General features: G+C 46.2%; 1 pseudogene; it reads left to right on the top strand.

Moving 5' to 3' along the window:
- Window positions 1-26,369: 26,369 nt before the first annotated feature.
- Window positions 26,370-65,304, top strand: LOC114083172 (transmembrane protein 132B-like; annotated as a pseudogene).
- The last annotated feature ends 6,785 nt before the right edge of the window (window positions 65,305-72,089 follow it).

Genomic DNA, 72,089 nt, shown 5'->3' with positions numbered 1-72,089 from the left:
TTTGACTTAGGAAGGAACCCAACACATGTGGAAGCAACAGGTTTCCTTTTTCCAGTAACTCTCCTCTCCTATAAATCATGCTAATTGTCTCCATGTGCCCACAGCCTGCAGAGAGCTTTGCAATAGCCTTTGAGGAGATTAGTGGTCTCTGATGTTCCTTATGAAATTCAAAAAAGCATCTGGAAGTAATTAAAATTAAGGAATTAATGATTTTGAGGTTAAATAATACATGACTTAAAAAAAAAATAAACACAGGAAACTCTATTAGCCCATGAACCTCTAGGTTCACACCTCCATTCCTGTGGATTTATCTAACCAAGATAAATGACCACGTCATCCCTCAGATTTGTTGGATCTGTATTTTGTTTGATTGATTTTTAGAAGATAATTAAATGAGGTCCCGCAGTTAGACTTGCAGAGGGGGAGCTCCCTGTTTCCTAGGTCTACTTCTGCAGGGATGAGAAAGACAACCTCTGGGATGCTGGGAGGCCTTGGCAGGGCTTTGATACAAAGCAGAATGGCCACACAGTCAGGTGGGCTTACCAGATTGAAGGTCATCTTCCCTTTTTTTTTTTTTTTTTTTTTTAATTTCCCCTTCATTTTGAGTGGCTACATAGTATTGTGTTGTGGTGGGTTCAATTTCCTCTTGTTTTGTTTATTTGTAGGGTGGAGTCCTTAATCCAGGGACCAAATCTGGCTTTGCACAAGAAGAGCAATGTTCTGTGCCAAAAGGAATGTGCCAGCGCAGGGGAGGGGCAGCTGTTGGTCTGCAAGGGAGAGCAGGGGAGCAGAGGCCCCAATCCAGGGCTTTTATTTTTTGTTCCTATTATAGGATAGGAGGGAGAGAGGATGAAGCAGATTCCAATCCCTTGGTCAGAAATAATGGGAGATGTTGTATTTCTCCCTGATGGCGGGAGGCAAGGAACATTTAAATGAAAAATATTTATTCTCCAATGACTTCCAGGCTTAAAAAGAAGAAGAAGAGGAAGAAGAAAATGTGCCTTTCATTTTAGGAGCCCATCTACTCCACGACTTCTCCCCACTAGCTGGGCACTGATTTGAGCAATTACCAGCATAATTCACTTAAAAAATAAAGTCCCTACTCCCCAGGCCTATGAGAACGGACCTTTTGGACATGGCAGGCTCCCCAAGCTAAAAGAGAAACAATGAAGCATCATATGCTGCAGCCTGGGCCATAGAATCTCCAGCCGTCCCCCACCCCCACCCCGCCCCCAGCAGGGAGAGGCTCCAGAGCTAGGGGTGCTCCAAAGACCTGGCTCCATCCCTGATTTCTCCTTGTGGGAGACTCAAATTCCCTTGAAGCTGAGTTGAGGGACCTTTCTCATTTATCAATCAAGGACTTCTTTCTTTCATTTCAAAATTCTTTCCTCCAGGGTGGGCGAAACATAACCCAGTCGTCCTTCCTTCTGAGGTTGGTCTGAGGTCACCTAGGGTGAGGGCCAGGAGCCCAGGGTAGGTGGGGACCACCAGGACCAGGGTGATGTAGCTGATGCTGGTCTGGGCCAGGTTCCCAGTCTCAGAACCCATCACCTTTCGCCCCCAGACACCAGAGGGAGCCGGGTCCCGCCCTCTCGTTGCTTGCACCTGGTGGAGGGGGAAGCCCCAGAGTCCATAATGGTGGCAGAGACTGCTCCAGGGTCCCTGGATGCGCGCGAGGGGAGCGCTGGAAAAACCTGAGAGGATGGAGAACAGGTCAGGAAGCGGTGGCGAGGACAGCCCTTCCAGATCCATATCCGCAGAGAAACTGCTCTTACAGGACAAGCCTGGGGCACGTGTGTGTGGCAGCGATGAGCTGGGTTTTGTTTTGACCCCCCGCCCAACAGTTAATAAAAAACACATGCGGCGCGACGTGCGAACCCAAGGGCATGAAAGGATATGCAGTGAAAAATGAGTCTTTCTTTCGACCCTTCGTCCAGTCCCCTTCCTGAGACTGCTGGTGCCTTGTGTTCTCCACGCACCATGCTACACCTACGCGCATCTGTGTCCATCCGAGTTCCTGCCCTGCATGTTGCTTTCCCCACTAAATAATGCTTCTGGGAGATCCTCCTTGGCAACCGCACGTGACTTTTAAATCCAGATGGCTCCAGATCTCAGAGCTAAAGCGAGGAATGGCTTGAAGTTGATGTTGGGGTGTGAAGACCATCGGTTCTGCAGTGAGCACAAGAGGCAGCGACCAGAGGGTCCAGCTCCATCCTGCTTGCAGGGTGCCTGGGCAGGACACTGCACAAAGGAAAGCGGCTGCGAACACGGTGTTTGGCAGTGCTTGCGTTGCCCTCTGCCCCCCTCTCCTCTCGCTTTCCCCGCCTCCAGGGTCCTCCCCACCCGCAGGCGAGCTCCTGGTCCCGCCCCCTCCATTCATCACGGGTCGTGGGCGGGGTGGGGGGCGTGGGGCCGGGTGGGCGGGGCCTGGGCGGGGTGGCGGGGTTGGAGGTGGGCGGGACCGGGGGGCGGGCCCGCCAGGCAGTGGCTGCGGTGGCTGCTGGGGAAAAGTTGTCCTGACCGGAGCGCTAGCGGCCGCGGAGGCTGGAGCGCCGCTGCGTGAACGCCGAGAAGCAGCCAAACGGACGCCGCGGCTGCCGGGGTGTCCCCGAGCGTGGAGCAGCTGGCGGGGGCCGCAGGCGGGCGCTGCGCTCCGGGCTGGCAGCGGGCGGCGAGAGCGGCCGGGAGCAGGATGCGCTCAGAGGGTGAGGCTCCCGGGCCGGCGGCTCCACTGTGCGGGGCGCTGAGCCTGGTGTTGAGCGCGCTGCTGGGCAAAGGTAAGGTCAGGCGGGAGTCGACCGCACCGGCGCTGGCGAAGTTTCACGGAGTCCCGGTGAAGGCCGGTCGAGGGGAGCCTAAACATGGGGGTGCAGTGGGGACATTGACAAGGGCGCCGGTCCCATCAGGAGCCCTCCACTTCGCGCAGTGGGGCGGGGCGGGCCCCAGGCGCTGGCTCTGGGGCTGGGAAGAAGTGCAACCTCAAATCTACCCTATCACAAACCAGAACTCTCCTGCCCAGTGCTCTCGGGCCAGGCTGGAAATGCATTGGTAGAGACAACTTGCCAATGGATGTTAAAAAGCAGGGTTTGCTTTTCAAAAGCCATTACTCACCGCACTGTCCGAAATTCCAGAGGAAGCTGCTTTCCAGGAGGGGACAGTTTCCCAGACCCGCCAACTGGGTGCGTTTGTGTTTTGTATGTGGTTCCTTTCTCCAGACTGCCCCAGGTGAACGAAGTGGTGCACTTGGAGGGTGTGTATGTGTGTGTGTGTGTGTGTGTGTGTGTGTGTTTGGGGGGGGGGGCTTTTTTGTTTAATTTGCAAGAGCTAACAACCAGAAGCCTGCCCTGAGTTCTGCTACTAGCTCGAGGTCCCTGCATTTCTAGGACTCAGTTTCCCCAAATGTAAAGTGGTCATTGGAAATGCCCTTCTCTGCATTTCTCACGGGGGTCTTTGGGATCAAAGGACCTAATGCACAGCAGGTGCTTCCTGGAGGGCTCTGTCTGGCTGGGTTGAGCCAGAACAGAGCCCTCTTTCCCTTTTCTTCCCTATGTCCTTGAGAGGTCTGAATCAGGTGAGGACTTCAGTTGTGTTTTTAAAACAAGTTGTGGGCTTTTCCTATTCAAAGCCTGCATTCTTGGTGTGTGTGTGTGTGTGTGTGTGTATGTATCTGTGTATCTGTGTCTTCTATAGGATTTCACTTTTGATTTGGAGTAGCGATTGCTATTGACATGCATGTAGAGGGTTAGGAGCAGCTATTTAGTGGGCATACAGAGCCAGGACCAGCAGTGGATGGGGGTGGGGTGATGAACATCACAAGCCAGGGATGTCCACCTTATAGGAAAGCCACCTGCTTCTGCCTTGATGTGGTTGGTGGGCTTCTCTGTCCTTGCTGCAGTTTCACAGTGTGTGTGTGTGTGTGAGTGGTTTGAGGTCTGCGAGGGTCTGCAGTTCATCTTCTGCAAAATGTTTTTGCAGCTCATTTCTCATGATCAAAAGCAGCCGTTCAATCCATCCTCGCTTCTGATTCCTCCACACTTGCTCCATAAGAGCAAATGAGCCTTCTTTAAATTTGTGCTATCATAACAACAACATCAACCACACTCTAAGTCTTTCTTTGTGAGGATCTACTTGCTGATTTCTGGAATCCTTGAGACCCACTGGTCAATGTTGAATACCAACTATATGTTTATTTTCAACTATGGATTGAGAAGCTTTTCAAATTGTCAGGGCTCAGAAAATACGTAGTGGTTCTTAGAAGTTTCCATAATTAGGACAGTTTTGAAAGAAGGGATTCTCTTCTTAAGATTTAAGACGAGCGAGTTGAGGCAAAGTATCTTTGAGCTGGGGGGTTTGATACCTGGGGCCCTAAAAAGCAGGTGGAAGGGCAGGTGGCCTGGGGGTACCCAGAAGCTTGTGAAGGTGGTTGGTCACCTGTGAGGCACTGTCAAGTTTATACAGGAACACAGTCTGTTTTCTGAAATCCGAGGACTAAAAATGTTTCAAGAGCCTGGATTATGGAAGTCTTTGAATGGCAAGATACGAGTAGAGACCCAGGCTGCACATTCCTAGCAGATGCCTTCCCGTGCTTGGCTTGCAGTGGTGCCTTTCTGTGGTGCCCATGGGTAAGCTGCAGGAAACACGAGTCTCTGACACCTATCATGAATACTCCAAATATATTCACTGATGGGTCAAATAATGGTACAGCAGCAATAGTTACACCTGATCAAACTTTTACATTTTTAGTACCCAAACAGTCAGCTCAAAAGGTAGAGCTTAATGCAGTATTACAAGCTTTTATGATGTTTAAAGATTCTGTATTTAATTTATTTTCTGATAGTCAGTATGTAGTTAATGCTATAGTATCCCTTGAAGATGCTGGTAGGATTTCCCCTTCTTCTACTGTTTTCTCTTTGTTTTCCACTATACAACATCTAATCTGGGACAAAAAAGATCCATTCTTTATAGGACATATCAGGGCACATACAGGATTGCCTGGAGCCCTTAGTTTGGGCAATGAATTAGCAGATAAATCTACACATGACATACATATTTTCTCCACAATAGAAAAAGCTATAAATTTTCATAAAAGGTTCCATGTCAATGCTAATACTTTACAAAAGTGTTTTAAAATAACTAAAAAACAAGCCCGACATATAATAAAACAATGTCAAAATTGTGTGACATTTTTACCACAAGTTAATCTTGGAGTCAATCCTAGAGGACTGATACCTAACCATATTTGGCAGATGGACGTCACACACTTGCCAGAATTTGGAAAATTAAAATGTTTGCATGTTACAGTTGATACTTCTTCCGGATTTTTGATGGGCTCCCTTCATGCCGGAAAAAAAAAAAAAAACAAACAAACAAAGATGTTATAGCTCATTGCTTACAAAATTTTGCCACTGTGGGCGTTCCAAAACAATTAAAAACAGATAATGGTCCTGGTTATGCGTCTACCTCTTTTAAATAATTTTTCTTATCATTTGGCATTACTCACATAACAGAAATCATACAATCCACAAGGACAAGGCATACTTGAAAGAGCTCATCAAACTATTAAAATGTACTTATTAAAACAAAAGGAGGGAATTGGAAAGGGGTATATATCCCCCAAAGATAAACTTAAAATAACCCTTTTTACTCTAAACTTTTTAAATTTGGATTCATCAGGGCTTAGTGCTGCGGAAAGACATTTGTATCCAAAAAATGTACATAAGCCTAAGGTACTTTGGAAGGATATTCTAACAGGACAATGGAAAGGTCCTGACCCAGTGATAGTCTGGAGTCGTGGCTCTGTTTGTGTTTTTCCACAGGGAGAACAGCAGCCGATTTGGATTCCAGAGAGATTAACCAAAACAATTTCTACAGACCAAAAGGAAGATGATTTGACTCAAATACATAACAGCTGATATCCAGAACTCCAGCTTGGCTATTCTTACATCTGCGACAGTGATTAACCAGGATGCTTTTTTCAATATCTATTTTATTATTGCTTTTTCCCACATCATAAAGTTCTATTTTATTTTTGAGCTCATACAGACCTAGGTTAATGTTTTTCTTATCGGTTTTATTTTTTGACTGTGGAGTTTTTAAACATTGCAATGGAGATTTCACCTAGGTAAAGCTACAAGGCCTTTACTATTGTCTTATGTGTTGTATGTTACGTGTGCACACTTCTGTTTTGTGTTGTATGTCTGTATGTGCATATGTCCATATATCATATATGAGGAGCGCTCATGATTATGGATCCAATTTTTTTTTTATTATTCACATGATTTTAATAGTTTAATTTATTTGGGTAAACAGCTGTTGAGGATTGTTTTAATATATGAACAAATAGGAAGTTAACAGATCTGTTTGTTTATTTTCACCTTTCCTTTTCATTATATGTAATAATATTCTGTTCAGGATAATGTAAATTGTTCTAAAAATTGTTTTCTTAGTACCTGTTAAAATGTTACATATTTTTTTTAGCATCATTGTCAGAATTCCTATTTTCATCCCAGTGCCGGTGAAGACAAAGATGAAACCAAACTACAACTTCTTCGAGAGTTATCACAACAGACTGTATAAACTGATACATCAATGATTAATAACTCAACAAGTAATGCTCAATCAATGAGTCGATTTATTTTGGGAGGATATGGACATATTGATAGATTCCGCTGCTTTGAACTGCTTACAGAACTTGCCTGGACTATGTATCACTTGTATGCATTGTGATCTATCTGTTGATGCAGCGAATTATGGTAGTGCTAGAGTATCTTTGCTGATGTGTCACCAGTGATGCAATTTTTCCTAGGAGCCATCCATTGACTCGGTGTCCTGGCATTTCTGTATCCTCCTCCCTTCTACTAGTGATGGTCTAATTTGGGGGGCCAACAGAGGTGAGGCAAAGAACCTCACCCCCCCACTGGTGCATAGGCCTATCCACAAGTATGGCTATATGCTGGACCGGTAGTCAGTGATGGGTATGATCCAATTGCAATGGTATCAACCTAAGACAGGAGGCTGACGCCTAGAGGTCAGTTTTCCAATGATGGGTAAAAACCATATGATGAATTGGACAAACCTAACAGGCAAGGTCCCTAGCCAGATTGCTTGTTGCTTAAACAGAAGGGGGGAGATGCTAAGAGCCAAGTATATGATGCATGGCATTTTTGGTTGAAAGGTGACGCCAGCTAGCCATTGAGATGATGTGATTATGTTAAGATTTGCATTCATATGGATATTGGACTCCTGCTATTCACCTTGGCCTGCTATGGGACTCCTGGAGAGTTCCCATTGGTTGGGGAAGTACAATAGGAGGGAGTTCTGGGGGAGGAACTTCCTCTGGGCATGCCGGGTGGGTGGATCGGCGATCTTCCCGGGGGCGGACAGAACATTGGCGGCAGTTTCAAAAAATAAAGTTTGTTCCTGCTTGAGTGGCTTGTGATTTTGTGCCCAGCAAGACTGCGGCACCGGGGATTCTTGCATTCACAAAATAAAGGGACTTTAAGGACACTTTACCCCCTTCAAGACATGCACACGCGCACACACACACACATACACAAAGCTAACAGCTTCTGGTTTTATCATGAAGTTGCTGCTCAGTGATGATTTCAAGAACAAACAAACAAAATAGCAAAAACAAAAAACCTCACAGTGTAACAAAGAAACAAACCCCAGAAGTCTCACTGGGACCAAGGCCCAGCACAGCATGTTCTTTTCACAGCCGCTGTTCAAATGTAGGAGCCCAGGCAGGGAGCATGGGTCCCTTGTCTCTTCTTTCTGCCTCACAAGGGCAAATGGCCTCTTTGTGGGTCTCTCTCCCCCCTCCTCCCTGCAGAGAGGAAAGAACCTCTCAGTTTGCCCCGAGTGTCCTGGGTACAGCTGCCACCCCAGTGCCCTCCATGTGAATACCCAGCTCATTTAAAATGCCACCTGATAAAATGGCCTGGGTAATTTTCTTTGCAGATGAATATGAGGAAAAAATAATGTGCCAAGTCGTGTCTAGAGGAAGTGACTTCCCCTCATTCTCCATCAGCTTTCTGACCAGGCCAAGGGGGCGTGGCACTTGTTTCTGCTGGGTTTTTCTCAACTTCCTAGACCAGTCACTGGCAGACTGAAATAATTGGTGTGACCAGCCACTCTCGCCGCACTTCTGTTAGCTAAGCAGGGACTGGTGAGCAGGGGCTGTTGGCCGAGTTTGTGCTTCCTGTGCTCAGGGCACAAACAGGACACTCTGGTAACTGGAATTAATCTCGTCTTTTAGTGGAGGATGAGCAGCACGGTAGCCAAGCCTGGGCAGGCAACAGCATCACTCTGTGTGAGTTACAGGTGGTTCTAGCTTTGCACAGGAGTGTGGGACCCTAAAACGTGCCAGACACAACCATGTGATCCCAGTTCTCAGTGGAGACAGAGGTGATTATTTTGTGGCCTTTAAAGAGCTTTGAAAGAACATTAAAAAAAAAAAAAAAAAAAAAAAAAAAAAAAAACATAGGGTTTTAAAAGAAGTAGAACTAATATTCACTTAGTACGTTATAATTAAAAGTGAGTAAGTGGGGAATTTGTGCTGCATTTCCTTGTGTAAAACTTGTCAAAGTGGCTGCAGTGGTACCTGCTTCTCCCAACCAGCACCTGCCTGGGTGGAGCAGCTCTGTCCTGTGCACTGGGCTGCGTGGGCAGACTGCCACCCTCTTTTCTGAAGCCAAATCAGCCTCCAGCATTGGATGCTCTGCACCCCAAGGCTGTGCATGGACCCGAGGATTCCTGGCTGTGGCGTTTGGCCAGCGTCCTGCCTCTGGCATCTTCTCGCTCCTTGTTCCCACACTTTCCTCAGCTGGGCAGAAGTCACCTCCTTAGGTTCCTCTGGCTGCAGATGCCTGGCCCTTGCATTGTGGTGGCAGCAGCATCTCCTCCCTCAGCTGCTCCCGCTGTGAGTCCCTCTACGTGTGGTTTCAATTGAGTTTCGCTGTTATCACTGGACACTTCTGTACAGTCCCCTTGTCTTCATGGCCAGCTCCACATTCTAGTTATCCTCGTATTCTGCCAGGTCACTTTATCACTGGGATGCCAGGAGACAGCACCAGCCCATTTTGCTGTCTGAGTGTGAATTGAATAACAGACACATGGTGACCAGTCACCAGCAGACTGAAATAATTGGTGTGACCAGCCACTCTTGCCACACGTCTGTTAGCTAAGCAGGGACTGGTGAGTGGGGGCTGTTGGCAGAGATTGTGCTTCCTGTGCTTAGGGCACAAACAGGACACTCTGGTAACTGGAAGCTGAGCTGTGACTCGGGGTCTGGTGTTGTTTAATCTTACTGTGGTCACGAAGTCATGTGCACTGGAACCCTGCAGGGTGAGGGTACCTGTGTATGTGCTTTTAAGGTGAATTTATTGTAAGCAAATACTGACCCTTTCATTTATGGAAGAGCAAGCATCTCTTAAACACACACCCCCCACACACAGAGAGACATAAATGAACATATATTTAAGTATTTAAATAAAATTATATAAAACTGTGAGTCAATTTAAAGGAATATTAAATAATAGTAGTATAGTTGATGGCTGACTGTGGCCAGAATTTCAAGGGCTGTGCACAGACTAAAGTTTTTTTTTTTTTTTTTTTTCCCTGAGTTTGGGGCGGGAGAGTGATTGTGGTCCTTAAAGTATTATTTTCCCAAGAACCCCAAGGACCTTTCATGCTTTCTTCCCAAAACTGTGCATGCAGGGACATCCTGGGCATATCCAGGTCCCAGCATCTGCGCCCTTTCTCTGAGCCACACAGGAAATATGGGAGTCTTCTAGTCCCATTTCTTTGTGACATCATGACACAACAGCAGGCCAATATGCACAAGACTAAATTGTTCCTTTCTTCATAGCATGTGCTATTTCATAGAATGAGCATGATTTGGGGTTTATGGGTGCACACCTATGATTCCAGAGGCTGAGGAGGCTGGGACAGGAGGATCACAAGTTCAAGGCCAGCCTCAGCAACTTAGCAAGGCCCTAAGCAATTTAGCAAGATCCTGTCTCTAAATAGAACATAAAAAGGGCTCAGATGTTGCTCAGTGGTTAAGCGCCCCTGGGTCAATCCCTGGTACCAAAAAAACTCCCAAAACAAAACAAAAAAAAAAAAAAAAAACATGCACCATTTGTCAGTGCCATCGTTAGATGTTTAGATTATTTCCTTTCCTTTCTTTCTTTCTTACTATAATTTTTGCTGCAATAGTAGCATCACATGACGTTTTACAGAGGCCCTGACATTAGGATTAGATGTCCTGTGGGTGGCCAGTCTTGAATGACATTGCCAGATTCATATGGTCACCAGCAGCAGGTGACAGTGTCCACCCTTCATCCTCACCAGTTTTGGAAGCTTGATTGAGGGAGGAGCTGGACCTCAGACCTGCCACAAATAGGGTTGGCTGGTCACTGCCACCAAAAGGTGTGTAGAAGGAGCTGACCTTGGTTCCTTATGAAGTCACTGTGATGCTCTCAAAAGCTCGCCCACATGTCCTCCACTCACCTGGTGTCTGTGCAGAAAGCAGGTGCTGGGAAGCCCGAGGGGTGGCTGGCTGGGGAGGTGTCACCAGCTTCTGCTCCCACCTCCTTCTGCTCAGAGTCAAGGCCAGGCCTGGCTGGCTGGGGCCTCCCTTCTGAGCACCAGGGGACAGAAGGGGCAGTGGGTTGATTTCCGAGAGCCTGGAGCGCGTCCAAGGGAACCGTGAGCCTACAGCACCCTCCCCACATCCTGCTGAAGTCCTCGGAGACAATAGTCCACTAATCCCACTATCGTTTTCCTGTCACCATCTGGATATTTTTATATGCCCCTCTCCTGACCATGAATGAGATCTTACCCATAAAATATGCTCTATAGTGCCATTTTACTGCTCCCAAGATGTTTGAAATTTGTCACGATTGGTTGTGGTGACAAAGACAATAATGTCAGTTCCCTTCACTCCTGAAACAATGCAGTCAGGACACCATAGGTGACTTATTCAAAGTACTGAAACCACAGACAATGACAACAAAAAAATCCCACCAACCAAGAATCTGTGTCCAGTGAAAAGAGTCTTCAAATCATTGAAAGCAAAGACCCAGGAGAGTTTCCTGGAGTTTATAACAAGTGGAAGTGAAATACAGGGCAATGAACCCAGGCCCTGGGAAGGGACCTGCAGCCTGCGTGGAGGAAACAGAGTCCCGTTACCACAGGGGCAGTGGGAAGGCGGTGGGGACAGGCCTACTCATCATAGGCCGCATGGCACTGGGCTACCTGAAGATGGGCTTGAGAGGGTCTGTGGAGAGGTTAAAATAGGCCCCAGAGGATCAATGTGGAACAGAGGAGGGTGGCCAAGAAGCCACAGGAAAGAGGCGTGGATACTAAACAGTTCATGTAAAAGAGCGACAGAATGGGACGCGGGTGGGAAGTGGAAAGATAAGTGGAAAATGGCAGTTTTCATCCAGATGTATCAATGATTACATTAAATGTAATTGTATCCAACGTGCAAAGTTCAATACACTTAAGTCTGTTAATAGTTAAATACAATTAAGTGGTTGAATAAAATTAAAAATCAAGGATCATCAGGATGGAAAACAAGGGAACACCCAACTATGTTATTAACAAGATACCATAAAATATGTTAAGCATAGTAAGATATAGATGGGTCAAAACTAAAGAATGGAAGAAGAACTACTTCTAACATGAATCATAAGTAATGAAGTGACAAGTTAGTGTCAGACCATGGGATATTGCCAGAGATTATAAAGGAAAGTTTATCATGACAAAGGGGTTGAGTTCATCAAGAAAGCCTAATGATCCTAAATCTGTATGCACTCAATAACAATCTTCAAAACAAAACAAAGAAAAATAATATAACTGAAATAGCAGTAAAGATATCTATAATTGTAGCTGGAGGTATAAGCACTCCTTCCTCCTCAAATGATAGAATAAATAGCTGGTCACTCAGTAAGGACCCACAGAACAAACTCACTCCAGGCAACTGAGCTTAATCCACATCTACACACCAGTGTACACAATGATAGTAGGCTAGCTTCTCCTGTCAGGAGAGCTTGGGATCTCACCAAAGACAGCACACTGGGCCACAAAATAGGCCTTAATAACTTTAAAAGGTTAAAAACTATTCAGAGTGTGTTCTTTGATCTACACAGAATTGAAAACCAGAAAGATAGCTGTAAAATCCCCCAACATTTGGTGATAAACCAGCATATTTCTGATTTACCCATGAGTTAAGAAGAAATTAAAAAGTCAAAATACTTTTTTTTTTCTGAAGGAAATCAAAACTGCAGCATGTCAAGATTATCAGTACTTATACCCCTAAAATGTATAATAAAATTTCAAAATATAATTGAGATTTTAGAGACATCATAAAAAAGAAATATACCATGTTCATAGACACTTTTTTCCCTCTTGAATTGACCTACTGGATCATTACACCAGAAAAAAATCTCAGTAGGGGTTTTTGTAGAAACTGACAAGCTAATTTGGCAATTTGTACAAGGCCTACCAACCTGGAAGGTATGAAACAATTTTGAAAAATGAGAACAAATATGGAGGATGTCTAGTTTGCTTCAGTGATCAAGATTACATGGTATTGGCATACGATAGGCAGAGCTTACTGGATCAAACCAGTGATGAGAAATAGACCCCCTCTCCTCCAAGGTCACTTGTTTGACTCTGAAAGCACCGAGATTAATTAATGGAGAAAGGATGCCGTCTCTAACAAATCATTCCAGATTGACGTTCGTATGAACAAAATGAGCCCTGACTCTTATTTCTCACCATAGACATTAAACTAACTCAAAATGGCTCATAGGCCCAGGTATAAAGCCTAATATCCTAAATAATGTGAGAGAAAACAATAGAAAATCTTTCTGACCTTGGAGTGGCCAAAGGTTCTTATTTGGTATTAAAAAACAAACAATTTTTAAAAATCCCAAAACAGAAAAACCAAAACCAAACACAAACCATAAAGAAAAATCTGACTGTAAATAGCATTGGAACATGGATCAACGTTTACTCCTCCGAATCTACCTACAATTAAGGAAAAAACATGAAAGATGTGGACCAGAAGAAATGCTAACCAGACATGTCTAACAAGGGAGCTGTCTGTTCTAAGATGCTATCAGGTTAATTAATAGGGAGATAAACCATCAGTTGAAGAGGGGTAAAGAGTCAAATAAAAGCTTCACAAAAATCAAGATAAGCGGGAGACCAACAGATGCGAGGTTGGATGTCAGCCTGGTGCTCATCATCAGAGCTAAGCACCTTAAGACAGCTGCAGTGCCACTAGGGGTAGCAGGTGGACCACAGCCAGTGCTGGGGAGCCTGCATATGACCAGACCTGGGGTCCTTCCTGGTCACTGCATCACAGCCATGCGACAGAGTGTTGCAATTGCTTATGATGCTAAACACAGCCTGCCTATGTGACCCGGTGGCTCCACACAAATGCTCCGTGATCATCAGCGTCAGGAGTTGAGAGAGTCCAGCTGTGGTCAGCTGATGGTGCATGAATGAGGTGAAGCAGGTCCCTGCAGTGGGCCCACTCCCCAGCAATGAGGAGACCAAGAGCCAATACGTGCCCCATCTCTGAGACATTGAGAGGACATTCTAGGACCCACACATCTAATTCATGGACAGAAAGCAAACCGTTTTTGCCTGGAGCAGGGGTGAGGGCCGTTTGGCTAAGCAGGCGCAGGAGGAGCCTTGCGGGATGCAAGTCCAGCTTTCCCACAGTGTCCCACAGGGCCCTGGTTCCCGGCCCCTGCAGATACCAAGACCCCCAGATGCTCAGTTCCTCATGTGAAGTGGCACCGAGTGTGCCCCCACCCTCTGTGACCCTCCCGCTTTCAATCATCCTAGGTCACTTACAATGCCCATCACAACCTAAATGCTATTTGAACACCTGTTAGGCTGTGCTATTTATGGACTAATGACAAGAGGAAGGTCTGTCATGTTCAGTACAGACACAGTGTTTGTGGGATTTTTTTGACCCGGGCTTGATTAGCCCCAGGGCTGGGAACACTCAGGCACAAAGGGCCAACCGTGTTCTCTACTGAGTTGTCATGGTGGTTACGCGTGTCTGTGTACTTGTCAAAAAGCATTAAGCGGATGTAATCTTAAAACAGGTACATTTCATTGTGCGCAAATTATACTCCCCAAAAGTTGGTAGAAAAATAAACAATGTGACATTTTGGTTGAAGGCAAGTGGATGTTAAAATGTGCCCCAGGCTACCTGCACTAGTAAGATTCTTGAGAAACAGAGCACTCTGTCTCCACTGAAAGGCGTCCTTCAATGTTAGGGAGAGGAAGCCAAAATCAAAGCAGGGGCTGACGTGGCTTTGGTGGCGGGGAGGGTGGGAACTCAGTCTTCCCCTGTACCCTAGGGAGGCAGAAGGGGGCGGATTCTCCTCTGATGTGTCCTTAAAATAAGAAATGCTGGTGACAACATGGGTGTGGGGCAGGGGGCCATTAATTGATGAGGGCCCTGGAGAAGAGACAAGTCATCTGCAAACTGGGAAAGTCAGGATACCTGAAAACAGCCACTGCCCACCTGCCATCTTGGACGTCTGCTGACAAGTGTCCCCTATATTTTGGAGGTGAAGTCTAACGCATCTCCAGCTCACCCAAGAACCTGTTTCAGCCAGGAACCAAGAGCCTGCTGACCCAGCAACCTGATCTAAGCTGCCCCATGGATTTTATTCCCACCAGTGTCACCGTTGTCTCAGGGTTTTCCTATACCTCCACCTGGCTCTCACCTCACAGAGTGACTCCTTTTTGACATTCTTGATCTTTTGTCCTGTTGGTATGTGACTGTAGGAGCTTGAGCTGCATCTGAGGTTGGCTGGCTTTGTCCCAGCAGCCATGAGGCCTCAGTGAAGGTTCTCTTGGCCTTTTCCCCCTAAGTGTAGATCATGATCACAAAACGGCTGCTGCACAGGTAGACACACTGTATCTACAGACTCACAGTGTCTCTGTTCCTGACCATAAGAAAGGTAAAGGAATAATGGCCTTTTCTTTATCAGGAGTCAACTCAAATGCCTTACGTATGCCACATTCTCAGCACGAAGTACTGTGTTGTCATAACACACGTGCAGCCTCCCACAGAGATGTTCATCTCCCCATGCATACATATGCAAAGACATATGTCATCTTTATTTTCAGTCCTGTATTTCCATCCCTGTACCTTAGAAGACCTTCTTAGTGGTCCTCTTTGCACATGTACTTGGGGTTGAAGCCCCGCCTGCCCCTGGATGAATCGTTTATCCAGGAGACTTAAGTCTCTGAGACTGATTTAGACCAATCCAACTTATCTCCTGGGGTTGGCCAAGGGAAAAACCCTCCAAGAGAAAAAGGTCTTTCTAACATCTGAATAAAATGGTTCTTGGTAGCATGAAAAGGGGGAGATGGATATTGGGAGGCAACACGAGGATCCGTTGCATGTGCTCAGTCTACCTACCTACCTTAAATCAGAGACCAGCGCAGCCACGCTTTCTTTGGGCAGGATGCATTTAGCTGAGAATGCAGCATTTTGTTTGAGGTTCGGCTTGAATTCATTCATTCATTCATTCATTCCGTGAGTGTTAGCTGAGTACTTACTACATGACGGAAACTGAGGATGCTGCAGACAGTGAGTGAATTGCTAAATAAGTAACCTCAGGACTTCCTATGAGTGATGTAAACCAGGGCAGCGGTCGGGACAGTGATGGACTGTTTGCTTCACTAATTCAGGAGTTTTGGTCAGAGAACAGAACCTGGGCTGGTGTTTGAGCAGATCCTGAGAAAGACCTGGCTCTGGGAAGAGCTGGCATGTAAGGAGATGTGGAGAGGGGCAGGCTCACCCTGAGAAGACCCTATGGGAGTGTCTTCAGGGTGGTGTCTTCTGGTCTCTGGGGTAAGCAGGCTGTTCACAGGCAGGAACCTTTGGCCAGCCCCTCGCCTGTTCTAGGAGCTGTCCCTTCCCACTTGCCCCTGGAGGTGATACATGGAGACAGTGTCCCTGTCCTTTCCACAGGCCTCAGAGCGGGAGTCAGAGGCCGTCACAGGACATGTGTGTACTAGGTGACTCGGGCTCTGCTACCTGAAACTCCGTGACTGGAGCAGTTTTCTTCCCCCATGTAGGGAAGGGGTAGAGAATTCTGCACTGAGAACTCAGATTTCTCACCGGAAGTCTGTAAAGTCAAAGGACAAAACTAGAAAATCTGCCCTGAGGCATAACTGACACCCATGAGGACCACATTAGTTTTCCATAGTCAGAAACCAGTCAAGGGAGGCTGGCCTGGGAGCACCCGGGCGGGAGGACGGGGCATCAGAGTCTGGGGCTTCTCTCTCACTGCAGGGCTGACATGAACTCAGGGTACGGGGGAACCTCCTAACGTAGACTTTTGTAGCAGGGAAAATGGAGGCACACAGTCCAGGTGACAGAGAAAGCCTTTGTGCCATCTCCTAATACAGACTTTATTCATCCATCTGACAAAGGGCTCTGCAAATGGCTGCACTTACATGAACAGTATTAGACGAGCCTCTTCCTCTGTACTACAGGGTGTCAGCATTAGAGGCAAAGGGTGTTTGTTCTGAGGCATTTTAGATTAAGAAGACGAGTCTCATCAATTGATCTATTAATCAAGCTGTTGGTGGATACACCCACACACCCACCCGGCTGCCCCCAGCACCCATTGACCCTGCGCTTGTTCCAAAGCAGAGGGCCAGTCGACCACACTGATGGTCCCTACCCCTCAGCCTGCCAAGAGAGGGGCTATCGGGACAAACACACCTGTATTAATCTCGGACTAGGACACATGATTGGGGGAATTAAAGTTGGTGGAGTGTCGGCTTCTAGGAGAGGGTGCTGTGGACTTTTATGTGATCAAATCGAGTATTTGAGAAAACAGTCCCTTACCCAAGTGTACAGGTTAGTGGAGAGCCCAGGATTCCAGGTTGGAAAGTGGGGGATTCTAAGAAAAGACGGGGGAAGATCAGTGGAGCAGAGGAAGGGGGCTGAGAAGGGGAAGGAGGGACGGGAAAGGGAGGACTGTGGAATGACATGGGCCAAATGATGCTAGGCACATACGGGTGTCCCCCGTGGATCTCACTTTATCTATACAGCAGAGATTAAGGAAAACACATGAAGGCCAGCGGAGGAAGGGGACAGTCGGGACGAGGGGCAGGGATGAGGAGGCACTGGGGACTGAAGCGCAGCAAGGACATTAGGAGGACCCACCACTGAGCGAGACTGTCACGCACTAATGAAAACGTGAAGACGGTTGCCCGGAGTCTCCCCGCCACATGGCATGGTGCGGGTGCTGTGATTGTGCACACAATCTTTCCAAGCTCTAATTTAAATAAGTAATAAGAAAAATATCCCAGGAGAAATAAGCACCCAGAAGAGAGAAGAGGGGCTCTTGACTGGGCGGTTTCATCACCACTCTGTCCTCTCTGAGTCTCAGCCTCTTCCTCTGTGTGGTGGGGATGGCTGCACCTTCCTGCTAGCCCCTGGGGTGCGGTGACTCTGCTGTTGCAGCTGATGTGAGGAAGGGTGTGCCGGGGATGTGAGTCACAGCTGCCCTCAGGAGGGGGAGGCGTTCAGGTGCTGGATAAGCTGGCCATGCAAATGGGTGTCTTTACCCACAGGAGGGCTGGCCGGTCTCTGATTGAGACTGACATCCTGTGTTGGTCGTCTGGAGCTACCTCAGCAAAGCGTCACCGAGGAGGTGTCTGCACAGCAGGAACTTATTCCTCTCCATTAGGAAGGCTGCAGTCCAAGGTCAAGGTGCTGGTGAGGGAGGTTTGGTCACGAGCCCTTCTCCAGGCTCCAGGACAGCTGCCATCTGGCTGTGTGCTCTTGTGGCTTCTCTGTGGTCTCTTCTTATAAGGACACTAATATTGGCCCCACCTTTGTGACCTTAATCAACCTATTTTCTTCCTCAAAGACCTCATCTCCAAAGTCTCCACAGTTGAGGGTTAGAACTTCAACATTGGAATGGGGGGTGCAAATATCCACATTGATGGGGAATTCTACGCGAATTAGGCAGTGATTGAGTTTGGCCCAGCCCTTATGCAGAGGGCTTCCAAGACTACCTGGACATTTGAGAAGAGACAGGAGCAGATGGTCAGTTCCTTCTCGGGGGAGCTGTTGGGCCACTGTCCTAACTTTAGATTGCAGCCCCACCAGGTTTCTGGGTTTCACCCTAAGTTAGACCAGCTGAGAGGGTCATGCTGGCACCCCTCAGGGCTTTGGTCAGGGACCAGGTTGTCAGTAGGAGTTGCAAAAAGCTCCATCTTATTGGACCAGGTGGGGTCATGTGCTAGACCTTGAACCAATCCCTGAGGCCAGAGGAATGCTGGATGCTGGTTGGCTGTCAGCCGGTGCCCTGGAAGCACTTCTGCTGGAGGGGTGGGCTCAGGCCCAATCAGGAGAACATGGCCTGAGAGGGGTCAGGGTCAAGTTCCCCAGTGCCCCAAGCAGATGAGGGGCCAGACTTTTCTTGTCCTTAGATATAGCCAGTGCCCATCTTCTTGAAATAATAGGCCACTCTGTCTTCTCTCTCGGGTTTTTTTTTTTTTTTTTTTTTTTTTTTGATCCTTCAGAAATGATTTCCAAAGTCTGTGATGACAAATCAATGTACAAATTGGGTAAACACTGGGCACCCGTGAACAGCGCACTGTCTAAATTACGGGGTTCAGGGATGTCTCTTTGCTGCTATTCCGCTTCACCTGCTTTCCCAACAGCAAACACAGCTCCTTAATTTGCAGTATTCAGGGCATAGATTTTTTTCTTTGTCTAGTAACAGGATTAGCTCAAATCAAATATCCAAAATAGCTCATCTGTCCCCTCGCCTTTGAAAGGAGCTTATTTGAGGAGCAGCAACCCAGAAGGAAATTATTGAACCACACTTGGCTTCCTGCTCTCACGGAGCCACAAACCCTCTCACCCTTGTCTTCAGGGGGAGGTAGGCAGAGCCACCAGCCACCAGGAATCCATACTGCTTCCTGGTGCATGGGTGGTCTGAGCAGGGTGTCATCAAACAGCTGTCTCGGGCCCCAGGGTCCGCCAGGGGCATGTTTTAGAGACCCGTGTGCCATTGATGAGGTTGGACAGAGTAACTTCCTGGGGACAGCTATGTTAACCCTAACCCTCCTGTTTCCCAGAGACAGCCAACCACTGTTTCCTGGGTTGATTCTTTGAAGATAAAAAGTGAGACCGGTGCAAGCTTTCAGGGTGTACAGATGACTGAAGCTTGTGACTTCATCTTCACAGGAGGAGGTCCAGTCAATAGGCAGTTGCTTGTTTTGCAAACCAAATTTTGAATTTGATAGGAAAATATGCAAATGCCACACTAATTTCCCCAAAGTGTGGAGCAACTTTTTTTTTTTTTTTTAAAGAAAGAGAAAGATTGGACTTTCAATTCAGGAAGAGCCACGTGATTGTCACTATTTTTGTCTTCCTGACAAGGTGAAGGTCAAGGTTTGCCATTTTGTGCCTTGCTTTAAATACTCCAGAAAACCAAGCCCCCACAATGGCTCCCCAAAAAAGGTATGTCCAAAGGTATGTCCCCCTGGTACCTGTGAATGGGAACACACTTGGAAACGGAGGCTTCTCGGTTAGGGATGTGAGAAGATCCCATCCTGGACTTCTCCAGCAGCCACTGTCATTATGAGCAAAGGGACAGCTGGGATACCCAGAGGAGAAGCCCAGGCCAAAGGCCACGTGGAGATGAGGTGGGGATTGGCCATGTGCCCCCCCAGGCCACAGCGCTCCAGGAGCCACCAACACGGAGAGACTGAGCCTTCTTTCTGGGTGATTGTGGCCCAGCTGGTACCCCAGCCTTTCAAGATAGTTTCTGTCGTTTTAAGTCACCAAGATTGTGGCCACTTGCTATGCCTCCCAGGGACATTGATAATACAAGCCCACTCATGTGCTTCAAGACTCGGATGAAGAAAGGATACAGTTGGATTTGATGTAATTCAGCTGTGGAGACAAAAATAGGTCTGCCGCCTGTGTTTCATGAACTTGAGTCCTGAAACCCTTTTCTCAATGCCGGGGCACATGGTAGACGACTTGGTTTGAATTATTAAAATATGGCAAACTGCTTATTTTAGATATCAATACTTAGGTCTAGTAAGGAAAAGGTGCTGCATGATTTATCAAACGGATTGGAAGGATGGCTTCAATACTGACACCGCACATTTGGTCTTGCCAGGTTCAATGTGGAAAAAAAAAACATGGAGACGAGCATGCAATTTTCATTGAGTTCTGCTTCTTGCTACCTTCTCTCAGCTCCTCCCAAGATAGAAATTCTAAAATGCTGTGAGTGGAAAAAGTGGGACAGTCTTCTGTCAGTTTCACCAGTTAGGATCTGCAGGCTTCTCTGTTGACAGATAGATTGTTCATGAAAGTTCTTAATTAGCCAGGCTCTTCTGAGGTGGCGCTTGGTTTTGAAGGGGGTTGGCGAGGCCCAGGAGGGAGGGCTGGGGAGTTTTCTGTGGCCTGCCTTCCCCTCCCTCTCCCACTCAGACTCGACGCTCTCACATTGTGGTGTTCATTAATTTGTTTAAACACTCTAAAGTTTACAGGCTTGTGCTAGCTCCAGGAAACCAAAAGTATACACAAAACCACACCCAAGACAGCCAGCTGATGGGTGTCCCAGGAGGTGGCATTTATAAGGCACTTTAGGGACACAGTCAGTGGAGGAAGCAGCTTGTCTGCCTGGGAGAAATTGTCAGTCAGGAAGGCCACACATGGAGGCCGGGCTTTCGAGAGTCTGGAAGGATGGGTGGAGAAAAGTCATGATGGGAGTCGTGAAACCAGCGACCCTTCGGAGCAGCTGCCCAGGGCCTGGCAGGTCCTGAGTCCTACCTGCATCACCCACATCAACACTCAGTCCACTTTAGAGGCCCAGAGACCAACCACCTCTTATGGATAAGGAAACTGAATCAGAGTAAGTCTGGGTGACGGTCCTAAGTGGCAGAGCAGGACATGGACCAGGGCCACCCTGAGCCACTGTGCCACCTGCTGGCTCCTGCAGGAGGAGGAGCACTGTGGGGAAGGAGAGCTCGAGGCCCAGGCGTGCTCAGGAAAGGCCAGCTAGGGTTGATCCTCCCAGGGTCAGTATGGGGCGCTGGCGCTCCACCACGAGAGAAGAGCTGGCCCCCAGGACTGCAGTGGCCCCTCCAGGTGGGGTGAGAGGTGGACCTGCTGCTGGCCAGTGAAGCCGGTGGGTCCTCTTCCCTCCCCTCCCTCTTGTGTTTCCCTTGCTTCTGGTTCTTTCCTGCCTTCAGAACAAGTGTCTGCTGGGAGCAGATGCTGGGGTCCAGTGAGGAACCAGCAGGCAGCGAGGTGGAGTTTTTCATCACACAGTAAGATCCGTCACTTCTCTGGTTCCCTGTGCCTTATGGCCATTGGACCAATTCTGGTATCAGTCCATCAATGGAAGTGGAAGTTATGAATCACTTTCAGTGAGATGGGCAGATTAAAGATACAAGCAAACAGGTCAGATAATTTCCAAACTGTGGCAAGTCTGATGACTAAAGCAGGTGACATGGAGAACTAATGGAGAGCGGGGTGGGCTGAGAAAGACCCTCTCTGAAGACTAACGAGATGCAGAGACTCGCCTCACACCTGGCTCCATGTCTCTGGTTGCTCCAGGGGCTGGTGTGGGTTTTCCTAAGGAGCAGAACTGCCCAGGGGTGAGGCAACCCCGGGCTCTGGGCGCTGGTAGCAGGTGCAGCGCTCAGTCTTCCTACCTTGGCTGAGATCCTTGAGCCTCTGCATTCTAATCTGTAAAATCAGAGCACTGGCTCCTCCCCACAGACTTGTTTGTGGATTATGTGCATAAAGCCTGGGAGACATAAGCGGCACCCATGGTCCTCTGTATGCGTCCGAGTGCTCGGTCCTGATCCTTTCCACTCGAGCACCCGGTAGCCCCAGAGTGTTTGCTCAACAGCTGGCTTTTTAGATCAGCTGCTTCCCACCAGGAGACCTTGGGACACAGAGTGTTGAGTCCTTACTGGACTTCCCCAGTGTCCCCATGCTGTCAGGTGCTGCTCCATGCTGGGCCCCGATCAGCCACGTCAGACTAACCTCTGCAGGACACAGTGGTCAGTGGGTTGACCTGGGACAGCCCGTCCACACACCCGCCTCTCGGCTTCTCTAGAGCAGAAGGCCTCTGGCTTGCAAGGTCCCAGTCTCCTGGTTGGCTCCTCCTTGGTGTCTCTTTCTGTCTTTCTGTCTGCAAGCCCAGTTGGTCTGCCTCCCCTGGCGGCTCTGCTAGCTCTCTGGATTTGTCCCCTCCAGTTTGTCCAGGTCCCTTTGTCCTTTCCCATTTTGTCTCACTCCATCTCTCTCTCTGTCTGGTCTCTCTCTCTTTAGGACCATACTTGCTTGCCCATAGTCTCCCTCTCCCTCCATCTTCCCTCCCTCCTTCCTCGTTCCTTCTTGCTCTACTCTTCCACCTCTCTCACCTCCCCTCTCTTCCTTTCCAAACCATGGATCCATCCACCCACCCACCCACCCACCCATCCAGTGGCCTGACTGAAGGATGGACAATGAGTGGAGCCTCCTTCCAGGGCTCCCCCTGCTTCCTGCAGTCACCAAGCCCCGGCCAGTTCACAGCACTATCAGGGAGTTCATTCATATTTAAGTAAGGCTATCCCTGCAAGCCCAGGTCTCAGCAGCACCAAGTGTGTCCTCACTGGTGCCCTCAGCCCACATTTTAGGTTTTAATGGAGCGGATGCCATTTGCTTGCTAGCCTGGTGGCAACTGGGAGTTGTTTTAAATTTGAATTCAGCTCAAACTGGATGAGAGTTTTTTCAGACGAGAGAAATAGTTGACAGGTTACGCTGTCATTAGCGGCCTGCCCATCAGGGGAAGGAGAGAAGGCACAGGTGGCTGCTGTCAGTGTTGGAGCTGGAATGGGCTGCACAGGACCCCTGGAGGTGGAGTGGAGGAGGAAGCAGGCTGGGAGAAGGGCAGAGCCAGCCTCCATGGTCCTGCGCCTCTCTGGCTCCTGTGCCCCATCTCTGTGGCAGTCTTGGTCTCTGGGGCTCATGGTTCTCTCTCACCCTCCCTGTCTCTGTCCAGCTTGGCTAACGGTGCCTGTGGGAGCCTCTGCTCTTCTGCTCTGGCCCAGGTTGGATGTTACTGCCCACTTTACAGAAGAGATGATTGCTGGCCCAGGGCCACTAGGAAGTCTGTGGTGCAGACAGATATCCTGGCTGTAAATTGAGGGGCATCGGTGTCGACCCGGCCTGCTCCCCTGCCACGGGTGTGGGGCCTCCAGGGAAGGGTGCAGGATCCCGTGTCCTCTCCAGCTGGTCAAGTGAAGCATTTGAGAAACTGAGGACATCGCGACTTTGGTGTCATTTTGGAAAGTTGGAGCCTTGGGGTGCAGCTCCTCTGTCCCCCCCCACCAGGACTCAGGGAGCAAAGGACACTGGCATGGTTGAGCCCTTGGGGAAGGATGACTCTGGTGAGAGCAGAAACCAGCTAGGACCCGTGGAAGCTGCTCTGCAGGTGAATTCTTGACAAGGAGATGACGTGTCTGGAATCAGAAGGCTGTGAAGGGCCACCTGCCTGAGCTCTGCAGGAAGCCTGCTCCCTGCCAGTGTTTCACCCACCTCTCCACCTCCCGCCTTGGCCACTCTGCTGGGAGGAAATGCCCAGCAACTGCCCTTTAGTTAATGTCTTTCTTTCTGGAAAGGAGTCAGAGAGGCTGAGATCTCTTCATCCCCATTCCACATGCTTTATCTGGACCAATCGATGGTGACTGGTGGGGGACAAGTCCATTTTGTATAAAATGGTGACTTGGCACCTCATCACCATTCCCAAAGTGATGGGAGTGAGGAGGAGGGAGGTTTCCAATGGATGGTCCCTGGGTCACATTGGGCAGCTTTACCAGGGTTCAGTATTTGGTGTCTTGTTCTACCTCGGGCAGTGTGGGGGTCTCCAGTGGGGTTCTCCTCCCTGTGGTGCCCACACTGCTGGTTTTTACTGAGAAGGTGGCGTCATGTTTCAAAGCCATGGCAGAGGTGGAGAGTGGGGGAGTGGCCTCAAGTTAAAATGCCACCAAGGTCTCTGTGTTTGACCAGGACCTGGCCCTCTATTTCTTGTATAAATGCTCTCCCAGTCGTAAAAGTGTTTGGAGCATCTCCAGAGCCCAGGAAACATTATTTTGACAGCGTTTGCCAGTTTCCTTGTGACTTTTATGGAGAAGAGTGTTTTCCGATGGCTTCACTGTGACTTTGCCCTTGGTATCACCCTCATGGGACAGAGGGGCCTTCCACAGAGGAGTGTGGAGATGCTCTCTAGGCATCAGACCTGGGGCTTCCGCAGACAGAGCAGAAAAGACTTGTTCTGTGGTCAATGGTGGATGTTTAGCAGTTTCCGCCACCAGATCATTGTTTTGATATAATATTGGACATGGTAATTGCTCTCTCGGTGTGCCAAGGGTACATAGGGACCTACTTTAGGATTTTAGAGAGGCTTAACTTATTTACATTATTTTGAAATTATCTTTTCAAGACCCCATCCCAAGCTGGGTGTGGTGGTACACACCTGCAATCCCTGTGGTTCAGGAGGCTGAGGCAGGAGGATCACAAGTTCAAAGCCAGCCTCAGCAATTTAATGAGACTGGAGGCAGCCTAGTGAAATGCTCTGTCTCAAAATAAAAAATAAAAAGAAAGGGCTGGGGATGTGACTCAGTGGTTAAGCACCTCTTGGTGGAATCCCTTGCACCAAAACAAAACAAAACAAAAAGCCTCACACCAAGGAAAGAACACATGTCAAAACAAGAAGATTGACTTACCACCCTGTTGGATTGGGCCGCCACCTTTCCCACGTGTTCCTTATAAATTTTATATTTTCTCTTGAAAATTAGCTATTATTTGCAGGTTTAATATCACTGCAAAGCAAATCATGTATAAAATGGTACTAAAACTCATACTATGTTGGGGAAACACAGAGGATGATTATTTGCATGCCAGTCATTTAGAACACCGCCCGTCTCCGAGTAGCTCAGTCTCAGTGGCCAATGTGGCTGTCATTCAAGGCCCGCCCCCTCTCTTGCCCCTCTCCTGGTTTGGAATGGAGAGTGGGGGGGGGGCAACTGAGGACACAGAGTGTGGGACCTGCCTAGTGCATGGGCTGAGGCAGGGACTGAGGAGAGGAGTGATGGGCGATGGCCTCTTGGACCCTCCTGGGGAGCTGAGCCCATGCTGTGGACTTCCACTGCTGAGCTGAGTTGTGCAGCCGTGGCCAGCTGTCTGCTTGGCCTTCTTCTCCAGCCTGGTGTGGAAGTAGCTTCTCCACCGTGGTCCCTGCGTGAGCCTTGAGGTGGCTCTTTAGCTCATTCATTGAGTGAACATTCTGAGCTCCACTGTAGCAGCTGCATGGAGGGCTGTGCTCACGGCACCTTCTGTCCTGAGGTGGGCACAGATGGCCTGTTCAATGTCCATAAGCTCCCTGTGGAGTAGGGGCTTGTTTGTCCCTGTTTGCAGACCAGGGAACCTCTGCATGGGAGGTAACATGGGGCAGAAGCTGCCCAGACTGTGAGAAGGCTGGACTGTGCAGGGGACAGAGAGAAGGGGACAGGAGAAGTACAGGGAGGTGGGCAAGGCCCAGGTGGCCCTCCTCAGTGAGTGGGATCCTACCTTAAGAACAGTAGGGCAACTTCCAGGGGTTTTGATCTGGCAAAGAGATAGTCTGGGTTGGAGATCTTGAGCCCTGTGAAGAGAGACCCAGGGAGAACCCCGGGGTCAGCAAAGCTGACCAGGCCAGAGGTGCTGGGAGGGCAGGGGAGCTGGGAGAGGCGACAGCAGGAAGTTGACAGATGGAGATGAATTAGGAAGACAGAACCCATGAGCCCCCAGGGGTCATCAGGTTTTGCAGGGGAATCTCTGGGGTCCCAAGAGGTGAGGGGGGGGCCACGGTGCCCAGCCCAGGTGTGCAGAGGTTTATGATGAGACAAGTTCTCCTTTGCTCTTTGTGCTGTTGTCTTTCTTCATTTGAAACAAAAATGAAGCATGTGCTCCTGTGTTACTAAGCCCAGAACAGGCAATCAGTACCCAAAGGACCCTCAGACCGAGCCCTGGAGAATGCTGGGAGAAATCCTGTGCTGGTGTGAGCCTGACAGATGCAGGAGGTGCAGAGTGTGGGAGGAGGTGGAGGAGGGAGCAGCTCGGGGCTCCCCGAGAGGCTGGGTGCCAGGAGAGGGTCTGGCTGCCCGTGTGGCCATCAGTCTGGCTGGACCCCACCTCACATGGCTGCATCCCTGCAGGCTCTTAGGGCAGAGGCAGTGCTGGCCGGCCTCACCCCGCTCCCTGGGATCCAAGCTTGCTCACTGGCACCTCTTCTCTCCTTCAGGACACGGAGGGTTTGAACACCGCCATTCTCACCAGAAAGCCCGTCTCGGTCCCTGTCAAAGTCGTGGGGGTTCAAGAGGACGGTTCCGTGGTAGACGTGTCAGAGGCTGTGGAGTGCAGGTCGGCCGATGAGGACATTGTGAAGGTACGTGATGGCTTCGTCTGCCTGTCTCCCAAGTGCATGTGGCTTTCATGGCTCACTGTGTACTAGTCTGGATATCTGGTGAGCACCCTGTGCTCCTAGGGTTGTGGGCCAGAGTGACCTCACTAAGCAGCAAACGGCTGAATCAGAGACACCTGGGTCAGACAGCATCTGTGGGTGGCCGAGCTGCTCCCCTCTGCCAAGCCTGAATCTCAAGGGCAAATCTGTGCCCACGCTCAGTTCTATCTCCCTCCCCCTCCTCCCTCTCTTTACTCACAGGGTGCTGTTCTCTTAGCATCAACAGTCCCCATACCATCTCAATTGGTACCAACTCTCTGTGCCCAATCATTTTATTTACTAAATATATTTTCTTTAACTGCCTCGCTGTTTTGGAGAGGCTGTTTGGCCCCGCTGGTTGGCGTGTGGTGTTAATAAATGCCTCCCTGTTTCAAACTTAAAAACAGATTTGGTCTCATTACAGGATAATAAAACTCATGAGCCTGATGTACTAAATTTTTGTTAGTAACATTAAAATAAGTGACTATTAAATTTTTTAATAGCTCATCCTGTTCTACCTGCCCTAATTTGAATATTACCTGAGGCACATAGCTCAGTTGGGGAGTCTGTCCAAGGGACATTTTTACTGTGTGCTTCATTCTAATTAGCTACACTTCTGACTCCGAATTCTACCAGGAAGCAACCCATGTTTTCAGTTTTCCACGGTCTTCACAGGGTTCTTGAACTGCTAAATTGGGTGTTTCTGCCTATTTTTTCTAAGTACATTGGTTGCTGCTTCTTTTTGCAGCAAAGACCTGGGGAGAAGGGACTTCAGTCTTGAGGACGATCCTTCCTCCTCCAAGTGCCGAGAGAGGCCTCGGGTCCACTCTGTCCCCATGTTTTAGGAGAAGACGTCAATGCCCAGCTCTGCCCTTCCTCACCTTCTCCCAGCTCTGGTTCAGACATTCAGCAAAACTGTTCATGGCCAACAGGAAGGCCTTCCAGGGTTCTCCAGGGAGAAAGGGTCACGGAGGGGTTTATTTCTCCTCAGTGCGACCTGCGGGAGGCTGTGTCTTGGTCTAGAGACAGTTTAGTAAAGAAGAAATGGTGTATTTGTGAGATCTAGTGAAAAACAAGGAGTCTGTAGGAAACTCAAGCTTGGTGTCGGTGGTTTCCTGAGCTTGGAACGTTAATTCTTCATGAGAAGAAGGCTGGACCAGCTTAAGACCAGGACACACGGCCCTGCCTGGTGCCTGGAGATGGAACAAGCCCAGGCCTTACCTTCTCAGCTCAGGGGTCCAAGTGCTCGCAGGAGATCATGTGCATGGATGAAAACATGGTCAATGTGCCTTTGGCCACACACACTCCTCATCATCCCCTGCCTTCCAGAAAGCAGGAGCAGACACTGGTAAATGGAGATGGCTCCGTGTGCTTATGCCATCACGGACCCCGACAAGTGACTCCCCTCAGTGGGTACCTTAAGCCCTCAGTCCCCTCTTGAGAGCCTCCTGTGGAGCCCCACACAGGATCATTGTTCTCCTGCCTGGAGAGCTCCACTGGAGGGAGGCCAGTTCAAGTTCAAGTTCACAGATCCCACCAAAAATATCCTCTGTCCCTCCTGATAGATACAGTTTTGGAAGAGGACAGGTTTTGCCTATTGCAGCCTCATGAAAAAGCAAGTTCTTTAGCAAATGATTGTTTACTCTTCTAGGTGTGAAATGGAGCCCACAGATCACCAAGCTCAGCCCTGCAGTAGGACAGGTCCTCTAGCAGTCCCTGCTGCCCGTGTCAGTGGGCCAGACTTAATTAGACAGCTGTGATGCACAGCCTGTGGCTTCACTCTTAATTTTTGTAGTGAATTTTGCCGTGACTCTAAGATGGATGGAGGTGTCCACAGAGCCCTGTGCTGGCCTCAGCCTCAACCCAAGGACAGCCCTGTACATTGGCACAGTTGTTAGTACCCTCAAGAGAGCCCCTCCATCTGTGGGGCTGCTGCTCAGCCCCTCCTTCACAGCACAGGGAACACCATGGGGCCCTAAGGATGAGTTCGCTGGGTCCCCAAAGATCTTCATGCACTGGGGGTTCAGTGGCCTGAGTCTGGGATTGAGATGGCAAGGAAGTGGGAATCCAGGAAGATGCAAATTATGGCAATGCACAAATTAGCTTCTTCAACCTGGGATGGAATGACTTTCGAAGGACAGAATCTAAAGGCATAAATATTTTAAAAACCTGGAACCTGACCCTAACTCGGCAAGATTGGAGGGGATAAATGTCAAGTTTTAAGTCAACAATTACTCTGAAGTTAAAAATAAAAAAAAGTAGGGGATGTGGCTTGAGAATGTGTGTGTATGTGTGCATGTGTGTGTACGTGCATTGTGTACATACACGTGGCTGGCTGCCTTTTATTCTTTAATCGTTCTGGTCATGTAAAAATGGACAAATTGGCACAGAAATTTGGATTTCCAGTTTCTAATGAAAAATCACGAGATCATGTGGTCCTGGGCCTTGGGCCCACGTGGGCTGCACCTGGAGTTGAATAGAGGAGACCCTTTGTGTAAGGCCTGCACCCCCCAGCTCACCACAGTCCCCACTACTCCCTCTTGTCTCCCCCAAGGAGGTGGAGGGACATTTGCCACCTCAAGTCATTCTGAGGAGGCTGGCTTTCCGATCTTAGATTTTAGATGAAAGTGAGTTTTTTCTCATACTGTGGTCTCAAAAAAGAGAAAGGAGCATTCTGTCATCCTTCAGGCCCTAAGAGGACACCAGAAAATTGGATTGTGTTCTGCCAAAGAATGTCTGGGTGGCCAAGGGTTCTTGAAATCAAATCACAGGAGGAAAGACTACAGCAAGGGCGAGTGTTTAGCCTGATGATGAGAAGAAGAGGCCCCAGGGTGAGGTGGTGAAGGCGCTTTTATGTCTTTCAAGGGAAAAGGGAGATTTGTGCTTTGTGTATTCCTAAAGTGGAAGTTAAAAAGGACCATTTTCAGTTCAAAATAAAGGAAGGACTGCAGAGGTGGTGAGTCCTTTGGTTAAGCGTTCAGACAGAGGATGGGGTTCAGATCTTAACTCCACCTTCCTTACCACCAGACCTTGGGCAAATTGCTTAACTCCTGTGAACTCAGATCCTTATCTACAAATGGGGAATATAACAATTTGGTGGAAAGTTACCTTCTATAGAGGTAGAATGAACCACAATCAAAATAGTCCTGGAAAGCCCGTTAGAGGAGACCTGGGGTTTGGAAGTACAAAAGACAGTTGATTAAAAAAATGTTTTCCTTGCTTTAAGCCACAGGCATAGGGCAAGGGTTAGTTTAAAGGAAATGCTCGTGTGTGTGTGTGGGGGGGTTGCCCAGGTAAGCTGGACATGGGCAGCCGCCTTTTACTCTCTGTGTCTTCTGGTGGAGGTTTCATCCAGTGGCAGCCCAGCTATTCTGAGCATGTGTAATTGGATTGCTGTTTGTTAAATCTGTGTGATGAAGTCCCAGTGTGAATTTGGGGAATAATTGAATGAGAATGTACATCTAAAGGAAGTCACAAAGTGTTTGAGCCATCATATGTCAATGTTGCACTGATAGATGTGCAAATTTAGATCCAGGAGCATACGCATGTCCATGATCACGTCTACAAATCTTAACCTCTACTTGGTTGTAGGGCCGAAGTATGTATGGGTGTGTCTGTGCTGTTCCCAGCCCTGAGCACAGTGTCTGGAACAAGTAAATGTTGGTTGAATATTCAAATAAATGAATGCTAGGGATTCCTGGAGGTAGGAGGAGATACCATGCATGAGTGGCTTTCTCATCTTTGGGGGCATCTCCACTGAATTTCCTGTTACTGGAAATCTTCAAAAAGAGGCGGAGAGAGCTCTAAAGCCATAGGACTTGGCGATGGGTGGAGACATGAGCCTGGCCTGCGGTCCACCTTCTTCTGCCCCCTTGGGGATATTCCATTCTGTAACACATCTTGATCATCTGCTTGTGGAGGGCAATGCATATAGAGCCCCAGGAGCTACCAAGGTGGAGTGCATGTGACATGTTCCCTTAGCAGTTTTCAACAGCACATGAGTATTAAAGAGGCACCTCTGGTTGAGCATTTATTAAGTGCCAGGTACTACACAATAAGGACATTATTACTGTTGACTAACTTCATTGTCACATGGGCCTTTAAGCTAGGAACTATCAGGGCCTGGAGTTTGCACACGAGGAAACAGCAAGTAGAAGGGCAGTGCCACTCCTTGCACTCTAGTGGATGTGGGGGTTGGATCCCTTCCAGGGCCCTCAGACCCGCATATCCTGATTGTCACTCTAATGTCATGTACCACACCATGTGGGTGAGGTGGCAGGGAAAGTCAGGGAGTCACTTGATGATGGCTTACTCTGGATCTACAAAGGACCTGTTTCCGCCCACAGCACCTGGAAGGTGTGTGTGTTAGTCCCTGTGGTTGCTGTAGCAGGTCCCCATGAACTTGGTGGCTGCCTGGGTTCTGGAGGTGGGAAGCCTGGGAGAGGCTGGTAGAGCCACCTCTTCCTCCAGCTTCAGAGGCAGGCTGCCTTCCCAGCTCGTGTCCCTCCTCCATCTCAAAGTCAGCAGTGTGATGCCTTCACCTCTCCCCGTGGCCCCTGATCCCATCACCACATCCTCTTCTCTGACTGCAGCCCTCCTCTGCCCCTCACGAAGACCTGCCCAACAACCACCCCAGTCTAGGTCCTTAAAGGCATCTGTGACATTCCTTTGCTACACATGTTGCGTTCCTAGGGCTGGTGTCACAGGTTATACAAATGGGGTGACTTAACACATGGAAATTTTTCTCCTGTAGGCTGGGAGCCTGAATGAGGGCATTGGCAGCCCTGCTTCCTCCAGCGACTCTGAAGAGGGTCCGCCCTTGCCTTGCACAGCTTCTGGGGGCTCCAGGCATTCCTGGGATTATGGCCTCCTCACTTTAATCTCTGCTTCCCTTGTCACCTCTTACCTGTGTCTCTGAATGACCTTACTTTCTCATACTGGTGCTTGCCATTGAATTTGGGGTTACCTTAATTCAGGATGATTTCTTCTTGAGATCCTTAAAGTTTACCTCTGTCAACCCCTTGTTCCAAACAAGGTTGTGTTTTTCTGCACTTGCGATTGCCTTGTGTCAGTGGATTGTGGCTTCCAGAGCCACCGAGGCCAGTTGAGTTTCTTAGCAGGAGATGAACCTGTGCATGCTCCCAGAGAAATAAATATAAGTTCATGCGGATCTTGAAATTGTGCCTCCAGCCTGTGGCTGCTATGAGTAAGTGTCTGGCCTTCAGGTATCAGCTGGACTCATAATAAGGAGATATTAAAGGGCCAATAACAGAGCACTAACATGTGAGAGCCTTACCTGCCCAGGAAGTGTCTCATCTCCACAGGTGACCTGGGAGGGGTCAGGTCAGGCAGAGGATGTTAGAAGAAACAAAGTCAGCTGCTGAGCAGCCTGTGGGCTGCTGGTCACCAGACAGCCTGGAGGACCCGGTCAGCACCTTGGAGAGCAGCCTCACTCTTGGGATCACTGTATCCTTATGAGGGCTGCAAGGAGTTTCTCCAAGAGGCTGGACTTTCAGACAGGATGGGCTGGACGATGGTGTGTTCTCATGGGGGCCCTTACAGAGAGGACATCACTGACAGGCACCTCACCCTTCAGGTTCAGGTGTGAGGGGTGCTGGTCAGGAGGCAGGTCTTGGGCTTATGCAGAGCTAAGCTGTACGCCTGGGTTGGTGTGGATTGTTTCTGTTGTTGTTGCAGATAAAAGAAAGCCTGATCCAATGGCCCCTGGCTAATGCTAATTCTACTTGGAAGAACACAGAGAAAAATTCCAAAAGAGGTTGCAGGCCATCCTTTCTCCTTTAGCAATGCTTCACAAAAATTCCTCCCAGATCTGCGGTTACTCTATTTCTGGCATGAATTTCCCTCCTTCATGCTCTGCCAGGAGCCATGCAGCTCAGAAGAAGTTGTCAGGCGGTTTGGATGTTATTGCCTAATTTTGTCCTTCTTTATGCTGCTAATTTGGACTTTCATTGTTCCACTCTAATTGGAGACGTGTCATATATTTCCTGTTGGCCAGGGATGGGCACTGCTGCCTTCTCAACCTTTTGTTCCTGTCAGCTTCATTATGATTTCAATATTAATTAGATCATTTGTTCTTCTCTGTCTTTGGCATCTCTAATTAAGAACTAATATCCTGGAATTGTTTTTGCATAATTCAGGGAGATCTTGGACCTGCACACCTCTGCCTTCACTTGCAAGGACACATGCCCGTGGCCCCCCTCCCCCTCCTGGGGATCCTCATCTGCTCTTCCCTGGCCAGGCCTGCTTGCTACAGTGTTGGGGTTTGCTGGAGATGTGGGGCTGTGACTGTGCTAAAGATTTCAGGCCTGGTCATGTACAATCCCTAGTGTCCGGTATCTCCTGGGGACATATTTATTCTGTGTTCAGTAGGAGGGAAGAGAGCCCTCCATTGTGCTTTGGTTCTTGATTCACAATTTAAACCCCCATCATGCAGCTTTGGTGGTAGGGAGGGTGTCTTGGCTTCACTGAGCTTCCAGAAGAAACTCAGGAGCTAAACAAAGTTCGTAAATTAACTGGATCACAGAGCCGTGAGGCCCAGACACAGATAGGCATGGGTCCAGTCACAGAGGCCATATGTTGAGACTGCAGCCTCCCTCTGCCATTTTCCTGTCTAACAGCTTCATGACCACACAGCTGACACTCAGTGAGCTGCCCATGTTTAAATGAAGAGTTTGGTACATTTTGATGGTTTTGTGGGTGCAAAATCACCACCCAAATTGGGGCAGTGATATCTTTAGCCTTTGATCTTTCTTCTTGCTTCTTTATAATCCCTTCTCTCTCGCCCCTCTCCATTTGTCCCGTGTAAATCACTCCCTGACAGTTAATTTTTATTTTCTGGAGTTTCATATAAATGAAACCTTAAGGTATGTTTGTAATCTCCATCTTCATTGCCCCTCTTATCTCTCTCTCTCTTCTTTCCCTCAGTGTAATTAACTTGAGATGTATCCTTGCTGGTATGTGTCTCCATAATTCTTCTTTAACTGCTGAGCCATATTCCACTGTGTGAATGTATCACAGTTTGTCCCCGTGGATGGACATTTGGGTTGCTCCTGATTGGGATAATGCTGCTGGGAGCATTCATGCAAGCTTTTGTCTGTCATTTCTGTCACTTCAAGCAGTCATTTCTCTAGGAATAGAAGAGTTGCACAATACACAGAAGCACATGTTGAACTCCTTAGGAAGCTGCCAAATTGTTTCCTGAAGTGGGCGTGGCATTTGCTTTCCTGCTGCAAGTGTCTGAGAGTCCTGTTACCTCCACAGTTGTGCCAGCTCTTGGTGTCATCGTCTTGTTAATTTTTGCTATTCTGATGGGTTCAGAGAGGTGGGCCATATTGGTTTTAGCTTGCATTTCAGGAATGATTAGTGCTATGGAATGTCTTCCCACATGCTATTTGACACCTGCAGATATTTGGTAGAGTGCTGCTCAAATTTTTTGCCCATTACAAATTTTTAAAAATGCTTGTGATTGACGTTATCAGGTATGATTTGAGAGACTTCATCCCAGACTTTGACCTGTCTTTCATGATCTTTCATCTTTTGAAGAGCATAAAATTTTCACTTGGTGAGATCCAATGTATAATTTTTTCTTTTATGAATTAAGCTTTTGCTGTAGAACCTAAGAAATAATTGCCTCATCCACGTTCACAAGATTTTTCTTACATATTTTTCTACATTTTCTAAATAGTTCAGCTGGTACATTTAGGTCTGTGATCCATTTTTTGAGTTAATTTTCGTGAATGTGAGATAAGGGTCTAAATTCTTCTGTTTAGCTTGGATTTTCCGGTTGTCTCAGCACCATTTGTTCTCTGTCTTTGAAGACATTCTTTCCGTGTTGAATTATCCTGGAGTCCTTGTTCTCTGTAAAGAGAGCTTTATTTCTGCCTTTCTTGTCTGGGTGGCTTATTGTCTTGCTTAATCACCCTGCTTGGCTTGCCTGTAAAGAATCCCTCACAAAGCCTTGACCAAGTGCATGAGTGGGTGTCCTCCCTCAGCCCTTATCCTGGGGAGAGGACGCTCTCCTGGCTCCAGTAAATATAACTCTAGCAGTTTCTGTTGCTCTGCACACGACTTTCATCGAGTGTGAGGAATTTTCCTTCCAATCCTGTTTGTTTGTTTCTGTGTCTGTTGAGATGACTGCATGGGTTTTGTCCTTTGTTCTATGTTCTATATTTCTTAGAGAAAAAGAGCTTTGAAGTATTTCAAAATTCTTTTTTCTTGATAAAGTGGGAGATGACAGCACCGTGGCCCAGCTCTTTTTGGGCTGTGTTTTAATTTTTATATCTAAGTTAAAATTCTTGCTTGTTTGTTCCCTAATTCCATAGGAGGGTGGGGAAGTTGCACCAGTACTGTCTTTGGTTATTTAACAATGCTGAGAAGAAAACGCTCTGGGAGCAGGTTCTTTGGTGAGCTGAGGAGCTCCGAGTTCCCAGGGCAGCAGACTTGTCCAGCGGTCACCCCCAGCTCCAGCTCCTCCCTGTCACCTTGGGAGCAAGTGCGGCTGGGGGAGTGCACGGATGGCACCATGGATGTGCCAGAGGGAAGGCGCAGCAGGAGCTTGGTGTGGCCCTCTCCTGAGATGCAGGGCTCCCTGCTCTGCCCTCTCCCGTGGTCGGCCTCCAGTGGCCCTGCTGCTGGTGGACTGGCTGTGCCGCCCCGCCTCAGGCCTCCAATGGGGCAGGATACTATCCGTCTGGCTCCTCAGTGCATCCTGGTCACCTGCCACTGAGCCTGGCACCAAGCAGCTGCTCCACAAACAGATGCTGAGTACAGCCTCTGGCCACTCCCTGAGGCCTGAAGAGGACAGCACTGCTATGGAAGAGGGGGGCTGTGCAGTCAGGGATGCGGGTCTAGACCTACTCAGCCTTCACTCTCAGGGGATCCTGGGAAGGCTGCTCTTTTAAAAAAAATGGTTCTTTTTAGTTAAACACAACAGCAGAATTCATTCTGCATAATTATACAAGCACAGAATGTATCTTATTCTAGTTAGGACCCCCTTCTTGTGGATGTGTGTGATAGTGGGGTTCACGGTGGTGATTTCATACACGAACACAGGAGAATCATGTCACACCCATCCCACTGCCTTTCCTTTTCCTGCACCCCTTCCCTTACCTCCACTCCCCTTTGTCTAATCTACAGACTTCTATTTTCCCTGCCCTTTATTGTGGTTTACCTTCCACATATCAGAAAAAAACTTTCAACCTGTTTTTTTTTTTTTTTTTTTTTTGGGGGGGGGTGCGGGGATTGGCTTATTTCACTTAGCATGATATTCTCCAGCTCCATCTATTTACCGGCAAATACCATCATTTCATTCTTATTTATGGCTAAGTAATACTCCATTGTGTATATGTATCACACTTTGTTTATCCATTCATCCATTGATGGACACCTAGGTTGGTTCCATAGCTTAGCTATTGTGAATTGAGCTGCTCTAATCATTGATGTGACTGCATCACTGTAGTATGCTGATCTTAGGTCCTTTGCGTATAGACCGAGGAGTGGGTCAAATGGTAGTTCCTTTCCAAGTTTTCTAAGGAATCTCCATACTGCTTTCCAGAGTGGTTGCACCAGTTTGCAGTCCCACCAGCTGTGTATGAGAGTACCTTTTCCCCCACATCCTTGCCAAAATTTATTGCTTGTGTTCTAGATAATCTCCATTCTGACTGGAGTGAGATGAAATCTCTGTATGGCTTTAATTTGTGTTTCTCTACTTGCTAGAGATGTTGAACATTTTAAGTGAGCTTCGGAGCCTGACTCTGTAAAGCCTTGTAGGTACTGGGCACCCACACATTTCTTGTGCATGAGTTCATGCGATACTGTGCTCACAGTACCTGAACCCCACAGTCAGTCACCCCACCTGAAGCGAGCACAGGGCACCATCTTGCCTCTGAGCAGGGCTCTCAGGCTGCTTTCTTTGGTGCTCCTTGACTTCACCCTGAGCACGCCCTGCTGATCTCTGGGGTGGGCTCTTCTCTCCCCACTCTTAGACTGCACATTGGCCATTTTAAAGATACCAATGAGATTGTATGATTATTACCTTCTGCAGATAAAGATGTGTCCTCTTTTTCTCTTAAATATCTCAAAGGTCTACAGAGAAATTCACTCATGTGAGGAACTAACAAACCTAAAAAGAATGAAAGACTGGAACTCCTTTTGCAGCCAAGGTCCTGGCACCAAGGAGATGCGAGGAACATAGATGAGAGATTCTGAGACTCTCACATGCTTTCCCCAAATACTCATGAAGTTTAGCTCGAGCAATTTATTAGTGCTTTATTGATGTTTATCACTAGACTGCTACAGACTCTTGGAAGTGATTGCTGCCCATTCAGCTGGTGAAATATGACTTTTATCTCAGTGGGAATCAAGGGTATGTGCTTCCTCCAGGAGCAGGTGGAGTGGATTATGTGATCTCCTGTTCACAGACCCAGGCTTCTTGCTTACATCCCGTTGTTGAGAGGAATGGGCTGTCAGTAGTAAGAGACCACTTCTCACACACACAATCTTCTCACCCTTCTCTGATTATATTGTCTCTCCCCTGCTCTTGGTTTGTCTTCTAGTTATAATAATGAAAGACCTGAGGCCAGGTAACTTTATAAAGAGAAGAGGTTTAATTTTGCCTCATGGTTCTGGAGGTCCAAGGTCAAGGGGCTGTATCTGGTGATAATCTTCTTTTCAGCAGAGTTCTTAGGTCATGTGGCCAGAGACAAAAAGCACACATAGAAAACTTGCTATTTCAAGTAGAGGTCACAGTAACCCCTTTGGATAACAGGAATTGTGCCTCTATGAGAAACATGCTCTCCTGTCCAAACCCAAATAAGGGACCAAGAGACACAAAGTATCACAAACAGTGAGGCTTTACTGACAGTCCTGCCAGCGCAGACACACCCCCGACTGTTCCAACCAGCATTTTGTCTCCTCGAGGTGCAAGAGCCCTCCTCAGCTCCTCAGTGTCTGAGAACTATGGGGTGCACAGTCTTCCTGAATGTCACCTAGGTTTTACTGTCCCCTATTGGTTATTTTAAGGGATGTACCTGGAGTTTCCACATCTCCCTTTGCTTTCCTGGGCAGGAAGACCTTTCCAGGATTAATATGTCCCGTGTGGGGTTTATCCCTGTTGGTCAGCCGGGCCTCCCCCCACCTCCTGTGAGTCGATTTGTCTTGTCTCCTCACTCAGGCGTCAACCGCCAGTTTAATCATTTGCTCTGTTTCCTCTTTGGCTAGTTTTCTTATATCCTCAGTAATTTTGCGTTGAAGGCTAAATCCTGCGTTCTGATAATGGACCGTGGGACTCTCTGTTTCTACCTCCACTGCAGAGATGAGGAGACCAGTGCTCACAGAGGTCAAGTGTCCAGACCCTGAAGGTTGAAGGAAGGCACGGGAAGCTGGAGCCCAGGTTCGCATCACTCCAGAATCCGCACTTTACCTGTGTGCTGCCCACACAGACGTGATCTGTAGAATTTAGGGAAGATTTAGTGAATCCAGAGGATGCTGAATTGGGAGGGGGGTGTCTGGGGTACAGGGCATGGGAGGGCACAGGTGAGGCTGGAGGACGTCCTGGTGAAGGGTAGTGAAGGGTACTGAGTGAGTCAGAGCCCTAGAGAGATATGTTGGCAGCACCAAGTGAGCAGACTGCAGTCCTGCTTGGAGCCCGGACTACTGGTCTGCTGAAGGTGGAGAGAGTGTGCGGCTGCACAGCTGGTCGGCATGGGGAGGGCCACTGCTATTGAGGTGGAATTCCCTGAGGCTGGACTCGGAGGTGACACCTGGTCATTGAAATCCAGAACATGGATCATTAATAAATCGATGACCGTCCCCAACCCATGACAGTTCAGGGCCCAGGCCCATCGACAGCAGAGCACGGCTGTGGTGTCCTGGCCAGAGGAGGCCCTTCCGAGGCTGCCAACAGGCGCCACCCGCAGCCTGCCTGAGCTGGATTCTGTACGGAGTCTTCTCAGTGAGTCAGGGCAGATGGGCGCGAAGCTCTCCGAGAGTCATATCTATAAGAATAGAAACAAAACAGTGCAGGAGAAGCATCCATGAAAAGCTTCCTTTGAGATGCACACTCTGCCTTGGTAGGCATGCCGTGGGGTGGCCTGGTCCACTGTCCCCTGAGAAGGAGCTGAGCTCTGCGTCTCGGGAGGCGGAGGCAAAGGTGTGTTAATCAGGACTGTGGCTCCGAGTGGCTAGGTCCAACTTAGTTCCCCCAGTAGAGGGGTGTGTTGGTGTCCCAGCAGACAGTGGGAGGCCTGGGTCTTGGTGATGGCAGCAGCCAGAGAACGGAGCTGCTCACTACGCTTTCTGTCCCTGTTACCATGCACGGACTTTTTCCTCCCAGAGCAGCCTGTCCACAGCCGTTGTAGCCTCAGGTCCCATCTGTATAGCCTTGTAAGGAGGGAGGAGAAGAATCTTTCACTCTCCCTGTTCAAAACTTTTGAGGCAGTGTCCTGGCCAGTTGAGATTGATCCAACTCCTCAGCTTTGTGCTGGGGCCAGTGGTGGGAACCGGGCTGGGGTGGGATTGGGGGCCAAGTGGTGCGGGCATCCTCAGGGAGCTGGATGGGCATGCCTGGGTCACCTGCCCATCTTGCAGGCAGGATCTTAGGACAAAGGAAGGGGCTAGGGTTGCTGGGTACATCACCAAGACAAGAGCCCCTCTGCAAACATTTTTGCTTAGAAATTAGAAATTCAAATGTGTTTCCAGACCTAACTGATGAGTCTGGGAAATCTGGAAATACAGGCAATATTCTGGTTACCAATGGCTGCCCTCAGCACTCAGGTGTGGAGGACAAGCAAGCTCAGACAGGGGCTTGAGCCTCCTTGTGAGCAGGGGGAAGCTTACCTTTGTTCTCTATGGTGACAGAGGGCTTTACCAGGTAGACTGAGAACAGCCAGGTCCTCTTGGCAGGAGAAGGCAGCAAAGGCAGAGATGCAGGGGAGTCGGAGACCACATGGCCGTGAGCCTGGGAGGCAGGTGGGGGCTGGGTCGGGGTGGCCACTCCAGCCAGGGCAAGGAGCTGGGGGCTCTCTCCTGTCATCGCTGGAGGACGTTATTTTATTAAGTGAGAATTTTAGAAATTAACTGAAAATGAGGTGATTTTGGCAACAGAGAGAGGGATGAGTGAAAGGGAGGAAGGGTCCTTGAAGAATCCCCTTCATTTCTCCAATGAGAACCCTGGAATGGTTCAGACCAGTGAGAGACGGGGCAACGAGGCTGAGCAGATTCAGGGTGAAGAAGACCTTGCCATCCTCGTGGTCCATACTTTCCTTCACTCCTGCCCAGTCCTGCCCAGTCCCTCTCTGCCATCTCCTTATTGTCACCCATACCTTTAGCTCTGGTTGACATTGTGATGTTTATGTGCTGACTTATTTATTGTTGGTGTTTGGGTATTTGCTGTCCCATGTCCCACATCATTCTGTGAAAGGACAAAGTATCAAACATATGATCAGGTGCTTATGGGGCAGTGTTTTCATCTTGCTAGGAACCGGTGATGTGAGGGGACATCTCCCAGGAGCACACTCCCCCAGAGGAGGCAAGGTCCCCTCTCTGAAGTGCGTGCCATGAACAGGGAAGAGCACTGTGGAATGTCATGCCTGGCCCTTGGGGGACAAGCTTTGCTTCCTAATCTTGACTGTGGTCTCATGAGCTCATAACCAGGTCACAGGAGAGAGGCTCTATGACAGATGCTCCTGAGCCTGTCATGCCTTCTGACCCCCTTGGATCATAAGGACAAAGGCACGAGTGCAGATCTGTTTGAGGGGCGGGGACAGGTGGTCAGCCACGTGAGGGAGAGCGCAGTTTGGCCTACAGACGACACAGTGGGAAACACTGCTTGGGTGGTCCTCGGCTCCCATGAACATTGTGTCGATCACCCGTGATGAGGAAGTGGCCAGTGTGCCAACCGTGTTCACTTAATTAGACCAACACAGGAGACACCTGTGGGCATCTGCCCAGGGTGATATTATCTTTCCCCCTTTCTTTCTGGTAATTGCTTCCCTCACTTCTCCTTGCACTTGTGGGCTGGCTGCTCACCATGCCTACCCTGCGTGGCCTGTCCCTGAGGAGCCAGCCTAAGGGCTGCTCGCCCCCTGAACAGGACCCAGCGCACTCTCCCTCCCAGGACTTGAAGTAGTCAGCCTGGGCTTCGCTCTAACAGGTGAAGTCCCCATAAAGTGTCTGCCAGTGCCTGGAAGGACAGGGCCAGTCCCGCCACAGAGTGAGAAGGGGCAGCTGAGAAGCCGAGAGGCAGAAAGATGGGCCAGGGACGTTTCCTGGTTGCAGTGAGGCTCTGCCACTTTCCCGCCTTAGTATGACCCACCCCCGCCCTTCTCTTCTCAGTGGAGTCTGTGCCTTGTAACTTGTGTGTCCTCGCTCACGTGGTCAGAATGCCTAGTTGTCACTGAGCCCTCCACTGCCCAAGCACTTTCCAGGCAAGACAAGCTTCGAGGTCAGTGCTGATTCCCTTCAAGGTGTGCATACTGGGGACAAAGGCAGAGGACTTGCTGGCCTCACACCCCTCCACCTCCGCCCTCAGGAAGAGGCTTCTCTGTGGCTCTCTCCCCTGCCCAGGTGGCTTTCCACCACTTGGTCAAAAGCCAGCTGCAGCTGGTCCTGCCCCAGGTTTCAGGACCACAGACAGAGCAGCAGGAACTCTTGGAGGTCACAGGAGGGCAATGTGAGCTCATTTCCCAGAAGCCCTCAGCAAACGCCTTTGCATGCCATTGGCTAGCACTGAACCAATCATGAGGCAGGAGGGTGCCCCCAGGAAACCAGCATCCTGTGTTGTGTGTTACTGTGGCCAAGGTCACCACAAAGTTTAATGTTAGCTGTGGGTTTTCGGAGGTGCTCCTCATCTGGGCCAGGAAGCCCCTTCTGTCCCTAGCTTGTCATCCCTGACACAGTTGCTTTTAGGTTTTGTCAAGTGCCTTTTTTTTTTTTTTTTTTTTTTTTTTTTTGACTGAGATGCTGGTGCGCTTCTGTTCCTTACTGGTATGGGGCACTCCCTCAGTCAGTTTTCTGATGTCACTCTAGTCCTGCGTTTCTGACAAATCTGACCTGGCCATGGTGCACAGTCTTCATATAGGTTGCTATATATTCCAGGATCCTGTTGGCTATTTTCTTGAATACTTTTACTTTTCTTTGGTTTTGGTATCCGGCTAAGAGTGGCCCCATGAAATGAATCGGGAAAGATTTTCTCTTGTATTATTTGAAAGAGTTTGTCAAAGGTTGGTGTGGGTTCTTTAAACATTTGGTGAATTCACTGAGATGCCACCTGGGCATGGGCTTTTCTTCCTGTGATCACCAGTGCCACCTGTGCTTGTCACAGGACTGTTCAGGTTTAGGTTCCTCCCCGAGTCAGCTGGAGGAACTTGTCCATTTTCTCTAGTTTTTCTGATTTGTTAACACACAACCATTCATTGTGTTCATCTGTAGCCCTTTTTCTTTCTTTAAATGTCGTAATAATGTTCTCTCTTTCACTCCTGGTTTTAGTTATTTAGGTCTTCTTTCCCTTTTCCTTTGTCAGTCTAACTAAATGTCTATTTTTTATTTTTAGTTGTCAATGGACATTTATTTTCATTTATTTATATGTGGTGCTGAGAATTGAACCCAGGGCCTCACACATGCTAGGCAAGCATTCTACCACTGAGCCACCACCCTAGCCCACCTAATGTCTATTTTGTTATTTTTAATGTACCAATTCTTTTCTGTGTGTATTTTCTCTATGTTTTTCTATGAACAGTTTCACTAATTCAGATCTAATGTTTATAATTACTATTTCTTCCTAATATCTTGCCAGTTTTACTAATAATAATGTCCTTTCTTGTCAGAATCCACTTGTCTCCCGTTGATAGCTGCTGTAGGCTTCGTAGAGTGGTGTGTACAGAGCTCCTTCCTTTGCCCTTTTCCCCTCCACCTGGTTCACCTCTGGACATAGGTGCCTTTGCTGCAGGCATCACATAGTGGGACCTCCTGTTTCCGTCATGTCTGATGATCTCTCTCTGTTGGGTTTTCAAACCAACTCACAGGAACATTCTATTGATATATTTGATCACCTCTTCTGTACACTTTTTGAGTATTATTTTCCTATTGTTTTTCTCTCTTCCACTTTTACCAATTTCTTTTGCACTAGCTGAACACTTTCTAGTGTGATATTTTAATTCTTTTAATGATTTTTTTAAACTACTTTAGGTTTAATTTCTTATTAGATGCTACAGGATTTCCATACACATCTTACCATATCAACTTGATATTTTTGTAGTAATAATTCCTTTGAGATACAGAAGGATTACTTCCGTATAACTCTTATCCCTCTTTGTGATATTATTATTGTGCATATTAAATATGTCATAAGCATACCAGTGCATTGTTACTACCATGTAATTTATGACTCATATAGAAGCTTAGAGCAGGAGAGCAGGTCCATAATTAGATAATTTTAAAATTAACCTCCTTATTTACCATCTTGGCTTGCTCCTTTGGTTTGTTTCTATGGCTCCAGCCTTTGGTTTCGGACTCCCACTCCGCACAGCTTTTCTCCTGCCTATCTCCTTTTTCCTGTTATTGTTCACCATATTACATTTCTACATGGTTTGGGCCCAACAGTACAATTATATACATACTGCTTGAGATAACTGCTTTTAAAATCAGTTTAAAGTAGGAAAACAAATACACATTTATACTGTCTTTTATAATTAGGCAATTACTTTCAATAGTATTTTTAATGTGGATTCAAAGTACCATATAGCTAACTTGCTCTCAGCTTGAAGAACTTTCAGGAATGTATTTCTTTTGCATTCATTTTGAAATAATCTTGCTGCCTATATGATTCTTGATTGACAGTCCCTTTTGAACCTTTTTGATGGTGTTCCTCAGCCTCCGGTTCCATTATGTCTGATAAGTCAGGTGTTAATTTGAGTTTCCTTTGTGCATAATGAATAAATTTTCTTTTGATGTTTGTATTATTTTCTCTTTGTCTTTCAAAATTTTTACTGAGATGTGTCTGAATGTGACTGTCTCAGTGTTTACCCTGCTTGTTGTCGAGTTTTTGGATGTGTGGTGTTTTCATCAGGTTTGGATGGTTTTAATCATTATTTCCTCAACACTTCCTGCTCCTCCTCTTCCCCTCATCTAGCATCCGGGTCCACCTCTGTGGGTGAGCTCAGTGTTTCTCTTACGCTGTGTTCACTTTCCTCATCGTCTTTTCCTTTGTTCTTTGGGGTATGATCTCTATCAATCTCTCAGCTTGGCCTCTTCTTTCTGTCTACCTCATCCTAATTTTGATCTTCTCTAAAAGATTTTTTGTTTCAATTTTTGTGCTTTTTTTAATCTCTGGAATTTTTTTTTCCAAAAAATAATTTTGCTTTCTGATATTTTCTACTTGTTATGACATTGTCATATTACTACCTTTTTATTATTTAAAAAATATATGATATTTTATATGTATTATTTATAATATGTAATATATGTTTATATATTGTATGATATATATTTTTCCATATTTTTAAATCTTAGCTAAGATCGACATCTGAGCTCTCATAGGAAGTTTCTGGCACCTGCCTTTCCCCCTGTGGGTGGGTAACAGTTTTCTGTTTACTGTGGACTGTATGTTTGAGTCCTTCCATCAAATCCACGTGGTGACGCCCTAACCTCCAATGTGATGATATTTGGAGGTGCGCTCTGGGGCATAATTAGGTTTAGATGAAGTCATACAGGTGGGACCTTCATGATGGGGCTCATTCCCTCCAGCAGAGGAAGAGGACAGACCCTCCTCTCCTCTCTGCATGCCCCAAGGCCTAGCAGTGGGAGGAAGGCGTGCATATAGTGGGAGGCAGGGCTGGGCAGGCTGGGAACATTCTTTCCACCCGTGCAGTCCCCAAGTGTGCCAACACTGTGGTCTCAAGCTTCTCACCCTCCAGAATGGTTAGAAAACAATGAGGCTGAAGTTTCCTAGTGGGTCATATTTCTTTGTGGCAGTCTCAGCTAAGACATGCTTCTTTTCATGTCTTGTGGTTTTTCTTGTTGTTACTGAAAACCTGCTGTTTGGGGTGATACACTTGACGGAGCCCTAATTCAGGCTTTGTTGTTGTTTGCTTGTTTGTTTATTTAGGACCTGTAATTAGAGCCTCTCTTCCCTTTGTGTGGGGCTCCTGCTGCTCCTCAGAGGGCACAGCCCTGGTCATGCTCAGAGCCTTCTGGTAGGACAGTGGGGTCAGTGTGCTCTTCCACTGTCTAGTACTTGAAGTCTCTGCTAAGCTGTCTGAAATTCAAATTGTGGCCTTGCAAATCCATCTATAGGTGTTGCTTCAGGGTTTCTTCAAGCCTGGCACATGTGCCACTTCTGGTACAGAACGTGAGACTTGGTAGGACGTAAAACAAATAGCTATCGGATTGTTTCTAAAGTACCTCAGGGAATGATGCATTTAGTGCAAGGAGCCCACCCCCCCACAGACACCTGCCTGCTGGGCGCCAAACTGGGTGGGCAGAACTGAACTATTACTGGTCGTTCCCAAACTGAGTGAGCTGGGGAGACAGGAGCAAGCTGTGTCTATGAAAGTTATGAACCTACAGCAAGTGACTTCCTTCTGGGATCCTTGGAGGGATGGGGAGATTGAGGGTATGAGTCACCAGCAGACTTCCTCCTGCTCTCACTTCAAAGCCTCACTGGCTATCTTTCCCAGTGGGAAATCAAGTTGTTTATGATGTGGAGATGTGGCCGAGTGGGTGACCACACCACACAGACAACCGAACTTTGGGAGACTTGGCCTGAGAAGCCATTGGCTCAAACCTCACAGGAACTTAAGTCTCCGTTAATCGTGTGTGCAAAGTGAAATGGGGACAGGAGAGTGAGGGCTGATAGGCCATAGTGACTTCGTGGAGCAGGTGGTGTTGGAGCTGTGTCTCCGGATATGTAGGATTTTTACAAGTCATTTACAGTAAGAATCCCTGTAGTTTCACCCCAGGGGCTCCTTCTCAGACCAGCCAGAACCAGGATTTTAGCCAGGATTCAACCAGCACTTCCCATGCCAGAAAGGACTCAGAGTCAATTAAGGGGTGGATTCTGATGACTGACTGGGCCATCACGGCCTGCCTGAGCACCAGGCTTTCCTCTCTGACCCTGGTTGGGGTCTGTTTTCCTGGACCTCCCCAGAAATCTTCACTGTGAGTGTGAACGTGGGTGTCCAGACTTCTCTTGGCCCTTCCAGGTGTCTAGCCTGGGCCTTCCTATGACCTGGAGTAGGTGGTATGAGGCTACTTTTCCCAAAATCTCAGAGATGAAAATTCTTAGCTTCTGATTTTTACAAGTTCACAGTTCACACTATTCTTTTTGCAAAAGTTTCTGTTCTTTAAAAAAAAAAAAAAAACAAAACAAAAACAAAAACAACTTTCAGTTGTCGTGGCACACACCTGTAATCCCAGTGGCTTGGGAGGCAGAAGCAGGAGGACCACAAGTTCAAGGGTAGCCTTGGCAACTTGGCAAGACCCATCTCAAAAAATTAAAAAAAAAAAAAATGAGCTTGGAAGGTGGCTCAGTGGTTGAGCACTCCTGGGTTAAATCTTCAATCCCTCCCCCACAAAAGTAGTTTCAAAACAAGTTTGAAAAACACAAATAATTCTATCCTTCAATATTCTTCTCTTTCTGAGACTATGATTCAGAATCCTGCAAAATATTTGTCTTTTAGGTGGCTGATCTATATACTCACCCTGAAGACTTAAGCTTGTGTCCCCTGCACCTGTGCATGTGGCATGTGGCATTTATGCTGCAGAGATGCTCCCCAGAAGCCCAGGGCCCTGGTCACAACTGTGCAGGATGCTAGCAGCACCATGTGCTGCTGGGCTCAGCAGGTGGACACTGTCTTTCCAGGCACGGTGGGATGCATGTGAAGTACGGGGCTCTCATATAAACCTATATTGGCAGTGCATTTTAAATATTCCCTGTGAAGGGATAAAGTGCTTAAATGAAGACATCCCATAGACAAGTACATGCTAAGCTTTGCACCAAATCCTAACCTTGGGCCTTGGTTGTTGGCATTGAAAGAATTCCCCACGCAAAGACACTTCGCCGGGAGAATTCCAATTTTATTGCAAAAAGCAGTGTGCTTATATAGAACTAAGGGGGAGATGGTAGGGCTTAGATAAATGGCAGGCAACCCGTTTATTGGCAAGTTCTTTCAGATATCAGCTCCGGAGCCCAGGAATTAGTTCTCATTGGGGCTAAGGTTCCCCGCCAGTGAGATTTGAAATTGGCACCGGCAGGAGAGTTCACACGGGCGGGAACTTTTCGCGCCACTGCAGAAAAGAAGAAGGTAGGAAGAAGAGGTGCTTAGGCGCCATGTTGGGGTTTTTTTCTGGGGTATGGCTGCCATTTATACTTTTCCCAACAGGCATAGTCTTGATAAGGGGCACCATTTTGGTAGTGCTTGTTTAAGCTTTGCTGAATGCAATTTGGGTAGCTTTTTTGTTTCTTCTTTTTTTTCCTCTATAGAGGTGGTCCAGTGGTGGGGGATGAGGGACAGAGAGTCTCTTTGGGCAGGAGATGTCATGGGCACCTCAAATTAAGGTGAGCAGCAGCCCCTCTTGTTGTTTGGATGGACTGAATGCAGCCAGCAAGACCTGGGCATTTCGTAAGCACAGAGTGCACATGTGATTCTACAGTGCAGAAAGCACATCAGCAGTTACACAGAGCCAAGAACTCAGGGAGTGATGGATGGAAAAGAGGCATTCAGGGTGACAGGAATATTCTGAGTGGAGGGTGGGTTCATTGGTATATACAGCATCAAATTCATAGGACTGTACCCTTTAAACATATGCACCATGTTAATTATAAATTATATCTCAGCAAGGTTGGTTAAAGATCCCCATGTGTGCATTTAGGTCTTGCCTTTTCCCATCAGCCTATGGTCCTCTGGAGGCAAGGCCACGTTTTCCTTGTGTGGGGTACAGCAAAGCAGCAACACACTGTACCTAGGAGGCCTCTGACACAGACCCCAGTGTGAACCCACACTCTGCATCTGCCCTTTGTGATCACTGGAGAAGCAGCCTAACCTGGGCCTCAGTTTTCCCATATGTAACATAGGGACAAAACACCTCATATACCGAATATTTGGAGAGTCTAATTGGTATGATTCTAAGTAAATCTTTGAAAATAATTGTTATGTAATAAAAAATACATGATAGCTACTATTATTCCTTTTTATTTTTTGGCAAAAATTCAAGGTAAATTAAATAGTTTGGGATCTATTGTACCTTAGAGTATACTTTGCTAAACAGTAGTATATACAAAGTGTTTGGTTCAGATTTCAATTAACTAGGTTTTTCTTTTTGTCTGTTTTGGTATAAAATTTCAATATATTCTGTTAATTTTGTGAGCAACATACTACCTGATTCTGTAGTGCTCTTTCCTTCTAACTTAGTGGCACAGTTCTTGGGTTGGGGGAGGTGTCCTAAGGAAGAGGTTTAATGCAAAGTCTCCCATCTCTAACCAATGGGTCGACAATTTGGCAAACACAGAGGACTGGTAATGCAGATGAAATTCCTGCTGCTTTCCTAAACAGAAAATGAAGGAAATTATGTCTTACAAGATCCCCAAGGAGATATCTTTACATCTGGAGAGTCCCCTTTGGTCTCTTTTATTCATGACTAATGTAGTTGCAAAAGTGTAATTTGACAGTAAAAATATTAACCTCTAAAGGCAAGTTTCCTAAGATGACATTTACAAGCCATTTTACACATGCTTATAGATTAATGTGACACAAGTTGTCTGTTTCCAATCCTGTCCTCAGTTCTTCTTATATTAGGATTGATAGCATTTGGTTTTCAATGTTCCTCTTGGGGCTCAGACAGCCTTGAAGGTATCATTTAGAAAAATGATGCAAATCTGACTCTAATTTTTATCTCATCATAAATATCTCATCATTTATCTCCTAAAATTCGTCTGCCCCAATACACATGTACTCTGTATAATTTCATATATAGGGATCTCAATTCCTAGTAAAAAGGCCAAATTGACCTCTGGGACTCCAAGGTCATACACGTAACTGCTTTGTGTTTTCTTACCTACTTTGTGTCTTCCCACTGTGTTTTCTCTAATGACCTTTGAAATTACTTTCATTTTTCTTTATGCCATCAGCATGAGACCTCAGTGCCCCTGTTTCCCTTTCACCAAGACACACACTGCTTTTGGTGATGCCTGGGAGGAACAGGTCCCAGAAGAACCGGTTGTGACCTGGTCACACATTCAGCATCTACTTATTGAATGCTTTCTAAGCACCCTGCACTGTGCCAGAGGAGTGAAGAGGAGACAGGTCCACGTCCACAGGCAGATTACCTTCAGGTGGAGTCCAGGGATAAGAATCAACCAGGAGCATTCCAAGAATAGCTACTGAGAAGGAAATGATGTAGCATAACAGAGCAATCTGGTTCAATCTACATAATGTAAATCATGCAACAATACCAAGCATAAGGAAATAGTGTAGTGTGTACTCAGGGGCACGCACAGCAAATTAGAGGAATGTCGAGTAACATAGATGGAGAGGGACACCAGAAGGGTACAGGAAGTTTGGAGTGGACAAGCCTAAAGGGAGGCCCTCTGAGCAGTGGCCCTTGAGGTGGGGTCTTTGGCATGATCTTAGTGGTGACCATGAACATGGTCTTCACAATGGTGCAGGTCTCCAAGTCAGCCCTTCCGGCAGAGCCGGTCCAGCAGCCTCTCCGGGTCAGGGCCCAGGCAGCACCTGGGTTCCTTTCATCCTTCCCAGCTCACAGCGCCAGGCCCTGGCCAGCTCCCTGGAGGTTCTTGGAGCCTGGGGCAATCCTCTTGCATTTTGAAGAGACAGCATCCGGTGGAAGGATGTGTCACTTCTGGAGTGTCTGGTGAAGGAGCCCTTTCCCAGAATCCCTAGTGGACTTCTCACACGACATTGGCCAGGGTCGTACCACGTGCCTCTTCCTAGCCAATCAGTGGAGGGGCAGCGAGGCCGAGGTGGGCAGAGTGCCATGGTCTCCTGAAGAGAAAGGAAGTCGTGGTAGTGTTGGAACCCAGGAGGTGCAGGCCGAGGGCTGCTGTGTGGTGAGTGGCCGGTGGGGTCCTACCTGTGTGACCCCCAGGTCTGCGGACACGGTTCACATGGGGAAAAGTGGTGGAAGGATGCGGGCGAGATCGCTGCCTGTGAGTAGGGAAGCGGCCCTACGCCTCAGGGGATCAGCTGCCTCTGTGTGGCCTCAGCCCCTGGGCAGTGCTGGGCGTGGTCCGCCCCGACCCCCTCAGGAAACTGAGCATATGGCAGCCTTTTCGTGCCTGGATTCTGGACAGGTGAAGTGAGCATCCGGACCCCTCAGGGAGTAACGTTGGGGCTTGTTGTGTGGAGCGGCAGGAAGGGCCGGCAGTGATACCCTGGGCAAAGGCGAGTTGCCCCCAAGGCGGTGGTCCTGTTGGAAGTTGTGGTAAAGTGACAGGGAGCACTTAGCTGGGGGTGTGTGCGTGGGACAGGTGACTCAAGAGTTTTCAGTGCAGTCTATGTTTCCACCAGTCACCACAAAAGTCCTCTGAATGTTGCTTTTGGGGTTACAAATAATTTTTAGAAAGCGTGAATTTACAGATACAGAACCCATAAGTAACAGGGCCAGCTGTAAATTGGTGAATCCGTGGAGTGGGGAACTCTGTTTTTTGTATATCTGATATGGCCCCTGTATGTTTTCACGTATTCAGATGTTAGCACTCAATATGATAAACCATATTAAATGAGCTGTTTTAGTTGAATCACACAAAGATGGAGAACGTACATTTTTAAAGGTTATTTATATCCTTGGAGAGAAAAATGATAATAACATATAGAACTGCTAAATTCTTTCACTCTTTTACATTTTTAAATAATTAATTATTTTGTCCATTTCAGTTGCACATCGATTCCTGAAATACAAGGCAGGGTTCTTCACATGCTCTGAAAGGGTGCAGAATCACTGAATTATGATTTCAATTCTAATGACAGAAAAAAACTCTCATGGTTTCCAAAGATGAAGTGTTCCTGGCAGTGAGATGTGGTTCAGAGTGATCCAAAGTGGAATTAGTTGTGGGTGGGAAGCAGTTGACAAAGAAGAACCAGAATTTTTCATAAATGTAGGAGAGTTGAGGTCTGTACTCTAAAAGGTAGGATTGGGAAAGTCCCAGCAATCGGTGACAGCTACTTGCATCAGGGAGAAGGTGAGGGCAGAAGGGAACCTCCTAATATGTGCATTGCAGCCTTCTGATTGGCAGGGAACCAATGGATTGGTCTGCAAGGCATGGGCAGATTACATTCTTTTGCTCCAGAGGAACTGTTCTTCTTGAACCTCCACTTGCCCCAGTGTAGTGCTCCCATGGGAAGAGGGTTTGCTTTGTAATAGGACTTCTGTTACCATTCCTAAGTATCTAAATGGATGGCAGCCAGGTTTAACTTTGAGTCAGCATCATGGGATTTTAAAGTAAGAGCATGACCCTCCATTCCATTTTTCTGCTCTAAATAGAAATCATATTCTGATTGTTCCCTTTCCTGGGCACAATAATGTAGATTTAAGTTCTTTATTCATGCCCCCAAAAATAGCTGATTTTTTTTTTGCTCTTCATTTTCTCCCCTTTAAAAATGTAAAGCAGAGAAAATGGGAAAGTATTCTTTTTTCCTAAAATTTGAAGAATCCAAGAATTGCCCTTTTCAGCTCAAACTGTAATTATGGGGCCGAGAGACTTGTTAGCTCCACTGTCTACTATCATCTTTTAAAGAAATTTTAAAAATTGTTCTAATTAGTTATACATGATAGTAGGACACATCATACATAAATGGTTTATATCTTCTCATTCTTCTGGTTGAACATGATGTAGAGTTATATAGTCATGAAATCATGTATGCATATAGGGTTATAATGTTTGATTCATTCTACTATCCTTCTTGCCCCTACACCCACTCCCCTCTTCACTCCCCTCTGTACTAATCCAAGTACCTCCATTCTTCCCTAGCCCCCCCACCCCATTATTGTGAATTAGCATCTGAATATCAGAGAAAACATTCAACCTTTGTTTTTTGGGGGGGATTGGCTTATTTTTCTTAGCATGATATTCTCCAGTTCCCTCCATTTACCAGCAAAGGCCATACTTTTATTATTCTTTAAGCTGAATAATATTCCATTATGTTTCCATGCCCTACTTTCTTTATCTGTTAATCTGTTGAAGGGTACCTAGGTTGGTTCCATAGTTTAGCTATTATGAATTGTGCTGTTATAAACATTGATGTGACTACATCACTGTAGTATGCTGATTTTAAGTCCTTTGGGTATAAATCAAAGAGTGGGATAGCTGGGTCAAATGGTGGTTCCATTCTAAGTTTTCTGAGGAATCTCCATACTGCTTTCTGTAGTGGTTGCACCAATTTGCAGCCCCATCAGGAATGTATGAGTGTGCCTTTTTCCCCACATTCTTGCCAACATTTATTGTTGCTTGTATTTTTGGTTATCGCCTGAATCATCTTTTAAAAACAGTATTATTTTAATTCTATAAATTCATGGGTACTGTGTGATAATTTATGCTTACATAGAGAACATAATGTTCAAATCAGGGTAGTTAACATTTTCATCTCAAACATTTCAAACTTTAAATGAGCACAATAATTGTACATGTTTATGGGCCACAGTGTGATATTTCAATACATGTATACAGTGGGTACTGATCAAATCAGGACAATTAATATTTCCATTTTCTTCTCACTACCATATAATTGGGGCCTTTGAGCTTTTCTCTCTGGTTAGACATAAAACATAATAGGTCATTGCAAAGACTTGTCCCCCAACTCTTTTGTAGAGCGCCAGAACTTATTACTGCTATCTAACTCTTTTGGTACACATTATCCAATCTACCACTACCCACCCCTCAACACTTCTCAGCCTCTAGTAGTCACTGTTAAACATTTAGATTAACTTTTAAAAACATACATGTATAAAAACATGGAGTTTGACTTATTTCTCTTAATGTAATACCCTCTAATTCCACCCTCTTTGCTGTAAATGATGAAATATCATTCTTTTGTGGCTGAATAATATTCCATTATATACAACTGTGTGTATATAGCACAGCTTCTTTATCCTTTCATCCACTGATGGCATCTGGGTTGATTCCATATCAGCTACTGTGAACAGTGCATCCATGAATGTGGGTGGCAGGTATCTCTTTTATATGCTGATATCATTTCCTTTGGAGATATACACAGAAGTGGATTATATAGTAGATCTACTTTTAGTGCCTCCATCTGTTCTCCATATGACTGTATTAGTTTGTGTTCCCATCAATAATGTATGAGAGTTTCCTCTCACTCACATCCTTGCCATCATTTGTTTTTTGTTTTCTTTTTGGTGATGACCACTCTAACTTTGGTGAGATAGTATTTTTTTGAGTCTTATGGCCCTGATGGCTAATTAAGTTGAGGGATTTTTTCCCATGAATTTGTTGGCCATTTGAATTATCCCTTTAAAAATAGACATGCAGACCAGTGGAACAGAATAGATTCAGAAATAACCCTATGTACTTACAGGCAAATGATTCTCAACAAAGGTGCCAAAAACATATGTTGGAGAAAGGAGAATGCCTTCAATAAATAGTGCTGGAAAAACTGGATATTCACTAGGAGGAGATTTAAATTTGACCTCCATTTCTTGGTATGAAAATAAACTTGAGGACTGGGGTTGTAGCTCAGTGGTAAAGCACTTGCCTGGCATGTGGGAGGTCCTGGTTTCATCCCCCGTAACACAAACAACAACAAAAAATGACAATGAGAACAGAATGGGTAAGAAACTCAAATGTAAGATCTGAAACTATGAAACCACTAGAAGGAACCAGAGTAAACATCTTGTGACATTGGTATAGGCAATGACATTTTTCATAAGACCCCCAAAATACAGGGAATAAAAGTAAAAATAGACAAATAGGATTAGTCAAACTGAGAAGCTTATATGCAGCAAACTTGCCATAGAGGAAAGAGACAGCCTGCAAAATAGGGGAAAATTTTTGCAAACGATTAATGTGACAGAAAGTTACTATGTGAAATATACAGGAACTTAAAATACTCAATAAGAATAGCCACATGAGCAACAACATCATCAACACAAAGTACTCCACAAATAACCCACTGTGGTGCCAGGGCAGATTTGCTGCTCAGAAGAGCAGATCCTGGAGAGAAGGGGACTTTGGACTACTCCATTCTGACAGGGCAGAAGGGGACTCTAAAATGACCCAGTTGCTCTCTGGCTGCCTCTGCATTGCTTTGTGGACCAGGGCTACTCAGTCAGGGTCACTGTGATTTCAGCTGATCTTATAGTTAGTGACCTAAGTGAAATACACTTATATATTCCCTAAGATGATGCTGATGTTATGAAGTGTAAATGACAAGGTTCTTTCTCTGTGACTGGGATGAAGGGTGAGAATTTGGTTTGAATCTATGGTGAACTACCACATCCAGAAACGTGATTGGTGGGTGGTTGGAGGCCTCCTCTTCCTCCTCAGGGAGCACATTTATATTAGTACCATTTTGCAGGGGAGGGTGGTAATTTGTCTCAAATAACTTGGAGGTTTTGCCTGGGTGTGGAAGTTAGTATTTCTGATGTCACTCTTGAGCCAATCACCTGATGATGCTTAGCAGGCAGTTGGGCTCCTGGGTCTGAGGCCTGGAGCGGAGGTCTGAGCTGCAGCTCCAGATCAGGGTGAAGAGAGGAGGAAGGGAAGTGTCAGGTTCTAGTTGGTGGCTTGTCAGACTGGCTGTGTGGTGCCATCACTGGTTGAGTTTTGAGCCTTGCCAGCGCCCAGTCTGTTTTAAGAAAACAGCTCTGCTAAATTTTTTTTTAGTTTTTTTTTTAGATGAACACAATATCTTTATTTATTTTTATTATGTGGTACTGAGAATCAAAACCAGTGGCTCATGCATGCTAGGCAAGTGTGCTACCACTTTAGCCACATCCCCAGACGAGCTCTGCTAATTTTAACCAAGATTGATTTTTGGACTTTTGACTTCTGGAACTTCAAGATAAGAAGCTTATTTTGTTAAGTTAAAAAAAGTTGTCAGACCTCTGGCCAGTTATGTTGTAGCCTCAGTTTCTTCATCTGTAAAATGAGATTCTGGCCCCTTTGCAGTTTTGTGATTCTGTTGTGAATTGATGGTTTATTTTCTGTCTCCTCTTCATGACGTGATGCCTACTCCTTCCCCTTCCCTCATCTATACATTTTCCTGATGGGCCAGGAGAGCAAGGCAGCAACATTTTATTTGCTTATCCTGAAGATGTGAATTGAAATGGAGCCTTAAATTGTCTAATTCTGAATCTGTGAGTGGATCAATTAAAGGGGGAGCCTCCAAACGCGGAGTCAAAAGATCATGCTAAAATGCTACATCCTTACCACTATTCTGCAAAATTATAGTTTAATGGGGCAAAAATTATTGCATCTATGTTTCTAGCACATTTCATGAGTGCTTTGCCTCATGGATTTACCAGGATTTTAATCTAATACAAAGCTCTCTTGGTTTTTCAGAACATCCTCTTTATGGCTTGAGTTAAGTATGTTTTTATGTAACAAAACCCTTTTGTGCATCTTCTAATATGGTACCAGAGTGAAACAAATTGCACCTGAGGTTTGATTGGTGGTGGTTTGAGTTCATGAAAAAAGATAAGATAATGAAAAAGCACACCGCAAAAGCAACAGAGGTTGTGTAACTCCATTAAATTATGTTTACGGGTTTACTTGTCAGAGTTTTGTAACAAAATGGTTTTTCTGGAGTCTGTTTATCAGTATTTGTCAATAATTAGTGCCTGCAAATTACCCTTTTATGGGAGTCATGTTCTTGCGGTCATCCTGGTGTCTTAATAAATCAGAGCTGTCACTGCTCACGTGCTTTGCTGTTGTTAGGTTTTGCTTGTGCTTTTCTTTCTGGTGCATCTCATGGTTCTCTCTCTTCCCCAAAGGTTTCCAACAATTGTGACTCCATTTTTGTGAATGGGAAGGAAATGAAGAGTAAAGTGGACAAGATAGTGAACTTCACCCATCAGCACTTCACCTCCCAGGTGGAAGTCACTGTCTGGGCACCCCGACTCCACTTGCAGATTGAGATCTCAGACTCAGAGCTGAGCCAGATCAAGGGTTGGAGGATCCCGGTGGCCTCCAACAGAAGGTGAGGACCATACCACAGTGGGTTACAGTGGTCTGTGCTTGGGGTTCAGATGAGTCTGACTTGGGACTCACTCACATTTTAGTATTAACACCTTCTAGAGTAGTTGTGAGGATTCAGTGAGATGATAAATGTGCCTAGCATGGGGCTTGGCATTGGCTCAGCTGTTTTCCATCCCCATCTCACTCCCGTTCATTCTTGTGTCCCTCTTCCTTAGTCTCCCTGCTCATGGATATTGGTCATTTCTCATGGACACAATGCAGGGATTAAGACTGTGAGCTCTGGAGTGAGGCTGTCTGAGTTTTAAACCCTGGTTTTCCCACTTAAAGCTCTGTGAACTTGTGGCTTCACCTGTCCATTCCTCAGTTTCTTTATCTGAATTGAGAATAATATTACTGAAAAGTTGTCCCAAGAATTCAGTGATGTGATGCGTACTCCAGTAGACAGAATTCTAAAGATGAACTGCTTGCTCTCCAAGATTCCCATCACCAAACACTGATCTGATAGGGTGGTGAGGGGACTTCACAGAAATAGCTACAAACAACTGATCAATGGAGAGTACCCTGGTGGGCCAGACCCATCAGATAAGCCATTTGAGAGCAGAACATTCTCCATAGCCAATAGCATAGTGGAAGTGGGAGGGATTTGAAGGTGTGAACATTTGGACAGGGTGTTGCTGGCTTTGAAGATGGACTGAGCCACATTTCAAGGAGAGAGGGCGACAGTATTTAGGAGCTGGGAGTAGCCTAAGGATGCACACCAGTCAGAAAATGGAGGCCCCAGTCCTTCAACAAAAGGATTCAAATAACCTGCAATAACCAGACAGATCCTAGAGGTGGGCTCTTCCCTCACATCTGCTCATCAGAGTCAAGGCCAGAAACAGGAGAGGAAAGGCCAAGGTTGGCCAGAGTGGCAACAGGGAAGGTGGTGATGGCGCTCAGAATGTGAGAGGAGCATCCTGGGGAAATCACTCATTGCACAGACAACTGCAGGGCTGGTAGAAATCTAGACTTCAGAATGCTGCCACTGAGGGCCTGGAGGGAATTGAGGAAGGCCAATCCTTGCTAGGAGGCTGCAGAGTGCTCAGCAGAGCTGGCTACTGCCGGTATGTGGAAAGCAAGTGAGGCTGGCTGTGGCTGAGGAGGTGATGGGTGTGCACCTTGGAGTCTTCTTGCTATGTATGGTAAAATGCAAGAGGAGAGATAAATGGAGGCAGGACTGTTAAAAAGGAACAGGACCTGAGGATGTTGAAGTTTTTAGCATCACTAGATGGCCAGCTATGGGAAAAGCAAGAGACTCCCTGTTGGAAAAATGGGCCCTTCAGCAGAGGCCGAGGATGGGACTCTAGACTCTTCCCTGAAACCCGAAGGACAGGCCCAGAGCTGACTGCCTGTGTAGCTTTTTCATTTTGGCCCACCCTCCACCTCTTCCAGGGCTGTGCATTCTTCCTTTTGGGCAAAACTAGCAGGGAAGGAGTGGGTACCCCATGGTGTCCGAAACAGATCACCTGGGCTCCAAGCCCAAGTTGTCATTAGAGCCAAAGCCCAGAAAAGCCCATCAGCACTTGTGCACTAAAACAGAACAAAGTTACTAAAACAGGTTTTAGTTGGATCCAGGGTTTTCTGTCATAATATTCAGAATGTGCAGAAGACAATTGAAAATCACTTGTTATACCAAGCAGGGAGAAAAAAACAAAGCTCTCAGTGAGGAATTACAAATAGCCCCAAAACAAAACAAAATTAGAAAATCTCAGCAAGCACATGTACTCATCATAAAGAAGAAGATGTAAATCATAGGACTAAAAAAGAGAGTAACTGTCAGTGGGGCTGTTAGAGGATCAAGTCAGTGGAGGGCAGACAAAAGAATTTACTCAATATGAGTAAGAGAGAAGTAGGTTGGGAATAAGCGAACAGAGCTTCAGGGACTTGTGAACAATGACAAAAGATCTAAAGTTCTGTAATTAGAATCTGAGGAGACAGGAAAGGGTATAGGGATGAAACAGTATTTGAAGAAATAGTGGCTGAAAACTTCCCAAATTTGACAAAAGACACAGCTTATGGATTTGAAAAGTTGGGAAATCACAAAAGTGACAAATCCAAAGAAATCCATGCCAAGGCAAATCATAATTAAGCTTGTGAAACTTAGAAGACAAAGGAAGAATCTTAAAAACATCCAGATATTACACTAATTTGAATGAGGATGAATTTCTCACCTGAGACCAAGGAGGCCAGAAAGACGTGGCACATTTTTCCAATGGTGAAAGAAAAGAACTGTCAGTCCTGATTCTATATCTGGAAAAAGTATTCTTCAAGAATGAAGGGGGAAATAAAGACATTCTTACATGAAGAGAGACAGAATTTATTTCAAGGAGACCTACCCTCAAAGAATGGCAGGCGGAGCTTCTCCAAAGAAAATGATAACTGAAAAAGATTTGGAACTTTGAAAAGGAAAAAAGAATTTCAGAATCAGTGAAAATTAAATAGGATAGAAGTCTTCCTGAATTCAAGAATTTCTTAAATTATATTTGACAATCATATTTGGTTGAAACAAAAACTTAGGACCTCATCAATGTGGTGCTTAAAGCACATAGAGGAAGTCTTTAAAACAATTGTTTGTGAAAGCAGGGAGGCCAAGGAACCTAAATGGAATTAAGGTGCCTGCCTTCCAAGTGGTCAAACTTTGTTACCAGGCCAAAATAAATTATGCATGGAGGTTAAATTGCACACCCATGCATGCATACAGGCACAAGTGACTCTAAAGTTGGTAAAATCTGAATGAGCTCTGTGTGTGCCAAGGCCAATTGCTTGGTTTTGGTATTGTCCTCTCATTACAAAGATAGTCACTTTGCAGTACTGGGTAATGAGTGTATGGGATCTCTCCATACTTTTTTTTCTTTCAGTGAATTTGTGATTATTTCAAAATTAAAAGTTAAAAGAATTAATAGAATACAGTTTATCTTAACCTAACAGAACTATTTTGTTTCAATGATTCAGAACTTCTAAAAGTTAATGAATTTACTGACAACTTTTATCATACTGCCATCTTTTAATGAAGAATAAAATTACTTTATAATGCACTTCTTTCAGTTTTATCCACTTAAATAAGGGGAACTTCTCATCACTAGCACAAAAAAGACAGCTGGTATCATTTATTATAAAATAAATTGTATCAAAAATTAATACAAAGAAAACAATGTTTTAAATTTCTGAGTAGATGCTGTCTCTCTGTGGGTCTTTGTTAGCTATCAGGACAGCATTTAAAGACTTTGTAGCACTGAACAGAAACAGTGCTGGTGATGTATTCTGATGGACTCAAAAATAGAATGGGAATGACTTTTCAGTATGTCACAATGTTTTTAATGCTGTGTCCCTTTCCCTCTGAAGGCATCTCTCTTACCCATAAAGATCTTTACTTCTCTCTTCAGGAAACCGGAATTGCTGGTCACAGTGCTGGTTCAAGGAGGCAGATTGACCTATTGTGAATAACACATATTTTAGAAATCAAATGGAACTGGATGCAAGCCTGCTAGTTAGCAGTTGTCACGTGTTTTAGTCAGTTTGCGTCACTGAAATCAGAAGACCTGACAAGAACAACATAGAGAACGACAAGTGTATTTCAGCTCATGGTATCAGAGGTTCAGTCCATGGTCAGCTGACTCCATAGCTCTGGGCCAGAGGTGAGGCAGCCCATCATGTCAGAAGGGCAGGGAGGAAGAAAGCAGCTCAGGACCTGGTAACCAGGAAGCAGAGAGAGTACCACACTCAGCAGGGACAAAATATAAACCCCTAAAGCCTACTCCCAGTGACCTGCCTCCTACAACTATACCCCACTGCCTACAGTTACCACCAGTTAATACATATCAGTGGATTAATAGGTCACAGGTCTCATAATCTGATTTTTTCACCTCTGAACATTCTTTCATCTTTCCGTACATGAGCTTTTGGGAATGCCTCAGATCTAAACTGTAACACGTGTTAACCACTATGAGCCTTTTGTCACAGCCACAGTAAAGATGAGGTTAGTTGTAGAGCCAGTGAGGACGCACACAGGGACAACCAGATTGGGCTTGGCCCTGCCTCTGCACATGATCAGTTAAGTGGCCCCTTTCTTATCCACATGATCAGGATAGCAGTCCAACTTCAGTCTTCAGGTTTTGTGAGGAATGAATGAGTTAAACGTGTGGCTGTTGTAAAGTCAGCTGTCATTGTGGGGAGACTAGGCCCATAGTAGGTGTAACAACAGTACATAGGAATTGTTGTCATTTCATCCCCTGATGTATTCCTCCTCACTGGTGGTTGCAGACTAGGCAACAGCCATGAATCAAAGTCCTCTCCTATGAGGCCACAGGAGAGGTTCTTCTTTAGGGGAAGGTTCTGGAATTGCAGAACCAGAGGATTTCTCAGGGTGGGCTGTGGACAGATGGAGAGCATGTGCCAGGATTGGAGGAAAGGCCAGAGCCTTGGGGAAGGAAAGCAAAAGCCAGGATGGGCGAAAGAGAGATCCACTCACAAGTTTTACCAGTAACATGAGCAGCTTTGCTCCCAGAGCAGTACTTGTGGGTGAGGGCAGGATGTGCCAGGGGAGAGCACTCTGACACTCAAGGGCCTAAGCAGGAGGAAGCTGCTTCTGTGGAGTCCACTGGCCCAGGCCAGTGAGGAGTGGGATATGAGAGTAGGCCAAGCCCACTGGCTCCTGGTTTATCTTTGCAGTTCCTAAGGGGCTTTCCCAGTGTCTTCACACCTTAATGTCCTTGGTCCTTGATCTTTATACTCCCAAAGGGGAGGAACAGGCAGCCATTCTTATTTTCATTTCCAGCATGAGGTACCTGAGCCCATGGGAGAGCAGAGCACCTGGCTCAAGGCCCAACAGGGAGTGCAAGCAGGAATCCAGACAGCTCCTGTGTCTCAGGACCTGGCATTTCTGCTTCAGAAGCCGCGGTCTTGCTTCATTCCCACATGGGGAATCGTATTTTGATGCTCAGTTTCCAGAAGGCAAAGAACAGAGGCTCCATTTCTGCCTGTCTGGTCTGCAGTCTCCTGTGGCAGTGGACCAGGGAAGCCAGGGTGCACTTGCTGTCCACCTTCTAAGTGTGAAGCAGCCTGTGTGGCTCACGGTGACTGCTGAAAAGGTATTGAATGAATTAACTGCTGAAAGTTGAGTGAATCAATGGATGAACAGATTTGTCCTGAAACAAGCCACTTTATTTCACTCTGCACCGTCACCTGGACTCTAAACCAGGGCACATGACACTCCTTCCCAACAAGGATGCTTACTCTGTTGTGGTCTGTTTGTGTTCAGGCCCACCTGGGAAAGCGAAGACGAGGAGAACGAGGAGAAGAAGGGGCGAGGCTGCTCCCTGCAGTACCAGCATGCCCTGGTGCGCATCCTCACCCAGTTTGTGACTGAGTCATCTGACTTGGGTCAGCTGACCTACATGTTGGGCCCAAACTGGCAGTTTGACATCACTGATCTTGGGACAGAGTTCATGAAAGTGGAGGAGCCCAGAGTCGCCCAGTTACAGGATGGCAGGACCCTGGTTGGTCGGGAGCTGGGAATCACCACTGTTCAGGTACAGGGGGTTCATGTTTTGCCACCTCTCCAACACCAGTACCTGCTGATGGTGCAGGCAAATGCTGCCATGGAGGGGTGTTCACATGTGTGAGGGTGATTGTGCAAATGTGCAGATACCGAATCTGCCTATAACAGAATCATGAGAAGCAATAGAGTATTCACCAATTTTAATAACCTAAACACATTTTGTATTTTAGAGAGGGTTGAGAAAAATGCCTGATCTGTTTTTACCAGAGAAAGCTAAATGAAACACATAGTGTAAGTCACCCTTTTCCCGATATGACACTGTTTTTGTTTTTTTTTTTTTTTTTTTTTTTTTTTAATCTGTACTAGGAGGTGGTAGAACCTCTGAAAGCAAATTTCTTCTCAACCTTGACATTTAACCATTTAGCTATATTATACCTTTAACAGTAGGCAAAGATTTTTTAAAGCATGTATTTGGCTATAAATCACAAAGAATCCATAGTTAAAAGCTCTCTGTTTTCATCATACTAATAGTAAAATAATTTCTAACTGATTTTGGCAAGATTAAAAAAGAAAACGTCACAGCTTGTTTTATTTTTTGCAAATTTAAAATGTTACTGCTCATAGTTAATTATGTCTTATTTTAGGTGTTGCCAAAGTTAATTTTTGACAAAGTTGAATTAAATATGTAACATTCTATATTCGTGTCTATTTCTTTGTAATATATTACCAACCAATTTAACATTTTAATACAACAGTAGTTTATTAAGTTATATCTGTGGGTACACAGTCCTGGTGGGTAGGCTGTTCTATGCTCAGGATTCCTAAGGCTGAGATCAGGTGCTGGCTGGGCTTGGCCCTTAATCTTGGAGTTTTGGGAACTCATTGGCTTTTAATCTTATTCAGTTTCTTGGAAGAACTTAGCTCTCTTATAGTTATACCACTGAGGTCACAGTTTCCTTACTTTGTCAGCCAGGTGTTGCCCTGTCCTCTAAGAGGACACCTCCATTCCTTCTCACATGGTCCCTCTCTCATCAGTAATGGCTGGATTCAGTCCTTCTCACACTTAGAGTCTGAATTCTCCTGCTACCAGCTGGGGAACGCACTCTGCTGTTAAGGGTTCCTGTATAATTCGGGAGACCCTTGTTTTAGAGCCAGCTATGCCATATAACAGTGTGACTGTAGAGTGCTTTCTCATTGTGTTTGAAGGTTAAGGTCAACATTTAGGGGAACTGTTCTAGAAATTTTGCCTTTGACATATTCCTGTCCCGGTTTCAGTCTCCCATGGTTGCACATTAGATGGTAAAGTGGTAGGAACGGCTCCTTAGGACATGACTATTCCCTGCCCCACTTTAACTGTTCATCCAGTTATCCCACAGTGGTCCACACAGTGATCATATTGTCCCATGATAGGCATCTAACCTGCCCATTGGAAGGGATGTGAGCAGGAGAAGAGGGCTGAGCACCATTTCCTTCAAAAGAGTTGACCACAGGCCACTGCTTTCAAAGCCTGAATGTCGGTTGTTGGAAAAGCGCTACTCTTTGAGTGCTGAGTACCAAGGCAGGCAATTTGAGTTATTGCCTCTAAATTAAAACAAGCTTATCTCAGAAAATACACTGTTGTTATCATGGCATGAATCCCAAGAAAGGAAGTGGATTAAGGTGACCTTTATAAAATTCCTTCAAGTGCTAAGTTTAATTGGACAATGGCAGGATACCTATGTAAGCAGTCTTCCTGTGTGCGCTCTGTAGAGCACTGCAGAGTCTCCCGAGGCCCCACCAGCTCCAGGACTTGAAATTGTCATGTGGGCAGAGACCTCGCTTTCTCACTTACTCCCCAGGTCCTCTCACCTCTCTCTGACTCCATCCTGGCTGAGAAGACAGTGATTGTCCTGGATGACCGCATCACCATTGTGGAGCTGGGTGTGCAGCTGATGGCTGGCTTGTCCCTCTCCCTGCAGCCTCACAGTGTGGACCGAAGGGTCATCATCTCCACAATGGCTGCCCAGGATGTCCTCCAGGCCCCACAGCAGGTGAGAGCCTGGAGGCCTGTGACCTGGTCCATGGTCAGCTCATCTCCAGGTCGTTTTGTCTCACAGCCCCTCGCAGCCCCTTGCTGTTCTTGGAGCTGCTCCCTCCATCTCCCCCAGCACGTTGGGTCTAGGAAAACATGTAGAGACGGAGACTTATTTCCTCTGCCATTTGTTCTCTAGCAGGATAACCTGTGATAGGCACAGTCTGCTGTTGGACTGTGAGCTGAGGGCCATGTTTTTTCACCTTGGCCAAACCAAATGGGTAGTTTTTGATACTGCATCTTGCTAAGTTGCTGAGACTGGCCCTGAACTCATGATCCTCCTGCCTCAACCTCCTGGTTGGCGAGGATTACAGGTGTGCATCACTGTGCCTGGCTGTTGCAAATCATTTATAAAGATAACCGAGGCACTGGGCCGTTCAAGCAGTCCAACTTCATAATCCATCATTTACCAAGAAATTTACCAGAGTGCGTTTTGCTTCATCAGCATTGGCTTCCTAATAAAGAAGGTTCAAAGTGATATTATCTTTAGCAGTAGCCTGATTAGTTGCACCTAAAATTGATTCAGATAAATTGCCTGATCTTTCAAAGTGTTTTTAGAAAGGTCAAAGTCAAATTCTTTGATATGGCATGCAGTAAATTAATTTACACTTTAGTGCATTCATGAAAGCTTATTATTTATTTCTCATACCAGGGGAGCTCCTGAAAATTATTGATGCCAGTTCAAGGCATGACAAGAACTGGTAAAGATTATAAAACAGAAGATTTTTTTCTGCATATACTTAAAAGCGTTTATATAGGAAATCTTGCTTATGTTATAAATTTGAAGGGAGCTGATCATGCTTTGATTTCGTTTCCCTCAGGAAGCCATAGTCAGTTCTTGGATTTTGTTCAGTGGTGGCTCCGTGACACCTTTAGACATTTATGATCCCAAGGATTTTTCCATAACTGTCTCATCATTGGATGAAATGGTGGTGTCTGTCCAGCCAAACTTGCAGTCCCAGTGGCCGGTTGTGGTTGCAGAGGGCGAAGGACAAGGGCCCCTGATAAAGTTGGAGATGATGATCAGCGAGCATTGCCAGAAGACCAAGAGGAAGAGTGTTCTTGCTGTGGGTAAAGGAAGCATCAAGGTCAGGTTTGCACCAAGCATCGAGGAGGAGCACCAAGGAGGCAGCAATGACATTGAGGGCGTGAACCAGGAATACAAAGATCACCTGAGCAACTCCATAGAGTGGGAAGGGAGCCAGGAGCGAGCAGTCCAGGAGTGGCTCCAGAGGACAGGACCAACAGGAGCACAACCCTGCTGCTGCCTGGGGAGGGGAAGGACAAGAAGTTGCTCAAGAGTGGTGGTGCAGATGCCTTCACCAGCTTCCCCACCCAGGGGAAGTTTCCAGAATCCAGTAACCCTAGTGACCTTACAGAGGCCTCCAGGGGCTTGACGGACTTGGAGATCGGCATGTACGCCCTGCTCTGCATCTTCTGCCTGGCCATCCTGGTCTTCCTGATCAACTGTGTGGCGTTTGCCTGGAAGTACAGACACAAAAGGCTTGTGGTGAGCGAGCAGGGCAACATCTCCCACTGCCACGACTGGGTCTGGCTTGGGAACGAGGTGGAGCTTTTGGAGAACCCAGTGGACATCATGCTCCCCTCAGAGGAGTGCACGACCATGATAGACAGGGGGCTGCAGTTCGAGGAGAGGAACTTCCTGCTGAACGGAGATTCCCAGAAGCCCTTCCACAGTCAGCTGCTCAGACCTTCTGACTATGTCTATGAGAAAGGGATGAAAAACGTACCTGTAAACTCTTCTGGCCCGAAGAGGAAGAGGGTCAAATTTACTTCCTACACCACCATCCTCCCCGAGGATGGGGGCCCGTACACCAACTCCATCCTGTTTGACAGTGATGACAGCATCAAGTGGGTCTGCCAGGACATGGGGCTGGGAGACTCACAGGACTTCAGAGACTATATGGAAAGACTGCAGGACCAGATGTAAACTCCTTTCTTATGTTGTATTCACCTTTATGCCTTCTGTTTTCTGAATGGTGGAGCAGTGAGTTTGATCAGCAATAGGGTGACTTCACAAAGCTGAGTTCGTGGAGGTCTGGAGGGAGCCCTTTCTAAGCATGTTTCAGAGGCCTGGAGAGTTACGTCAGCTGGGTTTTAAGCTGGGAAATGCCTCTAAAACAGCTACATGTAGGGACTGGAGGAATTCTGTGACAACAGTTTTGCCTACAGCCTGGTACCAGCTCAGTGCAGGTAGAGTAAACCTGACCCCACAGACATTGTTAGTCATCTCATGGCGAATGATTGTGTGTAGTGAGGAGAGATTTGGATGGTGATTTTCCTGTTCCTAGACCTTTTAAAGCACAGTGGGCAGGTACAGCCCGTGGCCTGGGTTTGGACACACAAGAGGTGACTGAATGTAGCTATCCTTATTTGTTAGGAGCGCTGCTCAGTATTTTTATATACATTTCCACCTGCACCTGTTCCTTTGACCTCTGTAATTTTTTTTGAAACATGAAGAGAAGAAATTTTAGTCTTTGAGATCTGTGTGATTTACAAATGAGTTTTATTCCCTGGGATTTGCCGTGTCACGTCATTTCCTGGGTCTCCATACAGGATGTCAGGTTTTTCAAGTTTTGAGCACTTCTTTCTTTAGTGACAACATCTAAGAAGCTTATTCTCATTTTCTTTTTCCTACCTTTTGCTGTTGAACTTTCTTGTGTATGACTGGGACAGGGGTTTTGCTTAAAATGTTGATATCCAGTGAGGGAGGGTCATCTCTTTACATTTTTCTATGTGAAGTTTAAAACAACTTGGAGGAAAGTTGTGAACACACACATTTATTTTTGTCCTCTGTTTGCTAAGAATCCTGGGGAGCTCCTGGAGTACACTGCTGAGGGCAGAAAGCCCCTAGGGAGCAGTGATTATGCAGGTTCTTTGTAGTCAACACAATGTACCATCCAAACTGAATCTAAAGGTAGAATACATCTACATCTGCGCTGAAGGGAAATTGCCTAGGAAATAGCTTCCAATTAAACTTTCCATTTTACCAGAAAAAAAATTAAATGATGTTTCAAGTTAGCAATACATATAAATTATCCATACAATAACTATCTTTACAGGTGTGCATTTGTGGGAAAAGCAATGGGTTCCCCCCAGAATTCACAAAAATAAATGACTGTTCCAGAGCCCAAGAAGCAGCTATTATGAACAAATTATAGCTATTGAAAAATAAAAGTACTAAGAGGAAAAAAATGATTCTTGTATAATTTTTAAATAAAAATATTTAGAATCATCATGTATCATCATCTCAAAGCAAGAATTTCAGATTAGCAAAATGCAATATTTTTATTTATTAAGATGCTATAGGTGGAAAAGCAGACACTGGACTAACCTGTCTCATTATGAGTTAACTGAGCCATTTGCATCCCTAAGAAATGGAATTTGAAAGGCCCAAAGTAGGAGGCACATGCAGCAAGTCACCCTTACTCCCAGTGGCTGACAACTGAGCTATTCAAAAGAGAATTGTTTTCATTCATTTGCTCTCTTATTTTAGATTCTCATGGATGGGAACTTGACAACTCAGCCTCTTCTAGCCATGAAGCAGCAGCCAGAAATTTCTCCTGTATCTCTTGCATGCCACAGACAGGGCTGAAATTGCAGGTGGTATAGTGGTGACCTCAGAGGCTGGTATTGGATTGGTTTTATAAGTATTTAAAATGGTGCTTAGGAGCTGAAGCCAGGGACTGCAGAGAGCTTCAACTTAACTGGAGAATGAAGCAGAATACCTAGGCCTTAACTGCAAAAGGAGTTTGCAGGACAGCTGGCACCTTTTAGGAAGAGCTCCCTGGTTAGCCAGTGGCCTTTCAGAGGGCTTAGTGGGAAGGTAGCACAGAACAACTGTGAGGACAGAAGAGAGTTCATGCCTGATGGACTCACAGCCAAGCTATCCAGGAAGTCTGGCTCCTTCTAGGAGACATTTTCAGTTCCATCTTCTTTTGGAGCTTCAATATCAAAGAAATAATGGAGGTCCTTTCTGAAAGTGAGGAGTGTGAACTGAAGGGGAGGAGTTTACTCAGCAGGCTGCCTCCCAACCACTGGCACATTGAGACTTTGGTGGGGACATAGTTTGGGAGGAATTGCCATTGTCGTGGGGAGCATCACTAAGGAATATACAAATTGGAGCCTTTCCTGAGGTGGGAACATGGGGCAGGGACAGAGAGCAAACAGGGAGTATAGGGTTGTGCCAGATCAGCCTAAATGGAGCTGGAAGCTGACCATGATCCTGAAGAAGCTTCTGGTGGACAACACAAACTCACCCAGCATGAATCAGCGCCCATATAGTCACCTGTGCTCCTTCACATTAGAGTTCAGTTAGTTCAACATGGAGGAAGTCAAATGGAAGGTCATGGGAAAGGGTCCCTTTTACTATATAATATCCACTCACAAACACACACACATATGTACACGTGTGTGTGCTTGAAGCTGAAGAGTCAAACGTAGACCATTTAGTGGGATTCAAGAGTGACAGTTGTTTTCAGATGTGGCGTGGACACCTTTCATTGAAGTATTTTATGCTCGTATTTACTGCAGACTATAAACCATGGGTTAGATCACCTTGTTTTCCAGCTATTCAGCCACAGCTATTAAGCACTACACCTCAAGATACCTAAACCCAAACGGGAACAACATAAACTATTAAGCCTTGAACTCCAGTTTCCAGTCACCATGCTTTCACCTGTCTTCATTCTCTGGGTTTTCATGGTTGAGATATTCAGATCCTGGGGCTCCATGAATAACCTAGCCCCAGGTTGTCAAGGGCTGCCAAGTCCTCTTTTCCCCCATAGTGTGGCATGCTCAGACTCCTCCTGAGGGAGGAACCTGCAGGCTGTGGACATTGGTCGCAGGCAGGGAGCTTGAGATGTGAGCTGAGGACTGCATGGCTTGGAGGAGTTGAAGATGTGCAGCCACTGTCTCCAGGTCCCGGTGTTCCTCTTTCAAGTCCAGAGTACAGGGACCAAGAAGCAGCTGCCAGACCCAAAAGCCTGCTTTTAAACATAGGTGTGCTGCATTTGAGAGAGCAAGAAGAGGAAGAAAAAGATCCCGCAAACCCCAGAATACTCTGTGTACCAAGAGAAGAAACACCACCTTCCTAGCTGTTGCACACACTGGCCAGGGTAAATTCCCAGCCTACAATAATCCTCCATATCTACACAGAAAGTTTCGATGTATGCACATGAATGCAGTGAAAACATGGATTGGTGTTTCTGTCCCATCACCATATCTGGAGATATGTACTTGCTGATTTTTAAGTTTTAAGAAGTCCACCTTTGTGTAAATTGATCAGCTTTTTAGAAAGGGATCTTTCTAATATTGGCAAATTGAGACCATAGTAAAAGTTTTGTCAGCAAAGATCCATTCAGTCCACTGAGGGTGGCTTCATCTGAATCCTTCATGACACTGGCATCATTGGGCTTTCTACTCTAATCATCTTAAAAACTATCTTAATTCTCCATTTTGGTCTCTGTAAATGACACCTCAGATGGTTTATAAACTTAGTAACCTTCCTCTCAATTAAAATTACATATGTGTTCTGTGACGTACATTACCTGTATGTAAAGGGACAGGTGGATGGTGGAAAAGCTATGCTGAAATGTGGATATCAGATATTTTTGTATGTAATATAGACATTACACTGAAACTCTGAGAGGTGTATCAGAATAAACACATTTTAAAATAAAAGCATGCAAAACTGTAGCATTTAAATGTACAGACCTCCAACTCCAAAATATCTCAACTGATGATGGGAAAAACAGGTCCTGACATCGTGAAATGCATTGAGTTAGGAATTCTGGCCTGGAAAGGACATGGCTCATGTTGGCAATGTTGATGAAACTTGCTGGAATATTTTGATTTTACTCTTCATTACTTTTGGATCTTTCCTTTTTTCCTGGAAATATTTCAGAAATAAAGTGACTTCACTTTTCCAGCATAATGGTATATTCTAACCACAGGGTAATTCATCATTTTTAACATGAAAATTAACATTTAAACATTCTTCAATTGTTTAATTATTTTACCTACATGTTCCTTTTCTAATTTCAACTTCTATATGATTGGCTATATTTATAGATACATATATTTTTCTTTTCAGCCAGAGATTGTAACATCCTTGATGACGTAATAAATGGACACCCAAATGAAATATTCCCTAAAAGTCAAAGATGACTTTGAGATTTAAAAATTTTCCCATTTGTTTTCCTAACAGGCTGGGGAAACTTTCCAGATATCTCACAAAGAGGACTCATATCTCATGTCTCTGTTGAGGGTCAGACCACCTTGAAATCAGGAGTAAAGTGCAAGGTGCAGTAGGTGTTTGGTAGTATAATAACTGGCCACCCTCTGGCTTTCCCTGGTCAGTGACTTGGTTTTGTGGATGCATTTGGGCAGTAGCTTTGCATGGGCTTGAGCCTGGGTGCTGAGGATCCAGATGGAAGCTCTAGAGATGCAAATGAGACACAGGACAGCTTAGAAGATGAGGTAGCTGGTTCATTTGAGGGACTGGTGGGTGTGTTGGCCAAGTACCTAAGGATACAAGTGCATTTCTTGAAACTGCCAGTGTTATCTTTGGCACTTGGGCAAATACTACCCATTGTTCTCAGGGTGCATATGAGTGTCTCAGGCAGTAACTTGGCATGTCGTAAATGTTTCATGCCACACCTGGTCTCTCATCAGACCCTTCAGACCCCTGTAAATGCTAGCTTGTGAAATGTAGGCTGTGAGGTAGTTGGCTTGTGAAATCTAGGCTGTGAGGTAGCAGGCTTTCTTGCTTATTTATAAAATGTTTGGCTCATTTGGCAGCAAATGAGCCAAAAAACTTTGCTAGGTGTACAAACTCACCCCCGTCAGGATTACTTTTCAGCACTTGGGTAATTATTACCCACTAACAGCTTTCAAAGCTTCTTTCTCCTTGAAACATGGAAAGACTGAGCCACATAAACTAGATATCTTGTCCTAGAGCTCAGTGTGTCTTTTCACAGTTTATATTTCAAAAAGAGAAGGAACAAAAAAGAAAGTTTGAAATGAGATATGTAATACAGGGATCACTTTGTATTTAATTTTTTGTGCATATGAGCACAAAATGCAAAAACTGTATTTCAGTTTTTTAAAATGTTAAAGTCCTTAATACTTGTTAGTTTCATTATGACTTTATACAATTTGGATAGGTAATGGAGTGTTTTTGTTGTTTGCTTTTAGAAATTTCTAAAAGTATAAAAGTAGAGAGACATCTAACCTGGGTTACAGTGTTTATAGACTGTTCCATGGTTCAAACAGGTAGGACACCAACGCTTTCCAGGTGGAAATTCAAGTTCATTCAGGGACATTATCTTCCCAGTTTAAGGAAGCAATAATGTTGTCAACTCAATGATGAACAACCTTAGTGTTCTATGAAACGTCTTCAAAATTTCTTTGGCTTTAATTGCTCCTTTTGGTAAGTTGTTTAGATGAAAGATTGTCATTGTATGTTAAAGATTGAATCTCGTTAAGATGCTGCAGAAACTGAGAAGAAAATGGCTTTTTCGTACATCTTCACCACCCTCTGCAGTGATACACTTTAGAGTTGGATGCTGCTTTGAAATTTGGGGTCTGTGTGATGCTGAATTTTTTTACCTGTTTGAAAATATTGATTCCAGATCCCTCCGAAGTTACAAAAATCTGAGGATGCTCAAGTTCTTTATGTAAAAAAGGTATAGTAGGATTTGCCTAGAACCTATACAACCCTCCTGTAGAGTTGAAATGATTTCTAGATTACATATGATTCCTAACACAATGTCAATGCTATGTAAATAGTTGTTATACTGTACTGTTTAGGGAATAATTACCAGGAATAAGTATTCATGTTTAATACAGATGTATTTTTTTCTGAATGGGTTGATCTGGGTTGAATCAGTGGATGTAGAAGCTGTGGATATGGAGGGCCATTGCACTTCTTCAGGATGTCGGAACTCACTTTTGACTTGGCACTTCTTTTTCACTTCCTTCTACCAAAAGAGCACATGGGGTTTTCTACTTTCCATTCTAAGGTTGGAGCTGAAAGACCTACTACTTTACTGTTACCTCTCCTGTAGGAATCTGACTCACTGAATGAAATAGCTTATGTTGTATTCACTTCACTCCAAGATGCTTTCTTAGAGAATGTGTCTTTTCTCCTGATCACAATCACTTAGGGTCTCCATTTTTCCCATATATATTCCTAAATGGTACAAGCATTTCCATTCCATGAACATCATGGGCTGATAGGAAGCACACCACTCCTGCACTCAGCATCCATATTGCCAATTTCCACTGGACACATCTGGAAATGTGCAGTAGACCTTCCACCATCCCAGTTCTCCTGTGCAGTAAAGTGTTCCATAGCCACCAGTTCAGACACCAGAAGATGCCAGGACTGGCAGATGTCCCTCCTCTTAGCACAGATCCAGTGGCTTCCTTCCTTAGTTGTCCTCCTCTGTAGCCTTACTGTGGACTTACAGCCAGGGCGACAATTCAGAATTCAGAGTGGATTCTGAGAACAAACCCGTTGTCCAGGGCTCCATTACAAGATATTATAGGCCTTCTCCACACATCGTTGTTGGTTTAAACAAACATCAAAACTGAAAGGCAGGATCTGAGAGTGGAGAACTAAGGAAAGAAATGCTTGAGCTCAGAGGAAAAGACGTGAGACCCAGTGAGAAGCAGCACACCCACACGCTGAGCACTACCCTGCAGGGCCAC

The sequence above is a fragment of the Marmota flaviventris genome, chromosome 1 (genome assembly GCF_047511675.1).
Source record: "Marmota flaviventris isolate mMarFla1 chromosome 1, mMarFla1.hap1, whole genome shotgun sequence".
NCBI classification, from domain to species: Eukaryota; Metazoa; Chordata; class Mammalia; order Rodentia; family Sciuridae; genus Marmota; species Marmota flaviventris.
This window is presented reverse-complemented; position numbering and strand designations above follow the sequence as displayed.